The sequence below is a fragment of the Rhinatrema bivittatum genome, chromosome 1 (genome assembly GCF_901001135.1).
Source record: "Rhinatrema bivittatum chromosome 1, aRhiBiv1.1, whole genome shotgun sequence".
Lineage (NCBI taxonomy): Eukaryota > Metazoa > Chordata > Amphibia > Gymnophiona > Rhinatrematidae > Rhinatrema > Rhinatrema bivittatum.
The window spans coordinates 332,174,557-332,246,645 of record NC_042615.1 but is presented as its reverse complement, the minus strand read 5'-3'; the positions used below and the strand labels follow the sequence as shown (position 1 = coordinate 332,246,645).

Here is a 72,089-nt window from a genome sequence, read left to right as displayed (position 1 = left end):
CCTGCAAGTGAGGCTTCCCTCACCATGCTATGAGGAGTCAGGGCCTAGAAGTGTTAGAGAGGGCCTCGGAGAGCAGGCAGGAAGTCACTCTATGAGAAACCTGCTATGTGTGACATCTCTATGCTCCCCGAAGTTTAAGGTGAGCTGCATCATTTTTTGTTTTGCTTTGCACTTCGTTTTTTCATTGTAAATAACATAGTAACATAGTAATGACGGCAGAAAAAGACCAAATGTCCATCCATTCTGCCCATCAAGCTTCCCACGGAGCCGCTGACCCCACCCCTGTCTCGGACCGCCCATTCCCTGCCCACGCCCCACCCCTTTTTTCAAGCCCCAGGACTTATATGTATCCCTGGGCTTTATGCGCACTGCCAGGCCTTTTGAAAATAGGCCCGGTGCGCATAGGTCTTTGAAAATCTGCCCCACTATCTTCCTCAGGAATGAATCCAGATCCATTCCTCTTCAGAACTTCCAATAGCCCATCCATGCTGTCTGATTAAGAGAGAACGCTCCTCTAAGATGTTACTGTCCTGAGTCCCTAGACCCTAGGGGACTCAGGTAGGTTCAAAAATTAAAATTGTAAATAAAGGGAAACCAAAAATATAGAAAGGAAGGGTGGACAAACTTCCCAGTCCTAAGAACAAAAGGTTCCCAAGGTGATACCTTAAGGTTAGGCAAAGGCACTCTTTCTACTTTTCTGACCCCAGGTCTCATTCTTAGAGATCTAATGATCCATTCCTAAAAAAAAAATCGATAAAACAAGGGTACAACATAGTGGCATGCTACTACTACAAGGGATAACTCAAAGGTCTACACCCTAAGATGGTGGTGGGGGTTTATATATTCTGAGAGCTCACCATCTCAGGCTCCCACATGGGAAATTATATATCCACATTAAGGGCCAGATCTTAAAAGATATGTGCGGGCGTAGATTTGTTCGCACAACCTGGCGCGAACAAATCTACACCCGATTTTATAACATGCGTGCGCTGCCGCACGCATGTTATAAAATCCGGGGTCAGCGCACGCAAGGGGGTGCACACTTGTGCACCTTGTGCGCGCCGAGCCCTAAGGGAGCCTCGATGGCTTTCCCAGTTCCCTCCGAGGCCGCTCCGAAATCGGAGCGGCCTCGGAGAGAACTTTCCTTCCGCCTTCCCCTCCCTTCCCCAGCCCTACCTAAACCCCCATCCTGACCTTTGTTGCAGAAGTTATGCCTGCAGAAGAACTTTCCTTCCGCTATCCCCCACCTTCCCCTCCCTTCCCCTCCCTTCCCCTACCTAACCCACCCCCCCCCCTGCTGGCGCGCCATTCCCTAGCACGGCCGCAACGAAGGAGGCATTGGTCCCACCCCTGTCACGCCCCCAGAACCCCGTCACACCCCAGGACCCACCCCCTTCCCACCCCTTTTCCGAAGTCCAGGGGCTTGCGTGCGCCACCGAGCCTATGCAAGATAGGCTTGGCGCGCGCAGGGGCAGCTTGGGGCAGCTTTTCAGGGGTTATTCGCGTATGTTACGTGCATAACCCTTTGAAAATCTGCCCCTAAATATTCAGTTTCCTCCCATCCAGTAAATGAATCATTCCTTCTGGTAGAAATCAGGTTCTGGTAGAGATCTGAGAAGATCTTTACATGTAATCACTGGGCACTTTCAAAAGCCCGCAATAAAATATTAATATCCTGTATCCATTAATGCACAGTTCTAATAGCCATATTGGTTCTGGAGAATACCGAAGTCTTTGTAGTTTATGTTACCTTTTTTGAGAGCAACATAAAAAGCTGTTGTAGTATATGAGCTTTTGAGAGCACATACAGTATGTCCCTTCTAAATGATCTTGAAAGCTCATGCACCACAGCATATTTTTGGTGGGTACCATAAAAGTTATCACAATCTGTCAAGATTCTGCTAACTCCTCTGCTCTGCAAATTAGTGGCTCACCAAGTCCCATAAATGTTTCTTTTAAGTTATTATTTATTAAATTACCTAGACAGCTCTATTGCATCACCCTGCATCCCTGAGAACAAGTGTCATGAATTCCCTTACATGAGAATACTGCTTTCTTATTATCATTTGGGACGGTCTCTCAACGTTCTTCTCAATTCTCCAAGTCCTTCCCAATTTGCCAAAACAAACATAAATAACTCACCATATGTGAGAGATTTAGGCGTTCTACTTGATAACCAGCTAAACCTAAAAAAATTCGTTAACAATACCACAAAAGAATGCTTTTTCAAACTGCAGGTATTAAGAAAACTAAAACCTCTCCTTCACTTCAGAGATTTCCGTATGGTACTTCAATCTATCATCCTATCTAAAATTGATTATTGTAACTCCCTTCTTCTCGGTCTCCCTTCTAATATCACTAAACCCCTGCAGATGGTTCAGAACACCGCTGCCAGTATTCTCACCAACGCCAACAAAAGAGAACACATCACTCCCATCCTTCAGAACCTCCACTGGTTATCCATCAAATCCAGGATTCTATTTAAAGTACTCATGAGGATCAACAAGGCCATCCATAATATCTACTCCCTCAATCTAAGCATCCAAATACGTCCCCACACTTTGGATAGACCTATCAGAAGAGCATACAAAGGCACACTGTATGCCCCCCCCCCCCCCCAGCTAATTCCTCCTTAAGCAAGCGCGCCCTATCCACAGCTGGCCCCCTGCATTGGAATGCACTCCCCCTGGATTTACACCTTGAACCTTGCCCGTCAATATTAAAAAAAATAATTTAAAACTAGGCTGTTCAGTCAAGCCTTCTCAGACTGTCATCTGACTTTTCAGCCGAGCCTTCTCAGACAAGCCCTATTTGGAAAGATAACACCTCCAGATACCGTCCCTGGCATGGTCACTCCACTCCCATGACCGAGTCCCTTCAGATCTTACCTTGGGAGCGCTTCACCAGAGAGCACCCACCCAACGGCTCCAAGCCCGTTTGGTCCATCAGCCCACTATCATGGCCAGTCTTTTATCTTTTCGGACCAATTCAACCTTATTGGACTTTAATCCTTTAACTAACCTGTAACTCAGTTGATCTCAAATGCTCTCAAATGCATTCTAATGCAAATGTACTCAAATGTATTCTAATGCATTCCCCCAACTTGTTCTTAAGATTGTGAACGTTTTAACATGGCAGTCAATTGTTTCACATGTTCTCTGTAGTTAATGAAAGTATGCATAGTCAACCTGAAGTGAAGGTATTTATATTTATCTAATTTTCCCTTGTTTGTATTTTACTTGTATTCTCACATTACTTGTATCGCCCCCAGGCGTCTTTTCAGTTTCTATGTAAACCGGTGTGATTTGTATTTTATACAGGAACGTCGGTATAAAAAAGTTAAAAATAAATAAATGGCTACTTCTCATAATTCGGTGGATCTATAGGGAAGATGTTTAAACAAAATAATGATTTAATTGTGCAATTAAGAAAAGTACCATAAAAAGGTCTGAGCTTGCATATCATTATCTAAGAGAAGAATAATAGAGGGGGACTACAGGGAGCTTGTTAATGAGTCTGCTCTCTGAGAAAGAAGCCAAATATCAATAAAAGTGCTGTCACTTCCAAATACTTACCCTAAGAGGTAACCTTCCAAGGCCAGTGGTAAATCAGCAAAATAGAGGGTGAGGCTTTCGTAATGTTGCACAGAGTCAAAAGATCCAAACAGAACTCTCCATCATCACAGAAAACAGCTGCACACAAGGAAATTGAATCTGAAACTTTCCTTCTCATGATCATGATGGAGCTGCAATCCCTGGAGGCATTAATGACAGAAAATCATGGTGCGACCAAAGACATTAAAATAAAGATGGCTTCCCATACAGTGCAATTATTTTTATTTCAAGAGAATATTGCTCCGGAGGTGGGCCCTTTGGCCGAGTTGGGGTTGACGCTACCCATTAGGAGGCATCCTATGGGTCCCCACCATCGGCAGGCAGAGTGGGCTGAAGGATGGAGGCCAACTGGCGCTTCACCAATACCAGCCCTCGTTCCCCACGGGTTGAGCCTTTGGGTGCCAGGGCCGGCTGGACTTAGGTGGGCTTCTGTATGTTGTCGTTGATGGAAGGACGGAGAGGTCAGCCCAGAGGCAGCAACAGTGGAGTGTAGAAGTCTGTACTGGAAGAGTCAGAGTCCCAGAGACCCGGGCACCAATAGAACCAAAGTTAGACAGGGGGCGCCTGAGCAAGAACAGGCCAAAGCCTGAATAGGCCAAGTCCAGGGCATAGACTGAAGAGGCGTTGTAGAGCAAGCTGGAGACAGGGCTGGCAGCAATCAACAAGCAGTGGCGAGGCAAGGCTGAGGTCTGGACGAAGAGAGAGTCGGTAGAGTAGTCACGCAATGCAGAGGTCCAAGCTTGGAGAGAATCAATAGTGTAGTTGGGCAATACAGAGGTTTGGGCTTGGAAAGAGTCAATGGCGTAGTCAGGCAAAGCAGAGGTCGTGTCTGAGAAGGCAATCCGATGAAAGGTTAGGAATCAGGAATGCAGGAACAAAGGAGAACAGGAACAGGAACAGGAACTTGCGAGAATCAGGAACCAGGAATGTAGGAGAATCACCAGGAGGCAACGGGTACATGACCAGTGTGGAGACCTGTTGCAAAGGTGATCATTGAAAGCCAAGCCCTGCCTTAAGTACCAGAGCTCTAACGATGTCATCAACCAGGGCCGCGGGCCCTTCATAAGAATCAGTGATGTGCGGCACTGGACGGTGGCGTCTCTCCACGGGCCATGCGGGGAGGCCCGACGTGGAGCACAGGAATCTGTAGCTGAGGCTGAGGCACTGGGGGCGGCCCGAGGAGGGAGCTGGCGGCCCACTGCCGCCAGGGATGAGGAACCAGGCACTGGATTCGCCAGAGAGAGGTGAGGGGGCCGGGCCGCAGGTCTGCTGTGGCCAGCACACAACAGAGAATGGATGAATTGGAGAAAAGGACTTGTCAGAAGATCTTTGTCATCGCTACACAAAGTCAAAATCATTGCCGAACTGAAAAAGGACATTCAAGATGCAAATAATTGGAGTCAAGAAAGCAATATATTTTGAAGTTTACAGAGAGAATAGAAAGTGAGGATCCAGCAAAATTTATGGAGACAATTCTTCCAAAGCTATTGAAATTCAGTTCATGAAGGACTTTGAGACTGAAAGAGCACAAATAGTGCCTTCCCATAATACCAACAACAAAATATATTTAAGACCAGTGGTATGAGCACTCGTACTGTAGAAAGGAAAAACATTGTTGATTCTTGAGGATCTAAATAAAGTCACAGCACAGAAAATGAATGTTTCTGTCAATGCAAGAGAAACTAAAAACTATGAAATCAATATTTCTGTTGTTCTGTGCAATGGGAATGAATAGCCCGCATTATTTGCAATGTATGTGGGCACTTTCAGCCTGCATACATTACAGTCAGTTTTCAAAGGGAAAAATGCCTGCGTGCTTTACACCCGCTGTTTATGCAGGTGGCTGAGATGGGGTAAAAAAGTGCATGCACTTTCGAAAATTATTATTCATTTAAAATGTCAAGTACATGTGCTGTTTTTCTTCTCCCACCTAAACAAGGTCAAAGGAATGCCTCTTTTTAACCTGGCTAACAGTACGTGTGCTGTGAAAGCCTGTGCAAACTCTTAGCTGGGCAGAGAAGTACAATTTTTAGCCAATCCATTTTACCTGTGTGTAGAGAATCCTCTGGGTTCCTACTAAGAGGAATGTCCCATTGTCATAGGGGGAATATGAGTAATATTATCGAGAGTTTTGGCTCCCCCATATGAGAGACAGAAATGGTGAAGTCTTCAGAGTATAAAACCCAGTGTTACCATTTTAGGGTGTGGATATTGTGCTAGCGCTTTCAGGAGTCAGGATTCATTATGCCTGCTCCTGTTTTTAGAAACATGATGGCAGAAAAAGACTGTATAGCCCATCCAGTCTGCCCATCCTTCCAATTAATTTAGCATTATAATTTCCATCACTTCCTTATAGATCCCCTGTATTTATCCCATGCTTTCTTGAATTCAGATACTATTTTTGTCTCTACAGCCTCCACTAAGAAGCTGTTCTATGCATCCACCAACCTATCTGTAAAGAAATATTTCCTATTATTACTCCTTTCAAACTCTACACATGATTTCTTTCTCTAGAGTCTCCTTTCCATTCAAAGAGGCTAACCTCCAATGCATGGAAACCTTTGAGATATTTAAATGTCTCTATCATATCACTCCTATCTCGCCTTTCCTCTAGGATATACATGTTTAGATCTTTAAGTCTATCCCCATATGTTTTAGAGTGAAGACCACTGACCATTTTAGGAAACACCCTCTGGACTGACTCCATCCTGTTTATATCCTTTTGAAGGTGCGGTCTCCAGAATTGTACACAGTATTCCAAGTGAGGTCTTACCAGGGACCTATACAGAGGCAATATCACTTCCCTTTTTCTGCTGACTATTACACTCCCAATGCAACCAAGTTTCTTTTTGGCTTTTACTGTCACTTTATCCACCTGTTTGGCCACCTTAAGATCATCAGATCTTTTTGGTTATTGTCTTGAGGAAACGACCATTATGCTTCTAGGGTTGAAACATGGGTATGGATAAGAGGAAATTAATGGTTTATCCTCTTTTTTAAAAAAGTCGCTTTTTTGCCCTTTTGCTTTTGGGTGAAGGAAATTTTATACATCCTTTCTTCTTCCCCTTTTGGGGGTTGCAGTTTTTGAAACTATTTTTTTTTTTAATATATGCCTGAGTTCCCTAGAATCCAGGAACTCCGGATGGAATATCTTAAGAGTTTGGAGTCTCTTACAGAAAGAGATTCAGTGGACTATTTGAAGTCCTGCAGGAGAATGAATCTCCATTCATTCCTGGGGAAGAGGAGTAATGAGGAATACAGAGGAGATTAGTGGCACCCATCCGGTTTTAACCACAACCATGTCATCAGGATATGGAAGAAAGGCGTATAGAGGAACTCACCAGGTTCCAACAGGGAAGAAAGAAGGAGGAATAAGAACTATGTTCGGAACACCTGAACTAAAAATATGAGATAGAGAATTTTACTTTACAATATCTAAATTAGGAGTAATTATCTTTTCCACAAAATTCTGGGAGGAAGCTTCAAAACTACTCCATTAATTGGTCAGAAATGGATCAGAAGTAAGAGAAATCAATCAACTTCAGTAACAATATATATTAATTAGAAATATAAAATCACAGATTTATTAAAAGTTGAAATTGGATTGCTGAGAACAAGAACTTATAACTGAACATTTTTATCATCTTTCCATCTTTAATCAGTAAAACTAGAAACCATCAATTGCTTTCAATGTGATTATAACTGCTGTTTACCAGAGATTGAACTACTAAACAATGTTCAGGGCCTAGGAGCTAATCTTCCCCCCTCCCCCCAACAGGGAATCTTGAAACTTTCAGAAAGGCTCAACATCAAAAGAGGAAAGATATACACTTAAGCCCATTACTGTTGCACTGGAGGTGGACCCTTGGCCTGGTGCAGGATTGGTACGGCCCTCCAGTCGGGCCCGGAGAGCGCCTGCCACCAGGAGGCAGAGCACAGACAGAGATGGTCTTAGGTGGGCCTCGCAGGATCTCAGAAGAGAAAGTTCAGAGGAGTGCCCACCACAACAAGGGTGCGCGGTCGTTGTCCAAGGAGGAATTCCAGAGGTCACGGAAGGCCAGCAAAGAGAGTCCAAAAAGATAGCAAGGGTCAAAGGCCAGAGATCAGTCCAGAATAGTTAGCCAAGGCAGGAGTCAGTTACCAGAGGTCAGTCCGGGTGAAGTCAGATCAGGCAAAGGTCAAAATCCAGGCGGCGATCCAACATGGTCCATAGGCAGGCAGTGGTCAGTAGGGATGTGCAGAGGGACCGCATACATTGCATTTGGTATTCATATTCATCGGGGGGGGTAGATACATTGCATTCGGCAAGGGGGGTCCCCGATACATTCATGCATTCATTCTTATTTGTTTCCTGGCTAAAATTTAATTAACTACAACCCCCCCACCCTCCTGACCCCCCAAGACTTACCAAAACTCCCTGGTGGTCCAGCGGGGGGTCCAGGACCCATCTACTGCACTCACGCCGTCGGCTGCCGGTATTCAAAATGTCGCCGATAGCCTTTGACCTTACTATGTCACAGGGGCTACCGGTGCCATTGGTCGGCCCCTGTCACATGGTAGGAGCAATGGATGGCCGGTGCTAGCACTGGCCCTGGCTATTAGTCAACAAATATCTTGATTTAAATGTGATACACTGAGCTTTATTAATTACCACCATGGCCTCAATTGAGAATTTGGATGGGAAAGTTTAAAAATGCATGATGTAGTAGGGTTCATCTACGGAAGTATGTTTTGCATTTGCATGATGAAATATTAAGGCTGTGCATTCGTTGTAAATGAATGCAAAAATAGGACGACTGAGGCCATTTTCAGTTCAATCTGAATGGAACAAACCAAAATGGTCTTTCATAAAAATACACCAAAATTTTAGGATATTTTTATACTAAAAAAATGGCCTCCCATTCAGCTGGAGCTTGCCAGGACCTCCCCACAAATCTAGGATCAGGGCCAGCCCACCCATCTGGGCTAAGCCAAGCCCAGTTAGGGCCTCTCCCATCCCTCTGATGGCCCTTGAAGTATGTGCCAGGGCTGGGGAACTCCCTGGCCCCCACTTACCCCTACCGCTGGCGGGTCTCCAAGAAAAGGACAGGAGCGACGTTAATTTGTTCCTGCCCCCAAAAAGCCCTTTTAAAAATGGCACCAGCTAAAAAGGACTACTAGGAGGAGAGGAAAATCATTACATGATAAGTGAAATATAATATCTTAGCCAAGTACCTCTTAAAATTCTCAGAGCATTTTACCTTCCAGAACCTGCAGCTAAGAAATTATAATGACAAGAATTTGAATTTGGGTTTATTGTCACTGAGCAGGCCTACACCAAAAAATAGTTCAACCTTTAGATAAAATCTGTTGCTAACTTGTCTAAGGACATTTTGTAAATAGATGTGTTCATAACAACCTTGTTGATAATATAGGTGTAATCCCTTCTTGGTTTGGAGCTACCTATTTGAAAGGTCCCAGCAAAGTCCCAGGGTGACAGTTTCTCTCACTGATCTCTCACTTGTTCCAAACACATCAGTCATCAATCCTGGGTGCCAGGATTCACTGGCTGGAAGGTAGACATGTGCATTCGTTTATAACGAATTAGGCAATTTCAACAAAATTGCCTAATTCGTTGTGGTTTGGAGGGGTCCTAAACCACGAAACGGATTTTCTCCGAGCTTCAGGGAAAATTCGTTTTTTGGGTTAGTGCGGGGGGAGGGGCACATTTATAAAAAAAACCACCCCAACCCTTCAATTTTACTTTCTTACACACACACACACACACACACACACACACCATCCCGATCCCTCCCCAAGACTTACTAAAAGTCCCTGGTGGCCCAGCGGGGTCCCGCGAGCGATATCTACCTCCATACCATTGGTCTCTCGGGCCTCCTATGACTCAAAATGGCGCCAATAGCCCCTGTGACATCGTAAGGGCAAGGCTATCGGTGCCATTTTGAGTCATAGCAGGCCCGACGGCATAGAGGGAGAGATCACTCGTGGGACCCCGCTGGACCACCAGGGACTTTTAGTAAGTCTTGGGGAGGGTTCGGGATGGAGGGGGGGGGGTTATAAAAAAGTAAATGTGAAGGGTTGGTGTGGGGTTTTTTTCCGATTCGTGGTCTTTTTTCTGATTCGTGGTTTGGTTTTTTTTATTCGTTTTTCCGGGTTCGGGTTCCAGTTTCGTTTTTGGCAAAAAACAATCTGTGGGAAAACGAGTTTTCCCATGAAGCGCCCGAACCGAAACCTGACCCGAGCCAGAAAAACGAAGCACATCTCTACTGGAAGGAGATAAACACCTCTGGGGTCCTTGGTGCAGTAGTGGGGACCTGAATCACAGTCACTTGCTTTCACCTCAATCACAATCACTGGTCAGCTTGTACTCACAGCTAGAGGAGTCCTCTCAATGAAATCAGCCCCAAAACATGGAAGGAGTCAGCTGTGGTGTTCAGCAAAAAAGATGTACTTAAGTTTAAAAACCAAAATCCATTCAAGTGTTGCAAAAATCATAAATAGCATCAGGAAGATCATTATCATAAAAGCCACAGTCTCTTTATCCTTGGTTCATGGTCTGATAGCTCTCTACTCTCATCAGACCTAATGTGCAGGCAAAAGTCCTCCCCCAGAAGGGTGAGAATATTTTCTTCTTCCTCTAGCATATGCTAGAAAGGAATAAATTCTCCAAATCCGTCTCTCATTAGATGGCACAAAGTCTCTTTTCAAAATAGCAACTTCTAGCCGTTTGAACCCACTGGTCATGGGCAGGTAACCACAATCAACCTCCAGCCCTTCCAACAAGGGGGGAAAACAGGCCTTTGTGTCAGGAACTAGTCAAAATTGTAAATAAATTCCACTCTCTCAAAAAATGCTCAACTCTCAATAGCACGCCACTGGTGAGCAGAGACCCACCAAAAACCTCCTCTCACAACAAATTTGCAAGGGAGTCTCACTGGGATCCCTAAGCAGCTGCTCCAAATCTTTAGTCAATCAGCTGGAGGAGAAGAAAGACCCTCTGTACATGCTCCAACTATATGGAGGAGCTAACCCATCCCAAAAAGCTAGAGGGGTAGCAATGACCTGAGGAGGATCCTAGTCTGCAAAAATCCCAATAAGATGTCACATGGGAAAAATATTAGTGGCAGAGGAATGCCTTGCTGCATATATATTACAAACAGATGGAGATTGAGATGATTTTTGAAAGAAATTTGGTGGCCTAAGTAAAGTGAATTGCTAAGTGTCCAAATTACAATTGTCACTAATCTGGCACCTTTGTTGGCAATATCAGTAGACAGGCCAAAGATTGCACATGCATGCAGACTTTATTATACTCTCAACCTTAAATGTGCTCTTTCCAAAACAAAGCTGAGGTACAATAGCAGAACAGTGTGGGGAAAGTTATACTGTTGCTGCCCGTATTGTATGAGAACCTGGATTTTACTACAGCTCTTAGAAGAAGCAGCAGGCTAGATGGCCTCTGACTTTGAGAGATATGAACCTGGATATAGAGAGCTTACATATTCCTATCTTTTAAGGGTGTTTCCTCTACTGTACATAAGCATTTACATCAACTTAAGGGATGGGCAAACCAGTTTTAATTGCAGTATGTCTGAAATACATCGAAACTGAGGGAGGGGAGAAGGTCTCAGATAATCAGAGTAGAACCAGAAGGGGCCTGAATGGCATCGGATAAATCAGGGCCACTCATAAGTTCAGCTAGATTCTCCATGTTTGCAAAGTTCTAATGATTAGAATCTAATCTCTTTGACTAAATTCAGCTACAAATATTCACCAAATCTCACATTACCTTCAAAGGGTTCTATGATTCCCACTATAATCTAATGCTGGCATAGACCTGAACCGATCCAAATTAATGTACATTTCAAACCAACTCCAAGCAGGCTGCGATTAGCTGCATAAATTAGAGTCAGGTCTTACCAGATCCAAATCTGCATACAAACCGAGTTAGAGGAGTTTCACCCACCCCTAATCAAATCCCATTGAATGTTTACACTGAATAGACACAGGTGATGTGCAGGGTTTACTAAACTTTGTAGTATGGTGTCCCCTGACCATGACTTCATATTCAATAACAGGGTTAGTGTGATATCCATCGTGTTCAGTGCAATATAAAGAGTATACATTAACAGGAAGGAACACACATCCTGTGAGTGACACAGTCCTACTGTGGGGGTGATAATTGTTTATTCTCTCTTAAAACTGCTTATATGTTACCAGAATAAATTTAGAAATAAAAATAAAACCTAAGTAAGATCTTTAATTAAATGAAAGCTGGTCTAGTCATTTGGAAACCACAGAAACTTTTTTAGGGCAAATACACCTCGTAGGCTGACGGAAGCGTGGGTGTGCTAGACCCTGTGTGACACCTTGTGACATCATTCCCTCTCTCCGGAGTGCTGATTGGCTGCCTGTTGTCTGAAGCAGAGTTTAAATTCCAGGAGTGTTAAATGGGTTTTCAAATACTGAAGACAAGATTAGGTGCTACCGCTTATGAATCTGCGTTACTTTAAGGATAGATTTGCAGGAGCTGGCAGAGTTTCTGCTGAACTAGACACCCTGCAGAGGTAAGACCACTGAATTTATCTGGGTTATTTATTAGGCCTGAATGTGTTTTATGTGAAAAAAAAAGAAACAGAGCCAGTGTTTCTGATAGAGACTTGTCAGTGTTTTGTTTTTAACTAAATAGCACACAGGTTCATGCAGCCATGGTAAAGAAAAAGACAAGAATATGCATTAGCTAGGCAGTGATTACCACATATACATAACATTTTTCTGGATTTAATATTTTTTTTTAATAATAAAGGCTGCACAGACAAATGATTTTAATGTATTGCAGTAGCAATCCACACTTGGAATTAATACAATTAAGTGGATATTTTTCCATGTTTTTTTCATTTTTTGATAGAAATATAGGTGCATGTGTAACATTGTCTTTTTTTTTTTTGTTTTTTTGTTAGAGCTCTAATGTTTTCCTTTAACACTGTTTCCTAAATGGATTAATACTGGATATCACTCAATATTGTGACACTAAACATAGCCTTGAAATAGAAATCCAGGTCATTGAAGATAGATAAGCCTGGTAATTAAACTGAACTTCATTTTGCCAATATCATACTGAAGGAAATAATGACAAAAAGAAAAATGTAGCAGGATAGGAAAATACATTAAAAAAAAACACCCAGCATAAGTTCCAGATACTGGGCTTCAGGCTACTGTTTGTTTTCAAGTCCTAAAAATTGGGGGCATTCAAATTTTACAAAAACGGAGTTTACAAGTTCAAATACTATTATTTTAAATTGTTTTTGCTTGGGTTTGGTTCACATCGCCACAATTAGTGGAAAGCATATAGACATATATTGTTCCAGTATGTGTATTGAAGTTCAGGAAATAAAAAAGAAAAACTGGAAAATAAATAAAATCCATGAATTATCTGCCTGAACTAGCACAATCTCCATGTAAGCTGCTAAACTTATGGGGCTGAAGCACATCCATATCTATTCATTTATTTTACTGGAACAGGGCCAGTCAGATAGCCTTCTGGCAGGGATATATGTTGTCATGCAGGAGATCAGGGTTCGATCCTTGGGCCCTCACTTCTTATCCTCCGGCAGTCAGGGATGGGAACGATGCGGAGGCAGCATTCTCAGTGCCCAGAAAGTGAGGGTTCTGGGTTGTTGCTCTATAGTGACACCTACTGGCCAGCAGAAAAGTGCACTTGTTCCAGGATCCAAATTAAGTTGCATCTTTTCTCTTTGAAAATTGCTAAAGGTGTACAGATACAAAAGCACCTGTGTACTTTGCTGCAGTATAGCTTAGGGGAAATTGCCGCCAGAGCCCTTGAAAAAAGGGACAGTTTCAGTGGAATTAATTTTCCCCTAATTCATAAAATTCAGTTGAAACCCCAAATTGTTCTCTCATAAGTATCAACAATTACCTTCATATTTAAACAGAAACTGATATATGAATGTTGAAGTATAGTCTGAAATGACTCCTATTGCTGAAGAATTTTGCTGCTACACTAGAACCAACAAATAGGTTAAATACTTTTATTGTGACTCAACAAAATGTTTTCTCGTTACTGGAAAGTTCCATTGTTTCAGAATTTTCCCAAACTGGATTTGCTGTTGAGTTGTCATTAATCAGTTTCAGTGCGAATGTTTTGCAGGCTGACTTTGTGTAACACCCAGTGTTTATATAGCACTGTTTGTCTCAAACCTGTAATAATCCTGATCCTCAGAAGTTTTTTTTTAAATAACATTTGAAAGGGATTTAGGATAGTAGTGTATAATTTGTGACTTAAAAGAGTAAAGCAGACCAGTAAAGCATTTCCAGTTGCTGAGGCTGTGGGCCTGATTTAAGATCAGGTAAAAGTAGGACAAAAAAAAAGAAACAGAAAACATGTCAGCAATTTTGAAATAGTGCTACTTTGGCCTGAGAATGTAATTTCCTGTCACTTCTAGAAGGGAGAGGAAAATTCCACAGGAGATAAAAACTATGCAAGTAAAATCTTGTTCATGCTCACTGTGGAACATTTGCCCCCAAAGTGCCCATTTTGAGAACCAGACCAACGTGTCATGGTAGTATTTTTGCAAAAGTTGTACTTTCACAAATTTTTCTAGGGATTATTTTGCAAAAAATAAAACATTGGCAAAAGATGCATTATTGCAAACTAAGGGGGTCATTTATCAAAGTGCTATATGGTGTTTTCGCATGCAAAAAATGCCTTTAATGCATGTGAAAGCACCATAATGTTTGGTGTGATGCAAATGAGAGGATATTGGGGTGAGAATTTTGGCTAAGTGGGCTGGGCTCACAGTTTTGTGAAGCTGTATTGCATGGCTTTAGGGAGAGAGAGAGAGAGAGAGAGATGGAGAAACTAGCCATAAGGGTTATACACTAGATAGGTATTTATATCTTTATGGGAGGCCCACCTAATCACTCGAGGTGAGGTTTAGGTATTAGTGTAGGGGTTAGGGGCCACTTTGACATTCAAAGTGAGATGTACGAACAGAACAGTGCTCTCTTGTAAAGCTCTGATGACCTTCGGAGCGAGGAAACTCACCCAAAGATGAGATTTGTGCAATGTTCTCTCAACCTAGCTTGATGTTACCCAGGTAGAGAGTCCAAAGGCTATCAGGGAGGGCCCTGATAGCCTTTTACTATTGCATGCAATATTTAGTGCATTTTGATAAATCCAGGCCTATGTGATCAAATTGATTTGTAAACTTTGGGCACATTTTTTTTCCTACCTTTTCTCCAAAATGTATACTTGACTGATAACTATATCAGTAATGTCACATAAAAATGAAATAAAAAAGCAATATATCACCATGTATGAAGGCAGTGAACCAGACGTGTTAGTCTGGTGTAGCAAAAATGGCAAAAGGTAGATTGCACCTTATAGACTAACCAATAGAATTTCATTTTTATTTTTAGTCCACTTTTCATAATATAAATATTGAGACATGAGCTTTCAAGGGCAGGGTCCATTTCGTCAGATGCATCTGACAAAAGGAAATTTTGTTTGTGATCTGCAGTAGCTTTTTCTATCAACAAATTTACTCTGGATGAACACAATATACAGTATAGAGGTCTTGATTCCTTGTAAATCCCTCAAAATAAACCTGTAATGCACATGTCAGGTGGCTTATGACTTTTCCCTTTCACAGGCCTCACACTAGAGCAAAGATAGACAGTTCTGGTCTACCAGTGCAGTAAGTGGCTCAGGCTATCAGGATATATACAAAGAGGCAAATATTCAAAGGCATTTAGCCAGATAACTTGTGAGTTATCGAGCTAAGTGCCTACTTTTGAATATTAAAGGAACTTAACCAGTGAAATTTTAACTGAATAAATCATTATCCAGCTATAACTTAGCCAGATAAAAGAAAGGCATCTGGGGTGTTCCGTGGCAGAGCGAAGTTATCCGGCTACCTTAGCTGATTTTCAGCTCTATTTTGCTGACTTAGCGCCTGATTCATCAAGGTCTTTTCCCATAGACATAGAATGGAAGAAAAGCAATAATGAATCACGCCAGATAATGTTAGGACTGTCTCAGAGCCTGGAAAGATAACTTAAGGCTTAACCAACTCTAGTCACAAGAATATAGCTGTTAAGTGTGGGCAGACTAAAAAAACACATTCCAGCCCATTGACATTTTCCTCCCTACTACCACCACCCTCTGAACCTCCCCCCCCCCCAAAGAAAAAGTGTCAGACTGAAAAGGCCCGAGGAGGCGAGGCAGTAATCCCCCATCTCTTTGGTTCAAATGCTTAAATTTGGAAGCAGATCTCCACCCCTACCCCTCCAAGTCAGCCCTATCCTACCTCTTTGTCCATCATCCCAAAATAGCAAAGGCCCGTGCTCTAGCGGTGCTGCTGCTTTTGACGCAGTGTCTGGTGTTGCTGGCACCAGTGGCCTTTGCTATTTCAGGGTGATGGATAAAGGGGTGGGGGTGGGGTTGGCTTGAGTGGGTGGGAAGGGGACCCCCTACCAAGTTAAAAAATTTGAATCGCTTTGGGGGGAGGGGTTAGCCTGATACATTTCACATTCATGTCAGGTAGCTTGGCTGTGGGGCGTGGGCCCACCAGCTCAATTTATAAATCCACTTCGGGGAGTTAGGGGGGGGCCATGGACAATGGGCCAGAGCGGGGGAGGGTCTGTTGTTGGTGCTTATGTGGTTATATTCTTTGAATATAGCCGCATGAATTTACAGTTATCTAGCTACCTTTAGCCGGGTAACTTTAAATCTAACCAACAATATTCAAAGATAGCTAGTCAGTTTTAAAGTTATCCAGCTAAAGGTAGCCAGATAACTTTATTTGGGGATATTTTGCAGGATGTTTATCCTGCTGAATATTCTGGATAACTGATGCAGCTAACGTTAGCCGGATAAGTTGGCTATTTTAGGGTTCTTTGAATACTGGGCTCAATGAATATGCACGAGATGTATTTGCATGCAGTAAAGGTAATGAATGCAAATGAATCTCCACACTATTCAGTGTGGATATCTTGAAAATCTGATCAGCTTGTAGCCCAGCCCTTGAGGCCCAGAGTTGTCGATCCTTGCTCAAGAAGGTCCGTGTTAATGCTACTGCAGTAATTCATTTCATTTATGCTACTACAGGTCTTAACATGCATTAAAGCAATAGTAACACATGCTAAAAGCAGTAACATGCTTTAGAAAATTTGATTTGAGCATTAATGGAGTCTAAGCTTGGATTCACTAATGCCGCAAGGCATAGTGAATCCCGGCGGTAACGAGGGGGGCGGTCCTGCGTTAGCCGGCAGCCATCGCACCTCCATGGTGCGATGGCTGCCGGCGTCGCGCCAAATAACTACACCCTAAAAGGTTAGTTATTCGGCGCAAAATAGGCAGCGATACGGAAGCTTACCGTTTCGCTGTCCGCGCTGCGCTCGCAGTCGGCCCCCGTGCCGCCCTGACTCCTCCTCTTCTGGGGCCGACTCCGCCCCGATGTTGCTTTCGCATGCGTGCGATAGCTTTAGAAAATAACCCCCTAAATGCAGCTTCCTGTGGAAATGCAAATTAACTGATTATCATGCAAAATCATGCTAATGAGCTCATTGGCATGTTAACACTGCTTGCACATGCCATGTTAATGCTGCCAATTAGTGAAAGTAAACTACAGATGAAGAACTAAGGTTAACTTTCTTGGGCAGAGCATCTCACAGTAATATATGGGCCAATGCTCGTCTCACTCATTCCATCCCGCCGGAGACTCAGTTCACCCAGCACCATGTTAGTTACCTGGGGATTGCTTCTGTCCCTTTAAAGACCCAGGGACACCTGATAATATAGGAGGTGTCTTAATGGCGGCCCCCCCAGAGGAGGGGTTTGTGCATGATGGGTGGATGTGCAGTTTTAAAGTGGAGATAGAGTTTACACATTTATACTTTTGGGAGATGCTGGTGGATGAACACATAGAGTGGAGCTGTTTTGGAAGATGGATTATTGGTGGGGTGGGGTGCAAGTGCTGAGAGCAAGGGCAGGGGCAGATATGTTCTGTAAGTCAAAGCTTCAGGCCCCTTTAAAGGATGGGAGGTCAGGACTATGCATGCTGATGGGCAGAAATGTATCGATATTACTGCTGCTGATAAAGTCCATGTATTACTGACCACAGGAGCAATTTCCTTCCTACCACAGTATTTACTAAACTGCAGTTCAGTGAAAACCATGGAAACTAACCTGCATTAAAACCAGGTATTGACATGTGCTTTCAAATATGGTTTAGTAAACAGGCCCCTAGGTTTCCCATACTAATAGGTTTTAACATTGCACAGTGTTATGACTTATGAAAGTAGATTATGAAAGCATCATTTCATTCACTGTATTTTACACCGTCTTCAAATTTAGAATATATTACAGCTGCTAACTAGCCATAAAAAGGACATATGTCCTCCACATTGGATCATATGGTAATGCACTCTCTGTATTTTGCTTGTAGACATCACAATCAGCTACAGTATGAAGGCTGCACTCATGTTCATATGTCTCTGTGGTTTAGCTTTCACTCTACCGGTGAGTATTTTACTTCTATACCACTTTATCAACTGAACTATTCAAACTGAGACATTGTACCATGGAATGAAGGTCTGCGCTGGCCAGTTCAGTTCTGCTGACATTTGTCATGTGCTTTTATTTGATTAGGTATACAAACATCAAAATTCACGATCTGAAAACTCAGAAGAACATATGGTAAGCAAAACGTACTGCATACTTTACTGAATGCACCATGATGTGGAGTTTAACAGAGATAGCTTTATCCTCTCTGCATATAATCCAGTAGTGAGGACTGTTACGAAGCCATTCAAGCGGTGTTATCCTTACAGTGCATCATTTTAAAACTCACACAGTCATTAAGGTCCTGTAAAAACTGTAAAAAAAATACTTGCAAAAGACCTGGGAGAACTTTATTTAGTGTGTGCAATGAAGTTAGCTGTGCACTAAATTAATGGCTCATGCAAAGAATCCCACAATTTCAACCACTAGACAAAATACACTTTTTCTAATACATCTGCAGATATGTCACAGATTATTTAATCTGAACATATCTGAAACAGTGCAAATTTTGCCTAAGGCATAAACTAAACTATAAATTGTTTCTAGAAAAAAAGCAATTATGCTACAAAATATACCAATAGTACTGCAGGACTCTTGCCCAATGCTTAAAACAAGATGTGTGAACCTTTTATGATGTCTAGTTTCTTTCTTCGGTCCAGAAATCTTACTGTTCAGCTGTCAAAGTTTTCAAAATGCCTGCGGCCAACCCAAAGGCAAGAGAATTTTAAAAATGCTTAGTGTTCCAGCACAGTGTGTTCCAGCTTCCCTGATATTTCTACTGAGCTGAACTGGCCTGTTCCCCAGTAGGACAGAAGGAAGAAAAAACAGCAGAGTCACGTGAAAAGTGAACCTGGAGTGACTCGGCACTCCACAGTCTAAAGTAGAAACGTGAATGAAATTGGACGAATGGGGAGAATATATTTACAAGTAAAATTTTAAAAGGCGTGTGCGTGTGCACCCATAAATGTGCAGCATTGAGCACATGAGCAAAAATATGCTTGATTTTCTATTGTGCATGCAAGTACACGTGGACCATTTTAAACATCTCTACCATGCATATGCGTTGAAGCATTTACGCACAAGTGACTGGAAAGAGAGAGAGAGAGAATCTTTCACTCTATGTATCTCTCACTGTAAGGGGCACTTTCAAATCAGGGTGGGTTTTGTTGGGGAGGCAGTATTACATTAGTCTGCCTGGAGCGCAAGGGTCTGTAGGCCCTTGTAACACTGCTGCCCATCCTGAGCTGAAAGTGCCCCTCTTACAGTGGGAGATATATAGAGTGTCAGATTCTGTCTCTCTCTCTCTCTCTCCCCCTCTTCCCCGGCCCAAATTCTCCAGACTTGCGCCTCATCAGAACCAGTGGTAAAGTTACCTGCATAATTTGGCACGTGTTGCCATGGTCAGGCTTGCAAAATTCAGGGGTGATGCACGTACGTTTTGGCCCCACCCTGGAACGCCCATTCCCACTCCCTTTTCTGCCTCCATATTCCTGAAGCGCTCACTGGTATGTACCACGTGTACTTCCCGGCTTCTTAAAATTTGCGTTGCTTGCGCGCAGCCCACATATGCGTGTATGGGGTCATTTTTGCGCGAGCAACGGTTTTAAAATCTACCTGTGTGGAGGGAGATAGACATAATTCACAGACATGCTGAGCTCTATGTTACTTTTTTTTTTTTAGTTGATTATCAGTTTTACTTACAAGTCAACCATATTGTATTAATCTCATAGGGCCGGATTTTAAAAGGGTTACGCCCATAAGGTACACGCGTAACCCTTTTTTAAAAAAAAACCTGCGCGCAAGCTCCAGGACGTGCGTAAGTCCCAGGGCTTGCAAAAAGGGGCGGTCGGGGCGTGGCCAGGGGCGTGATGTTGAATTGGGGGCATGTTCGGGGGCATGTGGGCAGTCCGGGGGCGTGGCTGAGTGCCCTGACACAGCAGTCTGTGTCAGGCTGCCGCGCCGGCAGATAGCCGGCACGCGTAAATTACTACTGCCCGGAGGCAGTAGTAACTTTTCGGATAAAGATAGGGGGGGGGGTCTAGATAGGGCTGGGGGGTGGGTTAGGTAGGGGAAGGGAGGGGAAGGTGCAGGGGGCTGGAACAGGTAGCGCGCGCAGGACTTGGTGCGCGCAAGTTGCACAAATGTGCACCCCCTTGCGCGCGCCGACCCCGAATTTTATAAGATACGCGCGGCTATGCGCGTATCTTATAAAATCCAGCGTACTTTTGTTTGCGCCTGATGCGCGAACAAACGTTCGCGCGCATGCTCTCTTTTAAAATGTACCCCATAATGTTTTGCATTATCTATAGTAGCACAATGATCTTTAGTGATTTTTGATTTTTAAATATATTTTTCAAAAAATCCCTCCCTTCCATCCTCTCAGTGTTCTTAATATACATTTGTATTCATTGTTAGATAATGCTTCCCCACAAAATATCTTCTAAGTAGATGAAATAAACAAATCAATGATTATTCCACATATATCACAGTTCACAGCAGATTACATTAAAAACATTCACAATATAAAATACATAAAGCATTTTACATTGGTCCTACCAAACACAATTACCATATAAAATCAGAACAAATAAAGCCAAATAAAAACAGATAAAACAAACAAATCCACAATCTAATAATCTTTTTTTGCCCCAAATGTTGCAGCCTCCATGGAGTCTCTCTCATACATATACAAAGCTGATTTTGCCATCTATGTGAACGCTTCCTAAAAAAAAAAAAAATAAATAAAGAATGTCTATTGCAAAGGACAACATTCTTCTAAAGACTTCCGAATAGACTGGAAAACAAGCATTGCATCCCTGCGTAGGGCTCTCAACCTTTCCATCCTATATACATTCCATATATGCATAAGTATATTGTTATAATTGTAAACCGGAGTGAAGGCTACTCTGCTCTACCTCATTATATAAAAAATGCTAAATAAATAAATAAATAAAAAAGTAAAGAGGCAATGTCTGGTGTTTGATCTCTTTCCAGAAAGCCACAATTTCACATTGCGCCATCACTATCAAATGCAAAATGAGCTTGTTCTGTTTTTGTTGGAATCTTCTGCATAGGAATCCCTAGGGCAGGGCTTCCTAAACATGACCTGGGGACCCCACAGCCAGTTGGGTTTTCAAGTTATCTACAATGAATATACATGAGATAAATTTGCATAACATAGAGACTCTCTTTACGCAAATTTACCTCTTGCATTTTCATTGTGGCTTTCCTAAAAACCGGTGGTGCGGTCCTCAAGACAAGGCTTGGGAATCCCTACCTTAGGAGGGACAACTTTAGTGTTTCATTCCATTTTTATCTTGGTAATGCCATGATGATTTTATACAATGAGTTTCCATCTACAAAACCAGGCTACTAAAAATGACATCAAATCTGTTTCAGTATTGAGGAGGTACTTCTCAAACAATCATGAGAAAGCAAACAGGGCTTTTAATAACGGAGAAGTAGGCTAGTGGTTAGCACAGTAAGCTAAGTGCTGGGGAAGCCAGGGTTCAAATCCTGCTGATGTGTCTTATGATTTTTGAGCACGTTGCTTCATCCTCTATTGTCTCAGGTACAAATTTAAAGGTGAAGTTTAAAAGCCCGAAGTGCGGAGCAATTAGGAGATGTGCGAATAAGTCGTCGGGGCTTGTAAGCACCGAGAGGATTTTAAAAGCCGGCCAGTTAGCACGTATCTCCCGCAGCGCGCACATCTAGAAAGTTTTCTAAAAGGGACGGGGTCTGGCCGGGGAACGGGTATTTCAGGGCATGATCCTGAGATGTGCGTGTAAGTATGTTTGCCACCTTGTGCGCGCTGAGGCCCCTTGCCTTGTAACTTTACTTCTGCTATAAATGTCGTGTAAGTTAAAATTTAAAGACAACTAGGCAGATTTGCGAGCCGATGCTCTTCCAGGTTTTACCAGTTCATCCCCAGTTTGCCCAGTTAAGAGATAAATCCTCCAAACTACCCTAGTTTAAAAGCCTTCACTCCCCACAGTTAGCCCTGACCCTTAAAACCCCGCAGATCTGCCTAGTTGTCTTTACATTTTAAGTTACACGACATTCATAGCAGAAGTAAAGTTGCGCGGCAGGGACCTCAGCGTGCTTTAAAATCTCCCGACTTATGTGGTAGAAGCAGGATTTGCGTGCCCATGGGCTCATGGCCAGGCTATTTTATAACTTGCACGTATATACTCGTGCATGTTATAAATTGGCCACCTCCCCTGGGCGCAGGCTGACACACGCACACACATGTGTGCCCGTACGCCAATCTGAAAGTCACCGTCCCTGTTTGTAAACCCTCTCGGGACAGGAAATACTTACTCTACCTAAATGTAACTAGCCTTGAGCTACCAATGAAAAAGTGTGAGCTAAATCCAAACACAAAAATAGTAAGAAGCAAAGAAGCACTTTTTCTTGGCTTGCCTGCTGTAGTGCTGACTGTCATAGTCTAAACACATTATATATAACCTAACATGTTGCTTTGTTAGAATTATTCCTATGTAGTCATAGTCAATGGTGTGTATCTCCTTATTTTAAAAAAAATGAATTTTTTCCAGACCATGCCTATGGAAAAATTATTTACTAAATAAATCCTTAACTAAAGGATTTATGTTTCTTTTTTTCCTAATCTGTAGTAGAAACCTTAGCGGTCTCAAAAGTTCTCATCCAATACCATCTTTGGTTTATTGGTCCAGTAAAAGGTATCACAGCCTACAGAGATTAAAGATTTTCACTAGAGATGACTCAAAATAGTATGGAGTAAATTTCAAAGGGGTTTTGAGCATAAAAGTAGCATATACATGTGTAAGTAGTATATATTCCTATATATGCTATTTTATAAATGTCACGAGTATGCGCGTATTTTCCATTTTGAGTGTATATCTTACTGGCGGGAAAAAGGATGGGCTGGGGCAGACCTACCCATGGTAGTTGCTATTTTGTAAGAGATATACGATTATACATTTCCAAACTTATTCATACACTTTACATGTTAATTGACTAGCGCAAATGAAATCAAACTCCTCTGTTGTCTGTAGTTTTTGAGTAGGATGTTTAGGTAAACTAGTAGGGTTTCAGCGTGAAGTACTAAATGGCCTATGAGAGCTGGAGATTGATTGGGTGAAATGGTGGAGGTACCAGTGAACTGGTGATTTAAAATACACAAACAAGTGTTTTTAAAATGGTATATGTGCTTGCTTTAATACCTGCCTCCACATCTAAATCTGGGTTATTAAATGTACATGATATATTTTTTACGCACCTAAAATCTACACATGTAAGTTTATGAAATAGGTAAAGTATGTGTTTTCTTCTATTGAAAATATTTGCATGTACTGAAACATACTCATAGACTTATGGAGCAGAACTACACAGTTTAAAAAAATACTGGCAGAAATATCCATGCTTCCACTAATGTGAGTAAATGCGGTACCACTCGTATAGGTTTGAAAGTTAGGCTCCCTGATTCCAGATTGCAATCTAAGCCTCTGCCAAAAATATTGGGACTTGGGTTACTAGAAAGGAGGGCTTTCTTGATTATGATCTCAGATCAGAAAGAAATGACCTGTGAAAAATTTAAAATCCTAATACAATTATGGACTTCGTTAATTGCACAGAAATGTTCTGCTTTCTAGTGTCAATTAATTCTGAGTAACATAACTCCCTTTGAGATCTATGTACTAAAGCATGGATCATTATTGTACATAGGAGGATAATTTTCAAAGAACTGTGCATAGCCCCATATATGCGTGAATATGGCATGCAGAGATATAAAACAATATTTTGTAACCTGCGCATTTGAGGTACACAGATATTATAAAACACATGTATGTCTTTCCCCAAATATATTCATATATGTTTACTTACGCACTAATACCTGCAATGCATTGAAAACATGTAACTGATCCACCTATTTTCAAAACGTGCACGAAAGGGTAGATTTTAAAATGTGCGCGCGGCTCCTGGTGCATGCACACGGATGCGACAATTTTATAATATGCGCGTGTTGCCGTGCGCATGTTATAAAATATGATATCCGCGTGCACATGCGCCAGTTTTTTATATCGGCGCACTCATGTGCAGGCGGGTGGCTACTTGCGCATGCAAGGGGGGGATTTTAGTAAAAAAAAACGTGCAGCAATGCAATCGGACCTACCCCAGTTCCTTCCTAGTCTGCTCCAATTAAGGAGCGGACTGGGAGGAAACTTTCCTATCCCCCTACATATTCTTCCTCCCTTTTCCCCTCTCCTCCCCGACCCCTAAACCTACCCTAACTAACTTGTTTTTTATTATTGTTGAACTTACCTGCTCCTTTGAGCAGTAGTAAGTTCTGCGTGCTGGCCGGCTGCCGGCACGTGCTTCCCCAGGATAGGGCCTAATGACCGCTGTCCCGGCCAGCCTCGCCCCGCCACTTTTACCTAGCCCAGCACTTCCGCGCGTATCAGGAGATATGTGCGTGGCCGGGCCATTTTTAAAATGCGTTCAACACGCACACGGCCCTGCCAAGCATGTATCCCCGGTTTTTGTGCCCCGGGCTTTTAAATTTTGGCCTTTATATTATATACTTGACTTACTTAAACCCTGATTTACATGCACAAGTCAGTATATTTGAAAACATACACATGTAATTGAAATCACAAGTCTGCTGATATCTCCACCAGTTTAGTCAGTCCTTCCCAGGTCATCAAGACCCTCCGAGTTCTTCACCATGAACTATCCCCAGTTCACCCAGACTTCCCAAACAACCAGTATTAGACAATAGATGAGTCAGTATTAAGCAGGTAATTTTCAAAGGAATTACACATGTAAATGAACATACTGTCATAGCAATTTTCAAAAGCCATTTACTGGAGTAAGGTGCACTTTTGCGGGTAAATCCTATGGACAATTCAAAAGCCTATATTGCAACAATTTTCAAAAGCCCACTTACATGGGTAAAGTTCATTTACTCGAGCAAAATCCAGTTTTACGCATGTAAATGCTTTTTAAAACCAGGCCCTAATTGTGCAAGATAATTAGTATATGTAAAATTAAGTGAATGAGTTGCTAAATATAAGGTGAAGTTTAAAAGCTGCCCGGTTATGCACATAAATGCCACTGCGCGCACATCTCTGAACTTCTCAAATAGGGCAGGGTGTGGGCTGGGCATGGGTGTTTTGGGAATTTAGCAAGAAATTTGCATGTAAAAATTATGCGATCTGAAACACGCCAATGGCCCCTGTCACGTAACTTTACTTCTGCTATGGATGGTGTGTAAGTAAAAAAAACAAACCAAAACTAATGAGCCATTTCGGAGGGTTGCAAAGAGTCTGGGGTAACTATGAGGTGTACAAGCTATCAAACCAGGTGGGTCTGGAGGACCTAGCTGTTAACTGGGCGATCTGGGGAGGAACTGGTAAAACAGGCAATGGCGTCAGCAGTAGAAGCAGCTTTTGTGCGCACAGGCGCACGTCCACTTAAAATTTGGTGTAGTTGTGAGTGCAGCCAGGCTATTTTATAACATGCGTGCATATACTTGTGCATGTTATAAAATAGCCGCATCCCTGAGCATGGGCTGATGAACACGCATACGTGTGCCCACGCACCGGTTTTATAATTTAGCTTTCTATGCACATAAATCTCTTTTAATAGCAACTTATGCACTTTCCTCTTAGCTAAGCTCTGGAATGCCCCTAGACCACCTGTTTTTTGTGCGTGTAAATGTGTGCGCAAAACTCAAAATAAATGAGTATTTTTTATGTTTATCAACTAGTATGTATTTATGCGCATATATGCTAATTTTACACATGTAACACCTTTTAAACTTCACCCCAATTATCTTGCATTAATGAATGGCCTGTGTTCACAGCATGCAAATCATTTATGTGTTAATTTCTTGCATTAAATTTAAGGCCTTAATGCTGATATTAATGCAAAACTTTGTAACTACACCTCCCCGAGGTATAGTTAATTTATAGTAAATGGATCACCATCATTTTTCACATGTTTTAATGCATATTATTTAACTATGTGCTCATAGGTAATGAATTGATTTGCATACAGACCATTATCTATTTTGCATAGTTCTTGCATTGATGTTCTCAATAGCTAAATAGCCCATATTAAAAATGCCTGTAATGTGCATAATATATATAATTCAAATGAACGGTGCTTTTAACATGCATAAATACTATTGTGAACATCGGCGCAGTTTAGTACATCAGCCACTTTGTTTTTTACACCTCCAAAACCATCCAGGTCTTCCACAGCTATGCATTCTTTGACTTGTAGTCCACTTTCATTCAGGTTTTACATTTTTAAATTGCACTTTCATTGTCCTACACCACTATGCCCTGACGACATAGCCCTGAAAACACATTGGGGCAGATTTTAAAAGCCCTACGCGCGTAAATCCAGCTAACTCCTGCCCACCCTGAAACACATTCTGCCTGCCTCCGGACCATCCCCGAATTATGTGGCTAACTTCTAGCCACATAACTCAATATGCATATGGCTTCAAATATCACTGCCTTGCCATCGAGCTGGATAACATTACAATTACCCGTCTAAATGGCTTCTGGATATTGGCCTTTTTATGTCTGTGGGCGTCTGACTTACAGTGTAGCTACCAAACCTTATAGATTACTGTGAGAATCTACAGATAGCCCAGGACTGGTAGTCAGGAACCTTTGGGTGCCTGCCCAATGTGATTGTTAGCTTTTAAACAGCATTTGTTCTATATTACTGCATTTGCATTATCTAATGCAATTAAACTGTAGAATGCATTTATTTTCTCCTTTTCATATTTCTGCAGGTAAGCAGTGAATCACCAGAAGACAGTCCAGAAGAACAGGTAGTTACAGACTACTTTCCTTTTTCGCTTTCTTAATTTGTTTTCAGTAAAACCTGTGTACATTTAAATGATATAAAGTTCTAATTGTAATGTCTAACCATGGTTACAAAAGATATATTTCAAAGAAGTTCCTGCAATTCTGTGTCTGTAGTAAAGCACTTTTTAAAAATAGGGTCCACTGTGATTAAATCTTCTATCAAAAATATAAGAGCAGGCAAAATGGGCAACTATGGGCAACACTGATTCCTGCCTCACTTTCCCATACTACTTTATACAAAGCATATACTTGATATGTGCTTTTGTTCCTCAGTGATCTGCATTTTACACAATATTTAAAGTGCAGTCCTCGCATGACGTCACCTCAAATAAGATTGAAATTCAAACAGTCCTGAATAAAGTACGGTAGTTTTGTTGCCATGTTGATCCGCTTGGTCAACAGGACTGAATAAAATTTTCTGTGGATCTGAGGATGAATGTTGCTGTGAGCACAGGATGATAAGAACATTGATACATATTCGATGGACTCGTATTAAGACAGAATGTTTTTGGAAAATCATTCAAAACTTATTATGGATATTGCTAAAGTGAAACTTCTCTGGGAGACCAAAACATATCTGATAGGGCTACCGGAATAGGATATTATCTGTTGGAGGGATAAATTAATAATACAATTGCTGGTAGGGGCCAAATGTGACTTTGCAGCTAACTGGAAAATAAAAGAGCATGCTGGGGGTATAGACTTAGGGGTGGATTTTAAATGCCCTACGTGCGCAAATCCGGCCAGATTTACGTGCGCCGGCGTGCCTATTTTGCATAGGCCGCCGGCGCACACAGAGCCCCAGGACGCGCGAAAGTCCCGGGGCTTCGTAAAAGGGGCGGGAAGGGGGCGTGTCGGGGGCGTTCCCGAAATGATGCAGCGTTTCGGGGTGTGGCGCCGGCCCGGGGGCGTGGTCGAGGCTTCCGGACCAGCCCCCGGGTTGGGTGATGGCGCGCCAGCAGCCCGCTGGCGCGTGCAGATTTACATCTGCTTTTAGCAGGTGTAAATCTGCCAACAAAGGTAAGGGGGGGTTTAGATAGGGCCGGGGGGGTGGGTTAGGTAGGGGAAGGGAGGGAAAGGTGGGGGGAGGGTGAAGGAAAGTTCCCTCCAAGGCCGCTCCAAAATTGGAGCGGCCTTGGAGGGAAGCACGGCTAAGCGCGTATCTTATAAAATCCAGCGTACTTTTGTTCGCGCCTGGTGCGCGAACAAAAGTACATGCTCGCGCAAAATTTTAAAATCTACCCCTTAGTTAATGAAAGTATGGGTCATACACCTAATGGGAAGGTTAAGAGTGATACAGTACAACAGCCTTGATTGAGTCTATCTAGATCATTTTTTAACCTATTTCAATAAGGAAAATCTTAAAATTCTAGCTTTAAGGTTGATATACTAAAATGAGAAAAATTTAGCAAAATCTGTCAAATAGCAAATAGCGTGCATTATTTGCAATTGTAGGCATTATTTTCCTTTTTAGCATATGGAGCAAACGTTTTGCAAAAATGTTGGATTTGCAAATAGTAAAATCTTTTGTGCATACCTTTAGATGATAACTTTCAAACGGGTGTGCTGGTATGTATATATATATATATATATATATATATACATACCTGTGTATGTCGGCGCAAACCCAAATCCATGGCAATTTTATAACATGAGCATACATACACGTGAATGTTATAAAATAGTATGTGCGCATACATGTGCGCCTAATTTTAAGCTTGTGCGCACCCAGCAGTGTAAGTCGGCTTAAGGACGCATATCCGTCAATGATTAGTTTCACCAGTTCGTACACCAATTAGCCCAATGTTCGGCTAGGTCCTCCAAACCCATTTGATTCATTAGCCTGCAGCCCATCCCCCTCAAATACTTCCAAAAACGTACACCTCATCCATAGCATATAAAAAAGTTTGTGGCACTGGACCTGGGCACATGTCCAGGAGCATTGGTACAGGCATGCACATCTCTTGGCCCCATCCCAAAATGCCCATTCCCCACCCAAAATCTCCTTTCAGGCTTCAAAAATGTCACTTAGTTAATATGCAAAGTAGCTAATTATCTGAACACATATTAAAAGTATGCCCAAAATTGGCTTCCCAAGGCTGATTTTGCAAAAGGTTTTATGAAGCTTTCTATTGAAAAAGTATGCATGATATTTTTCTCCTCACCTGCACAAAAAATGTGAACAAAAACATGCTCTTTAGTTTATAAGCTGCTCAGTGATGTAAGACCTTGGAACTTATATATTTATTTTATTTGTGTATGCTATTCCACAACTTTCCAATAAATTGTCCAATGTTGATCACAAAATAACATTCATTGAATATGCTTTTTAAAAGAAATAACATATATTGCTTGTGCCCTAAAGTGCATGTTTTTGCATGCACTATCTAGTTTTCCATGTCATATTTTTCTGCCCGTGAAAATGAGACTAATAGATATATACTGTGCATCCTTTTTCTACAGGAAATTGAGCAAAAACTTTAACCATACCTCAAGGAGCTGTAATTATTATGTTGTTTTGCCATTTTTTTGAGAGAAGTCGACATTGTGAAATTTTTCTCACTTTAGTACATTGGCCAGCATATTTGAAATTTTGCCTCCCTGGAGAAGTTCAGGAAAGGATAAACTGCATGGCTAGATTAGCTGGGGAGTGATGATCTCATACCATAGTTACATATGAGAGAGAGGGTGTTCTATCGGAAAAGGGGATTGTGGGGGAGGGGAAGGAAGCAGAAGGAAAATGTTGAGGTTTCCATCAGCGTAAGACTGTTTTTCACTGTTTGAAAGTATATTATGGTAATTTGTAGCTGCTTTGATCTGTATTGCTGGATGCCAATACAAACATTCCTACAAGAGTTTGTTTTGACTCGGGATAATCAAATGAAATTAAATTAAATCTAAAATACAACTGAACCAAATGATTTCGAACAAATCGAGATAAACTGAGAGAAGCTCTGAATCAAGTTAGATAAATGAATTTGTCATGGCTGAACTTTAATCTCTGTCTTAATTTGTTTCAAATTTTTTGATCCAAATCAAATGTAGATATTTAGGACTTTCATTTGTATCAAATTATTCTAATACTTTTTATTATCCTTGGATAATTTTAATCCATAAATATTTTCATGGTTCAGAACCAATGTTGATAAATTATGATTTCCAAAAAAAAAAAGGCAAGTTAGAAAAAGCAGATCAAAGTTTATATTAGTCCATGTGAGGCAAAAATCTGAAGATGTGAGCCTGAATTCAAATGAACTTGGAGGATGTTTGTACATCTATAGTTTACACTCAATAATCTAAAATAGTTTGTTTCCTAGTATTGTTTGTTTCCTAGTATTGCAGCAACATTGAAACCTAGACAAAAATGGAAGATAAAGACCACAAGGTCTTATTAAGTCTGCCCATTTTTCCTTCCTGTTGCAATACAACAGACCACAATTGATCTCCTACTTTTAAGTTCATTTCCTCACAACTAAGGATCCTCTGTGCTATTCATAGGCTTTCTTGAATTCTGACACTATTTTTACTATCACCACCTCCACTGGGATGTTGTTCTAAGAAAAAAAATATTTCATTTTATTGCTCATATCCCTTTTAAGCTTCATACCCTACCCATTGTGGGCCTCATATAATTGGAAAGCAAACTACTTATGCAATATTAGATATTGTAAATAATATGTAATATATGATATCAGTAGGCTAACGCAAGTATTTGTCACATAGAAATAGTTTGCTCTCACTCACAGTTAATTCAGAGTAAATTAAGTGAAGAATCTGTCACCAATCAAAGCATAGTTGAAGATACCGCTGATTTTGGTAATGAGAACAATAGAAATCAAAGTATTGAGAGAGATTTTCTTGGCATTATCACAAAAGATAATAGATACATCTATGCTGCTGGGGATACTAGCAGTAGCATTGAAAGTCAAGGATGTGAAATCACTCAGTAGCATGAAGAACACTGTTAAGATGATTGCTGGATTTAGAACAACGTGTGGATGGTGCCAATTTGAGACAAGTTCATCATGGAAATAAACTTAGGGGTGAATTTTCAAAACATTTATGCGTGTAAAATTAGCATATCACAGGGTAATTTTCAAAGGAAAATGTAAATGTAACATACTCTCATAGCACTTTTCAGAAGCCCATTTTCCACTATTTGCACTTAAAGGTGAATTTTAAAAGATATAAGTACACCAAAGCCAGGGGATGCATTCAGAAATCAGGCACGTGTGCGCTGCATGGACTTTAAAAATCACATGAGTATGCATGTATCTCCCTGTACATGCAGAAAAAATTCTGCACAAAAATATTTTTGCAAAAAAGGGGCAGGGCGTGGGCATCATCTGGGTTGGGAATGGGCATTCCTAGATTACTCGACGCAATCTACATGTATTTATGCTTACAAGTGCGTGCTTGAATCCTCTACTGCATAACATTACTTCTGCTATGGATTACATGTAAGTCCTGAAACAACAAGAAGTAAAGAGGTTAGCAAGGTTTTAAGAGTTGGGGTAAAAAGTGTATACGAGCAGATTTCCGACATAAATGAACATAGATATGTCGGATACGGCGAATCGCCATGCGCGCGCTTTCTCGCCGCCATTACCTGCGACTCGAGCTCGGAGCCCCGGATTACCTGAAAATGGCGGCGCCCCTGCGGTAACCATGCCAACCTGTCTGACCCTGTCCTGTGAGTCTCAGTGACTCACAGGAAAGGGTGGGACAGGTCGGCATGGATACCGGAACGCAGCGAATCTGCGTTCACCTTTTCAGAGAAGCACTGAATGCAGCGAATCGCGCTGTCATTCCGTGCTTCTCTGAGGATTTCCTGACGAGCCAGCAGCACTATAAAAGCAGCAGCAGCACGAGGACTGACGGACATTTTCAGCGATTCAGTGGGGAGGTGGGATTGGGATCGTGCTGGGTGGGCTTAGGCAGGCTGAGGCAGAGAAGATAGCAGAACCCGATTTGATAGACAACACAGAACAGAACCAGATTTGATAGACAACACAGAACAGATTCTTTGTTAGGGAAAAAAAAAAAAGAACATTCTTATTGAGTGAGTCTGTACATTTTATCCTGGGCAGTGCCAGGCAGGGCTGGCAGTACTCTGCCTCATATTGCTATTTTTAAACAGACTTAAAAGCATTCTCCTTGAGTGGTTCAGTGCTGGCTGGGCAGCAGTTCCAGGGCTGGGAGTACTCTGCCTCATATCTACTTTAGTTCTATGTGCACTGCAGTGCACACAGACAGACACATTCCGTGCATTGCCAGGCAGACAGTGAGGCAGTGGGCATTGTAAACAGAGTGAACATTGCCCTTCAGCGAGTCTGTTACATTTGCTATTTTTAAACAGACTTAAAAGCATTCTCCTTGAGTGGTTCAGTGCTGGGTGGGCACTGGGCAGCATTTCCAGGGCTGGGAGTACTCTGCCTCATATCTACTTTAGTTCTATGTGCACTGCAGTGCACACAGACAGACACATTCCGTGCATTGCCAGGCAGACAGTGAGGCAGTGGGCATTGTAAACAGAGTGAACATTGCCCTTCAGCGAGTCTGTTACATTTGCTATTTTTAAACAGACTTAAAAGCATTCTCCTTGAGTGGTTCAGTGCTGGGTGGGCACTGGGCAGCAGTTCCAGGGCTGGGAATACCCTGCCTCATATATACTTTAGTTCTATGTGCACTGCAGTGCACACAGACAGACACATTCCGTGCATTGCCAGGCAGACAGTGAGGCAGTGGGCATTGTAAACAGAGTGAACATTGCCCTTCAGCGAGTCTGTTACATTTGCTATTTTTAAACAGACTTAAAAGCATTCTCCTTGAGTGGTTCAGTGCTGGGTGGGCACTGGGCAGCAGTTCCAGGGCTGGGAGTACCCTGCCTCATATCTACTTTAGTTCTATGTGCACTGCAGTGCACACAGACAGACACATTCCGTGCATTGCCAGGCAGACAGTGAGGCAGTGGGCATTGTAAACAGAGTGAACATTGCCCTTCAGCGAGTCTGTTACATTTGCTATTTTTAAACAGACTTAAAAGCATTCTCCTTGAGTGGTTCAGTGCTGGGTGGGCAGCAGTTCCAGGGCTGGGAGTACCCTGCCTCATATCTACTGAAAGGAAGCTTGTTCTCTGTGCACTCACTGCACACACACAGACACATTCCGTGCATTGCCAGGCAGGCAGTGAGGCAGTGGGCATTGTAAACAGAGTGAACACATTCTCCTTCAGTGGTTCAGTGCTGGGTGGGCAGCAGTTCCAGTGCTGGGAGTACCCTGCCTCATATCTACTTTAGTTCTATGTGCACTGCAGTGCACACAGACAGACACATTCCGTGCATTGCCAGGCAGGCAGTGAGGCAGTGGGCATTGTAAACAGAGTGAACATTGCCCTTCAGCGAGTCTGTTACATTTGCTATTTTTAAACAGACTTAAAAGCATTCTCCTTGAGTGGTTCAGTGCTGGGTGGGCACTGGGCAGCAGTTCCAGGGCTGGGAGTACCCTGCCTCATATCTACTGAAAAGGAAGCTTGTTCTCTGTGCACTCACTGCACACACACAGACACATTCCGTGCATTGCCAGGCAGGCAGTGAGGCAGTGGGCATTGTAAACAGAGTGAACACATTCTCCTTCAGTGGTTCAGTGCTGGGTGGGCAGCAGTTCCAGTGCTGGGAGTACCCTGCCTCATATCTACTTTAGTTCTATGTGCACTGCAGTGCACACAGACAGACACATTCCGTGCATTGCCAGGCAGGCAGTGAGGCAGTGGGCATTGTAAACAGAGTGAACATTGCCCTTCAGCGAGTCTGTTACATTTGCTATTTTTAAACAGACTTAAAAGCATTCTCCTTGAGTGGTTCAGTGCTGGGTGGGCACTGGGAAGCAGTTCCAGGGCTGGGAGTACCCTGCCTCATATCTACTGAAAAGGAAGCTTGTTCTCTGTGCACTCACTGCACACACACAGACACATTCCGTGCATTGCCAGGCAGGCAGTGAGGCAGTGGGCATTGTAAACAGAGTGAACACATTCTCCTTCAGTGGTTCAGTGCTGGGTGGGCAGCAGTTCCAGTGCTGGGAGTACCCTGCCTCATATCTACTTTAGTTCTATGTGCACTGCAGTGCACACAGACAGACACATTCCGTGCATTGCCAGGCAGGCAGTGAGGCAGTGGGCATTGTAAACAGAGTGAACATTGCCCTTCAGCGAGTCTGTTACATTTGCTATTTTTAAACAGACTTAAAAGCATTCTCCTTGAGTGGTTCAGTGCTGGGTGGGCACTGGGCAGCAGTTCCAGGGCTGGGAGTACCCTGCCTCATATCTACTGAAAAGGAAGCTTGTTCTCTGTGCACTCACTGCACACACACAGACACATTCCGTGCATTGCCAGGCAGGCAGTGAGGCAGTGGGCATTGTAAACAGAGTGAACACATTCTCCTTCAGTGGTTCAGTGCTGGGTGGGCAGCAGTTCCAGTGCTGGGAGTACCCTGCCTCATATCTACTTTAGTTCTATGTGCACTGCAGTGCACACAGACAGACACATTCCGTGCATTGCCAGGCAGGCAGTGAGGCAGTGGGCATTGTAAACAGAGTGAACATTGCCCTTCAGCGAGTCTGTTACATTTGCTATTTTTAAACAGACTTAAAAGCATTCTCCTTGAGTGGTTCAGTGCTGGGTGGGCACTGGGCAGCAGTTCCAGGGCTGGGAGTACCCTGCCTCATATCTACTGAAAAGGAAGCTTGTTCTCTGTGCACTCACTGCACACACACAGACACATTCCGTGCATTGCCAGGCAGGCAGTGAGGCAGTGGGCATTGTAAACAGAGTGAACACATTCTCCTTCAGTGGTTCAGTGCTGGGTGGGCAGCAGTTCCAGTGCTGGGAGTACCCTGCCTCATATCTACTTTAGTTCTATGTGCACTGCAGTGCACACAGACAGACACATTCCGTGCATTGCCAGGCAGGCAGTGAGGCAGTGGGCATTGTAAACAGAGTGAACATTGCCCTTCAGCGAGTCTGTTACATTTGCTATTTTTAAACAGACTTAAAAGCATTGTCCTTGAGTGGTTCAGTGCTGGGTGGGCAGCAGTTCCAGGGCTGGGAGTACCCTGCCTCATATCTACTGAAAAGGAAGCTTGTTCTCTGTGCACTCACTGCACACACACAGACACATTCCGTGCATTGCCAGGCAGGCAGTGAGGCAGTGGGCATTGTAAACAGAGTGAACACATTCTCCTTCAGTGGTTCAGTGCTGGGTGGGCAGCAGTTCCAGTGCTGGGAGTACCCTGCCTCATATCTACTTTAGTTCTATGTGCACTGCAGTGCACACAGACAGACACATTCCGTGCATTGCCAGGCAGGCAGTGAGGCAGTGGGCATTGTAAACAGAGTGAACATTGCCCTTCAGCGAGTCTGTTACATTTGCTATTTTTAAACAGACTTAAAAGCATTCTCCTTGAGTGGTTCAGTGCTGGGTGGGCACTGGGCAGCAGTTCCAGGGCTGGGAGTACCCTGCCTCATATCTACTTTAGTTCTATGTGCACTGCAGTGCACACAGACAGACACATTCCGTGCATTGCCAGGCAGACAGTGAGGCAGTGGGCATTGTAAACAGAGTGAACATTGCCCTTCAGCGAGTCTGTTACATTTGCTATTTTTAAACAGACTTAACCGCATTGTCCTTGAGTGGTTCAGTGCTGGGTGGGCAGCAGTTCCAGGGCTGGGAGTACCCTGCCTCATATCTACTGAAAAGGAAGCTTGTTCTCTGTGCACTCACTGCACACACACAGACAGACACATTCCGTGCATTGCCAGGCAGGCAGTGGGCATAAACAGAGTGAAGATTGGCCTTCAGCGAGTCTGTTCAATCTGCTATTTTTAAACAGACTTAACCGCATTGTCCTTGACTTGGTCCGTTCATTTTGTTATTTTAAACAGACTGAGCATTCTTCTTGAGTGGGTCTGTTAATTTAGTTATTTTAAACTGACCGAACATTATTATTGTGGGACAGTGGGCAGTGTTACCACTAGTACTCATTGACATTAAATCCATAATGTCAGGGAAAGGGAGATGCAAGCGACTTAGTGGGAATGGCAGCGGAGGCACCGCAAAAGACACCAGCGCAACACCACCAGTACAGGTAAAAAGGCAACTGTCGCAATCAAACGTCTTTGTAGGGGATGGCAGTTCCATGGCAAAAAAAAAGAAATCAGACCATGAAACTTTGCAATCGCCAGCACCTGTTTCTGGCACTGTAGTTTTGGAGGAGAGTGAAGAGGAGGCAGAGTCTAGCCAGACAAAAGTTACACACCCAAGAGCATCCAGGGGACAGAAGTGTCCTGCAAAACTTTGCGGTGACAAGGTAGCGCTGGCACTGTTAGCTTCTGATTCAGAAGAAGAATCTTCTTGGATGGGATTCTCATCAGAAACGGAAGATGTTATACCTGAGCAATCTTCGGTAGAATTGTCAGTTAGTCCTGTTTTAGCCTCCACCTCCAGAAATCTGCGGCAGGGGAGACATTCCACTGATATCGAGGAGGAGGAAGAGCTGTCAGAAGGGAGACAGAGGGTGACTGTTGCCCCCGCTGGCATTGCTTCGCCGGGTGCAGTGGGTGCACCACCCACACCCAGTAGTACCTCAACTCCAGTGCCACCATCCACCCCCAGGGCGGGAAAGAGAGGAGGATCACAAAAGAAATCTGCGATCTGGGCACATTTTAAAGTGACAGAAGACCCGCGTTATGCTCGGTGTAATTACTGTGCCAGGGATATTAGCAGAGGCAAGCAACTGGGACATCTGTCAAATTTTGGCATGGAGTATCATGTTAAGAGGCAACACCCAACAAGATTACTGCCATCTGGGGATGGTAGCATTTTCCGTCAGGGGACCCCTTCCCCTTCCAACCAGGGTGCAGTGGTAGGAAAGCAGCAGAGTCAGCCCACGCCCTCATACCCTTCTAGCAGTCAGGCGGCAGGCCAGAAACCCACTGACATGTGGGAGAAGCGACAATGCACCATGGAGGAAATGGGGTGGAGTGCGGTAACGCTATCCCGGGGTAGGAGGCAGGCAGCCGCAAAAGTAGTAACCAGGAGCATTGGGGAAATGATTGCCCTTGATGACCAGCCCCTGCAGTTAGTTGAGAATGTGGGTTTCAAACGTTTCTTGAAGGTCGTACTTCCAAATTACAAAGTCCCCTCCAGAACCACATTTAGTAGAAAGGTCATCCCCAGCCTGTACAAGCACTGTGTCAGTCGCGTGCAAGCACTGCTAGGTAAGGCAGACGGAAGAGTGCATTTCACCTGCGATATCTGGACCGCCATGAATGCTGCACACTCTTACCTCTCTCTGACAGCACACTGGTGGGACATGGCAGAGGCAGGGGCAGCCAGCAGCTCTATTACTGAACAAGCATCAGGGTGGAGGTGGGCTTTACTGAACACCCACCTGACGGACCATGCCCATACCGCTGGCAATATTCTAGCATGCATCAGAAAGATGCTGGCGAGCTGGAAAGTACACCAGCGAGACAGTAAAACGCGGGCAGGCTTTTTTGTCACAGACAACGGTGCAAACATGGTTAAGGCAATAAGCGATGGGCGGTTTAAGAACATCCGATGTTTTGCACACACTCTGCATCTGGTAGTGAAGTCAGGTTTGGGCTTGGAGTCCAAGGACAAGGAGACTGAATACCTGCGTAGGTTAATACAGAAGTGCAGGAACATAGCAGCACACTTCCACAGAAGTGTCAGGGCGGGGCAGGTTCTCCGAGAAAATCAGACTGCTTTGGATATGCCCCAGAAGCGTCTCATTCAAGACGTTCCCACCCGGTGGAATTCCACCTTTATGATGCTGGAGAGGTTATTGGAGCTGCAGACACCCCTTCATGAACTTTCTGGTACAATAGACATAGGTGTACAGAATCCCCTAGGGCATCACGATTGGTTAGTCATGAGTCAGCTGGTAAAAATCCTGCAGCCCTTCAAGGACGTCACGGAGGAGCTGAGTTCCAGAAGTTCCACCTTGGCTGACATCATCCCTATAGTGAAATTCCTGGATGACCATTTGGAAGGCATTAAACGGCAAGAGGGAATGACTGCTGAGGTGCTGCAGTGTGTGGACGTTTTGCAGCAGCAGGTGAAAGACAGATTAAGGCCTTTAACAGAGGACAGCACATACATGCTCGCCTCTGTCTGTGATCCCCGTGTGAAAGGTAAAATCGCCCTACAGACCAATTGTCTGTCATTTGTGAAGGAGCTGTTGTTAGCACAGGTCCGTGAACAGGAGCACCATAGGCGGAGACAGATTAGGCTTGAAGCACAGGTGCAAACAGCAGGCACGTCACAGAGTTGTGCTGCTGCTAGCCCTGGCAGGAGAAGGACTGTGTCAGTGACAGATACTATTACTAGTGCCTCCACCTCAACGTCAGAACGCCCAAGGCATGTTGGCCATAAAGATACATCAGTAGTGCAACAGGCGAGAGAGAAAGTAACTGGATTGAGTGACTCTCAGCCCTCCCAAGCACAGGAGGAGACAGCAGCAGAGCTGTCAGTGAAACGGTATCTCTCAGAGCCGATAGAGAATACGCAGACAGATCCGCTGGCATATTGGGCACACAAGTCCACTGTCTGGCCACACCTAGCCAAAGTGGCTGAAGGATATCTGTCATGTCCACCAACAAGTGTGCCCAGTGAACGTGTTTTTTCAATGACAGGGGATATCATGAGCCCTCACCGCTCAAGGCTTTCACCGGTCTTGATGGAAATGCTAGTGTTTTTGAAAGTAAACCTGCCAGTGCTTGGCTTTCCCGATTTTCCTTGTGAATGGCAAAATGAATAAAAGCTATTGAAAGGAGCCTTGCAGCAGTTCCAATTGCCTCCTATGCTCAAGATAATGTAAGCAGTAAGCACTGCAGCACATGTTCTTGACATGAATCGCTGTGTCTGACCGGCATCTACTGTGCAGCCCTAGTGTTCCCACAAGTGTTTTAACTCCGTTGCTGTTCCTGCCTGTACCTCCAGGCCTTGTGTCCCTAGCCGGGATTGACCTCTGTCCACCAATGATGTGCCTGTTCCTCCAGGCCTTGTGTTCCCACAAGTGTTTTAACTCCGTTGCTGTTCCTGCCTGTACTTGAGTGGGTCCGTTAATTTTGTTCTTTTAAACAGACTGAGCATTGACCTTCAGAGTGGGTCCGTTAATTTTCTTATTTTAAACAGACTGAGCATATTCCTTGAGTGGGTCCGTTAATTTTGTTCTTTTAAACAGACTGAGCATTCTTCTTCAAGGCCGAAGTGGAGAAGGGTTCCATGTGAACAGCAGTTCAACATGGGTCAGCCGGTCCTAACAGATAGGCGAGCGCCGTTCGGAAGGGACGGGCGATGGCCTCCGTCGTCCTCGGCCGATCGAAAGGGAGTCGGGTCAGATCCCCGAACCCGGAGTGGCGGAGATTCGGCGCTGGGCTCTTCCCTCTTCACTCGCCGTTACTGAGGGAATCCTGGTTAGTTTCTTTTCCTACGCTGCTTGTGTCCCTAGCTGGGATTGACATCTGTCCTCAAATGATGTGCCTGTTCATCCAGACCTTGTGTTCCCACGCGTATTCTTATTTCTGAGAGATTTTCCGATTCCTTTGTCATCAGCTAAAGTGCATAAGATGCGTTGATGAATAGTTTTGAAGATGACACATATGGCTTTATAGATGATACGGAAGTGGACGGGTAGCCAATGTAACTCTTTCAGAATGGGAGATATGTGGTCTCTCTTTCTTGCGCCTGTTAGTAATCGGGCTGCTGAATTTTGAACCATCTGTAGTGGTTTGGAATAGGATGAGGGCAGACCTAGCAATAGGGAACTGCAGTAGTCTAATTTCGCAAAAAATGACTGCTTGGATGATCGTTCTGAAGTCTTGAGCATGGAAAAGAGGGTCTTATCCTCTTCCAAACCTGGAGTTTATAGAAGCAGTCTTTGGTTGTTTTGTTGATATGTGCCTTGAAGTTTAGCCGGTTGTCTATTATCACTCCTAAGTCTGTAACTTGTGTGGTAGGTAGGTTGTTGGGAAGAGTAGTGTTGGAGATATTGTTTTCAGGAGAGATGAGTAGGATTTCTGTCTTGGATGAGTTTAAGATGAGGTGTAGGTTGTTTACTACTTGTTTGATTTTCTGGTGGCATGTTTCCCAGTAGTCAAGAGTTTTAGAGTATGTGTCTTTGATATGGATGATGATTTCAATATCATCTGCGTAAAGGAAGTACTTTAGATTGAGGTCGGTAAGAAGTTGGCAGAGAGGAAGAAGATAGATATTAAATAGGGTCGGAGATAATCAAGAACCTTGAGGGACTCCTATGACAGAGTCAAATCTTGAGGATTCCTTGTTTTGGAGTTTAACTTTGTAACCTCTGTTATCGAGAAACGTTTTGAACCAGGATCGGACGGTGCCGCTGATTCCTATGGACGAAAGCTGGTTTAGGAGGATGGCGTGGTTGACCGTGTCGAACGCTGCGGAAAGGTCTAACAAGATCAATAGGAAAGAGTTTCCTTTGTCGAGGCCCATTAAGATATAATATTATATCTTACAGTTGTGGTTTGGATCATATTCTTTAGGTCAAGACGGTTGTCTATAATTACTCCCAGGTCTCTCACATGGTTGTGGGTGAGAAGGTGTTTGTGATGGATCTGAGATGGGAGGTTTTCTTGCTTGTAGGAAATGAAGAGGAGTTTAGTTTTAGAGGCATTGAGGACCAGGTTTAGACTGTTGAGGAGATTAGTGGTGGCTTCGGCTTGTAAGCTGTTGTTCCAAAGTGCGATGGCTTTCTTAATAGATTCTGTTATGGGAATAAGAATCTGAACATCGTCTGCATAGATGTAGTGAATGAGGTTAAGACTACTTAACAGTTGGCAAAGGGGAAGGAGGAAACGGCGGGGGTAACGGCAAAGCTGCTGCCAGGGGGGGCTATAACACGCGCCGCCGGAGCGGCGGGCCACCTGCCCCCCCTGGGCCTTCCCAGCCGACACGGAGCCGGTTGCGGCGCTCCGCCGCGGAGGAAATGCGCCCTGCGGCCGTCCGGGAGGCGTTCCCCGCCCCCCCGCGAAAGGGGTGGGGGATGCGCCGAAAGCCCCCCCGGTCCCACCGAACCCGCCGCCGGGTTGAATCCTCCAGGCGGACTGCACGCACCCCACCCGTTTACCTCTTAACGGTTTCCCGCCCTTTTGAACTCGCTCTTGAAAGTTGTTTTCAACTTCCCTTACGTACTTATTGATTTTACTGCTTTACTTAATTTTTTTTATTCCTGGACGGGGCCGGGGCCGTCCGGGAGGCGTTCCCCGCCCCCCCCCGCGAAAGGGGTGGGGGATGCGCCGAAACCACCCCCGGTCCCACCGAACCCGCCGGGTTCAATCCTCCAGGTGGACTGCACGCACCTCACCCGTTTAACTCTTAACGGTTTCCCGCCCTTTTGAACTCGCTCTTGAAAGTTGTTTTCAACTTTCCCTTACGTACTTATTGATTTTACTGCTTTACTTAATTTTTTTTATTCCTGGACGGGGCCGGGGCCGTCCGGGAGGCGTTCTCCGCCCCCCCCGCGAAAGGGGTGGGGGATGCGCCGAAACCACCCCCGGTCCCACCGAACCCGCCGGGTTCAATCCTCCAGGTGGACTGCACGCACCTCACCCGTTTAACTCTTAACGGTTTCCCGCCCTTTTGAACTCGCTCTTGAAAGTTGTTTTCAACTTTCCCTTACGTACTTATTGATTTTACTGCTTTACTTAATTTTTTTTATTCCTGGACGGGGCCGGGGCCGTCCGGGAGGCGTTCCCCGCCCCCCCCGCGAAAGGGGTGGGGGATGCGCCGAAACCACCCCCGGTCCCACCGAACCCGCCGGGTTCAATCCTCCAGGTGGACTGCACGCACCTCACCCGTTTAACTCTTAACGGTTTCCCGCCCTTTTGAACTCGCTCTTGAAAGTTGTTTTCAACTTTCCCTTACGTACTTATTGATTTTACTGCTTTACTTAATTTTTTTTATTCCTGGACGGGGCCGGGGCCGTCCGGGAGGCGTTCTCCGCCCCCCCGCGAAAGGGGTGGGGGATGCGCCGAAACCACCCCCGGTCCCACCGAACCCGCCGGGTTCAATCCTCCAGGTGGACTGCACGCACCCCACCCGTTTAACTCTTAACGGTTTCCCGCCCTTTTGAACTCGCTCTTGAAAGTTGTTTTCAGCTTTCCCTTACGTACTTATTGATTTTATATATTTACTTAATTTTTTTATTCCTGGACGGGGCCGGGGCCGCGGACTGCACGCACCTCACCCGTTTAACTCTTAACGGTTTCCCGCCCTTTTGAACTCGCTCTTGAAAGTTGTTTTCAACTTTCCCTTACGTACTTATTGATTTTACTGCTTTACTTAATTTTTTTTATTCCTGGACGGGGCCGGGGCCGTCCGGGAGGCGTTCCCCGCCCCCCCCGCGAAAGGGGTGGGGGATGCGCCGAAACCACCCCCGGTCCCACCGAACCCGCCGGGTTGAATCCTCCAGGCGGACTGCACGCACCCCACCCGTTTACCTCTTAACGGTTTCCCGCCCTTTTGAACTCGCTCTTGAAAGTTGTTTTCAACTTTCCTTTACGTACTTATTGATTTTATATATTTACTTTATTTTTTTATTCCTGGACGGGGCCGGGGCCGTCCAGGAGGCGTTCCCCGCCCCCCCGCGAAAGGGGTGGGGGATGCGCCGAAACCACCCCCGGTCCCACCGAACCCGCCGCCGGGTTGAATCCTCCAGGCGGACTGCACGCACCCCACCCGTTTACCTCTTAACGGTTTCCCGCCCTTTTGAACTTGCTCTTGAAAGTTGTTTTCAACTTTCCTTTACGTACTTATTGATTTTATATATTTACTTTATTTTTTTATTCCTGGACAGGGCCGGGGCCGTCCAGGAGGCGTTCCCCGCCCCCCCGCGAAAGGGGTGGGGGATGCGCCGAAACCACCCCCGGTCCCACCGAACCCGCCGGGTTGAATCCTCCAGGCGGACTGCACGCACCCCACCCGTTTACCTCTTAACGGTTTCCCGCCCTTTTGAACTCGCTCTTGAAAGTTGTTTTCAACTTTCCCTTACGTACTTATTGATTTTATTTATTTATTTTATTTATTTATACCGGCATTGCATCCGCTGTAGGCTTCCCTGGTCGGTCTTGTGCATTTGAATAAACGGAGAGGAATTTGTAGGTCGATAATGGTGTGTTGGTGAATGATTTTTTATATCAAGATGATGGATTTGTAAATGACTCTGAACTGAATTGGTAACCAGTGGAGGTCTTTTAGGACTGGGGAAATGTGGCCTCCTTTCCTAGTGTTTGTTAGTAGACGGGCTGCTGCGTTTTCAACCATTTGGAGTGGTTTCGTGTATGAGGAAGGGAGTCCAAGTAATGTAGAGTTGCAGTAGTAGAAAATGAGGGCTTGGAGGATGGTTCTGAAGTGTTTGGCGTGGAAGAGTGGTCTTATCCTTTTTTAAACTTGCAGTTTATAGAAGCAGTCTTTGGTGGTTTTATTGGGGGGCCACTACCGGCCTAACACCGTCCGCCGGCTGATCCTCCATCAGAAGGACTTGGGCCCCCGAGCGGCGCTGGGGAGCCGGTCTTCTGTATGCCACATTTCCCGCGCCCGCCGGACAGGCGGGGATTCGGCGCTGGGCTCTTCCCTCTTCACTCACCGTTACTGAGGGAATCCTGGTTAGTTTATTTTCCTCCACAGCTTGTGTCCCTAGGTGGTCCCTGCGGGTCGGTACGGCAAGAGCGGTATTCAAACAGCAAGCACTGGGGTATGAAAATACAGACCCCTGTGTACTTACTTGGTAGAGGTTTTGCTAGGAGTAAGAATTTGTTGAGGATAATGTCAGTTTCTTAATAAGATCTCATGCTTTGACTGTTGAGGAGATTAGTGATGGCTTGTAAGCTGTTGTTCCAAAGTGCGATGGCTTTGTTAATAGATTCTGTTATGGGAATAAGAATCTGAACATCGTCAGCATAGATGTAGTGAATGAGGTTAAGACTAGTTAACAGTTGGCAAAGGGGAAGGAGGAAACGGCCGGGGAAACGGCGAAGCTGCTGCCGGGGGGGGGGGGGGGGCAATAACACGCGCCGGAGCCGGTATTTACCCTTAGATGGAGTTTACCACCCACTTTGGCCTGCATTCCCAAACAAACAGACTACGAGAAAACCCGGTCCCGGCGCGCCGGGGGCCGCTACCGGCCTAACACCGTCCGCGGGCTGAGGCTTGATGAGAAGGACTTGGGCCCCCGAGCGGCGCCAGAGAGGCGATCTTCCGTACGCCACATTTCCCGCGCCCGCCGGACGAGCGGGGATTCGGCGCTGGGCTCTTCCCTCTTCACTCGCCGTTACGGAGGGAATCCTGGTTAGTTTCTTTTCCTCCGCGGCTTGTGTCCATAGGTGGGATTGACCTCTGTCCTAGAATGATGTGCCTCTTCATCCAGGCCTAGTGTTCCTACTGGTGTTTTAAGTCCATTGCTGTGCCTGCCTGTTCATCCAGACCTTGTGTTCCCACACGTATTATTATTTCTGAGAGATCTTCCAATTCCTTTGTCATTTTCTGAAGTGCATAAGTAGGGTAGCTAAATGAGGAGAATATTGGAGGGGCGAAGTTCCATATTCAAAGCTGAGTAGCTGTACTTATCTAGTGAAAGTTTGAAGGATCAGGGAAGGCTTGTAAGAATAGCCAAGTTTGTTAATAGATTCTGTTATGGGAATAAGAATCTGAACATCGTCTGCATAGATGTAGTGAATGAGGTTAAGACAAGCTAACAGTTGCCAAAGGGGAAGGAGGAAACGCCGGGAGGGGGGGCTATAACACGCGCCGCCAGAGCAGCGGGCCACCTGCCCCCCCTGGGCCTTCCCAGCCGACCCGTTGCCGGTCGCGGCGCACTGCCGCGGAGGAAATGCGCCCTGCGGGGCCCGGGGCCGTCCGGGAGGCGTTCCCCGCCCCTCCCCCACCCCCCGCGAAAGGGGTGGGGGTGGGGGATCCGCCGAAACCCCGGTCCGACCGAACCCGCCGGGTTGAATCCTGCGGGCGGACTGCACGGACCCCACCCATTTACCTCTTTACAATTTCACGCCCTCTTGAACTCCCTCTTCAAAGTTGTTTTCAACTTTCCCTTGCGGTACTTACTTATTTATTTTATTTAAGGTTTTTTTATACCGGCATTCATGAAATCGTTCACATGATGTCGCTTTACAGAAAACAGGGGTGCAAAGAAAACAACCTATAACATAAATACACGTGGTGAAGAGATGCAGTTACAATTAACTGGGGCTATGAACTGGGAGTGTAAGAAATAAAGAGGGATAGAGGAGGTTAATTATATACATGTGTAGAATATAAAAATATACAAGAGTACATTACAAATATGGCGTCCAATATATACAGCTTCTGAGCTGAGAATTTATTGATGGTGTGTGTTAGGTGCAGTTCGGGAAGGCTTGCCTGAAAAGCCATGTCTTGAGTCTTTTCCGAAAGGTTAGGAGGCAAGGTTCATTTCTGAGATCTGGGGGGATGGAGTTCCATAACGGTGGACCTGCTGTGGAAAGGGCTCAATCTCTAAAGGTGCTGTGATAAGTGGTTTTGGAGGGTGGAACAAGGAGGCATCCTCTGTAGGCTTCCCTGGTCGGTCTTGTGCATTTGTATAAACGGAGAGGAATTTGTAGGTCGATTATGGTGTGTTGGTGAAAGATTTTGTATATCAAGGTGATGGATTTGTAAATGACTCTGAACTGAATTGGTAACCAGTGGAGGTCTTTTAGGACTGGGGAAATGTGGTCTCTTTTCCTAGTGTTTGTTAGTAGACGGGCTGCTGCGTTTTCAACCATTTGGAGTGGTTTTGTGTATGAGGAAGGGAGTCCAAGAAATGTAGAGTTGCAGTAGTCTAATTTGGAGAAAATGAGGGCTTGGAGGATCCTGGTTAGTGTCTTTTCCTCCGCGGCTTGTGTCCCTAGCTGTGATTGAACTCTGTCCTCGAATGATGTGCCTCTTCATCCAGGCCTTGTGTCCCTAGCTGGGATCGACCTCTGTGCTCGACTGCTGCGCCTCTTCATCCCGGCCTTGTGTTCCCACAAGTGTTTTAACTCCGTTGCTGTGCCCGTTCCTGCAGGCCTTGTGTTCCTCTGGGGATAGGGAAATACATACAGTAACTGAGTGTAAGCAAGTATGATTTGCATTGAATACAAGAATGTCAGTATATAAAAATGACAAATAAATATAAAAATAAATGAAGTGCTATAAACTTTTTAAAAAAAGAATATAAATCCATAAAAAAAAAATTGTACTATCCGAGTATCAGTGTTCATCCATGTTCCTACTGGTGTTTTAACTCCATTGCTGTGCCTGCCTGTTCATCCAGGCCTTGTGTTCCCACAGGTGTTTTAACTCAGTGGCGGTGCCTGTTCATCCAGGCCTTGTGTTCCTCTGGGGATAGGGAAATACCTACAGTACCTGAGTGTAATCAAGTCTGACGTGCTAGAAACGTTTTCGAATAAGAATATAAATACATTAAAAAAACACATAATTACTATCCGAGTATCCGTGTTCATCCAGGCCTTGTGTTCCCACAGGTGTTTTAACTCAGTGGCGGTGCCTGTTCATCCAGGCCTTGTGTTCCTCTGGGGATAGGGAAATACCTACAGTACCTGAGTGTAATCAAGTATGACGTGCTAGAAACGTTTTCGAATAAGAATATAAATACATTAAAAAAACACATAATTACTATCCGAGTATCCGTGTTCATCCAGGCCTTGTGTTCCCACAGGTGTTTTAACTCAGTTGCTGTGCCCATTCTTCCGGGCCTTGTGTTCCCACAGGTGTTTTAACTCAGTGGCTGTGCCTGTTCATCCAGGCCTTGTGTTCCCACAAGTGTTTTAACCTGGTTGCTGTGCCTGTTCATGCAGGCCTTGTGTCCCTAGCTGGAATTGACCTCTGTCCTCGAATGATGTACCTGTTCATCCAGGCCTTGTGTTCCCACACGTATTCTTATTTGTGAGAGATCCTAGGCTCCAATTCCTTTGTCATCAGCTGAAGTGCGTAAGTACAGTCTGAATTCACTAGACGCCAACGGAATTCACTAGACGCCAACGATATTCACTGGACGCCAATGTAAACACCGGGTACACACAACTCTAGGGGTGGACCCGTTCCAGGGAGTCCTTCCCTGAACAAGCATGAGGGTGGAGGTGGGCTTTACTGCACACCCACCTGACGGACCATGCCCATACCGCTGCCAATATTCTAGCATGCATCAGAAAGATGCTGGCGAGCTACCAGTGTTTTAACCTAGTTCCTGTGCCTGTTCATGCAGGCCTTGTGTCCCTAGCTGGGATTGACCTCTGTCCTCGAATGAAGTGCCTGTTCATCCAGGCCTTGTGTTCCTACTGCTGTTTTAACTCCATTGCTGTGCCTGCCTGTTCATCCAGACCTTGTATTCCCACACGTATTCTTATTTCTGAGAGATCCTCCAATTCCTTTGTCATCTGCTGAAGTGCGTAAGTACCGTCTGAATTCACTAGACGCCAACGGAATTCACTAGACGCCAACGATATTCACTGGATGCCAATGTAAACACCGGGTACACACAACTCTAGGGGTGGACCCTTTCCAGGGAGTACTTCCCTGCACAAAGGAAAGGGAACTCTCTCCTGGGCCAATTGATAAGAAAACCACAATTCTGCAGCCAAAAATAGGCTGGAAATCCTTCCCCCATTGACTTTAATGGGCGACATATGTACATATACCCAACTCATTAGATTTTTTTTATGTCCATATTGGCCGCAAGTGGGACCCACTTTCGGACATAAGAAATATGAACATAAAATTTTGCTCTGCACATCCCTAGTAAAAAGTGGGCTAGTTGACTAGGGGGGTCAGGAAGTCCTATCTTTTACCTGGGTGAACTGGGAATGAACTGAAGAAACTGATAATGGAGTTGGCGTGTGGTCTACTAAAATCCCCCCACTTATGCTGTAGAGTTGGTATTTGCACATACATGCATGCATCTATAGAAAATTGTGCACACATGTACGTACATATAGCCTATTTTATACCATGTGTACATATACGCACGTATGTTATAAAATGGCTGTGTCCATTGGCGCAAGTTGGCATACACGTATACATGTGCGCCCGCGTGGCTCTTTAAAGGTTACTGTCCCAACTTGGATAAAACATATTGACAATTCAATAGCATATATTGTAGCAATGTTCAAAAGCCTTTGAAAATTGCTACAATATATGCTATTGAACTGTCAATAGGTTTTACTTGCATTAAATGCACTTAACTTGAGTAAATGGGCTTTTGAAAATTGCTATGATAGTATGTTACATTTACATTTTCTTTTGAAAATTACCTCCTATGCATATAAGTAGCTTGTACTTGTGTAGATGCTATTTTATAAATATCAAAAGTATGCGCGTATTTATGGTCTTATATGCACATTTTATCACTAAAAAGGGGCAGTCTAGAAGCATTCCAGGGTGGAACCATGAGGTACACGTGCAAGTTGCTATTTTAGAAGAGATATATATGTGCACTTTTGGCAACTTATTCACGTAATTTTACACATGCTAATTTTCTTGCACAATTGATATCAGACTCATCTATTGTTTACTATTGGTTGGCTGGGAGGCCTGGGTGAACTGGGAGTTCAGAGTGAAGAGCTAAAAGGGTCTCAATGACCTTTAGAAAGATTGGATGGACTAATGGAGATTTCAGCAAACTGATGATTTCAATTACGTGCATAGGTTTTAAAATATACCAACTTCCATATATAACTAAGGTTTTATATGAGCAAGTCATAATTTTCTTCGAGTGTAAATATAGACACGTATATTTTCTAAAATATCTAAAAAAAAATTATGCTCTTTCAATGCATTGCAAATATTCGGACATAAAGAAACATATACACATATGTTAGGGGTTAGATTATATGAGGAAGTAGAGTGTAGAGAAAATTAGAGTAGTCCTTACAGCGTTATAATTTTGATGTCTTTATTCAAAAGAGATTCCTCAATCTTAGGCCTGGATTTATCAAAATGCACTAAAGATCACATGCGATAGGCAAAGGGGTGTGTTTTATGGTAATAGGTAGTAGCATTTTGTGTAGGTTTTAGCTCAAACTGCGATAACTTTTTTGCACTTTGTGATAAGTGCCAGAATTGTTGTATTTCCTACATACCACTGGGAGGACTATTTTAAGCTGCTGGAGATCCAGCCTAGCTATCAGGGCCCTTCTACAACCATTGGGGGGGGGGGGGGGGGGAGAGAGAGAGAGAGTGCCTAGCTGTAATGCCCTCATACTAGGTAGGTATTTATACCTCTATATGAGGCCTACCTAGTCACTCGAGGTGAGGTTTAGGTATTAGTGTAGGGGGTTAGGGGCCACTTTGACATTCAAAGTGAAATGTACGAACAGAACAGTGCTCTCTTGTGAAGATTTGATGAACTTCGGAGTGAGGAAACTCACACAAAGATGAGATTTTTGCAATGTTCTCTCAATCACTCCGAAGATCATCAAATCTTCACAAAAGAGCTCCTCAGGGGCCTTGCCTTGCTCCTATTCCCTATGGGGTTGCCTATCTATTATCAGGATGCCTACGGTACTCTCTTCTCGGGTCCTTGCTCGTCCAAGACCTCTGCTCCTCGGGGCTCTCTCCTACTACAACTACCAGCATCAGAGTGAGTACTTTCGAGGAGCGGGTGCCTTAAGCATCCTTGTTGGTAGCAGATAACCCTAGAGGGTAAAGAGGAGCAAGGCAAAGCCCCCGTGGAGTGGGTACCTAAGTCGTTCTTGAGCAAGAGTACGGAGAGCGGAGGTGTCTGGTAATGAGGAGAGAATAGCATGGAGGATCCTTGCTAACTTGTAGCTGGATTTGCGAATTGGATTTAAATATCCTGAGCTTGTGACATCATGCGATGGGGACGCCCCCGAGGTTCCCGCCATGACGCACGTAAAGGATAGGGCTGCGCAGTTGTGTGCCCTAGGTGATCCCGGGAGAAAGATGGCGAACACAATCGCCCATGCCAGTCTGGGGATGCCGAAGGGGTCAGCGTAGAGAAGCAGAGGCAGCCATCTTTCCAAGGTGAGCGGAGTTAAGCCAAAAAAAAGTAAGCAACAGAGGGCGCAGCTGTCTGCAACCGACGGGCGCAACATAACCATTCCCTATTTACCCATTCTACCCCACTTACGATTTTATACATTTCAATCATATCCCCTCTCAGTCATCTTTTTTCCAAGTTAAAGAGCCCTAATCTGTTTAGCCTTTCTCCATAAGGGAGATTTTCCATCCCCTTTATCATTTTTGTTTTTCTTCTCTTTTCTAGTTCTTCTATGCCTTCATTGAAACAGGGTGACCAGAACTGCACGTAATACTTAAGGTGTGGTTCCACAATGGCTCGATACAGAGGCAAAAGGATATTTTCCATTTTATTCTCCATTCCTTTGCAGATCATTCCTAATATTCTGCTTTTTCGGCCACCACCACACAGTGAGCTGAGAATTTCAATGCATTACCCACAAGGACTCCAAGGTTCTTTTACTGGTGGGAGACTCCTAATATGGAACCCAGCATTGTGTACCTGTAGTAGGGATTATTTTTCTCTATGTGCACCACTTTGTACTTTTTCATATTAAATTTTGTCTGCCATTCAGTTGCACAGTCTTCTATCTTCTGCAGTTCCTTACAATCCACTGCTGTTTTAACAGCTTTGAATAATTTTTTGTCATCTATAAATTAGAACATCTAACTCATTCTTACCTTTTCCACATTATTTATCAATTTGTTAAACAGCACAGTTCTCACTACAGATTTCTACAGTACTTCACCAATGATCTTTCTCCATTTGAAAAGCTGACCGTTTAGGCTTTCTGTTTCCTGTCTTTTAACCAGTTACTAATCCATAGTAGGACACTGCCTCATATCCTATAACTTTTAAATTTCCTAATGAGTGTCTCATGGGGGACATTGTCAAATGCCTTCTGAAAATCTAAATACACTATATTCTATTCTATTGATTTGCATCTTATTAGTAATAAGATACAGCAGTACAGCATATTGTAACATATACAGCGATGAATAAGACATCCCTAATAAAGACCACTCTCACTATGGGGTAGATTTTCAAACAAGGTGCGTTGGCGTACTTTTGTTGGCGCTCCAGGCGCTAACAAAAGTATGCGGGATTTTAGTAGATATGCGCGGAGCCGCGCGTATCCGCTAAAATCCTGGATCGGCGCGCACAAGGCTATCAATTACGTATAGCCGGCGCGCGCCGAGCCGCGCAGCCTACCCTCGTTCCCTCCAAGGCCGCTCCGAAATCGGAGCGGCCTTGGAGGGAACTTTCCTTCCGCGTCCCCCCACCTTCCCCTCCCTTCCCCTACCTAACCCACCCGCCCAGCCCTGTCTAAACCCCCCCTTACCTTTGTCGGGGGATTTACGCCTCCCGGAGGGAGACGTAAATCCCCGCGCGCCAGCGGGCCGGTTGTGCGCCGGGACGCGACCTGGGGGTGGGTACGGAGGGCGCGGCCACGCCCCCGGACCGCCCCGGGCCGTAACCACGCCCCCGGACCCGCCCCCAAAACGCTGCTGACACGCCCCCTAAATGCCGCGACGACCGGGCCCGCCCCCGACACGCCCCCCCTCAGAGAACCCCGTGACTTACGCGAGTCCCGGGGTCTGCGCGCGCCAGTGAGCCTATGTAAAATAGGCTCACCGGCGCGCAGGGCCCTGCTCGCCTAAATCCGCCCGGATTTGGGCGGATTTAGGCGAGCAGGGCTCTTAAAATCTGCCCCTAAGGAAGCAGAAGGCCATATCACACACCTAAAAGATCACTCCTACTCAAGTTACAATACATTGCAAATAAAATACAAAGAATAACATCAAAACAAAATACACAGTAATAGAGCATATTAAAACATTTGAAAACAAGACATTTTCATGTTTGCACAAGACTCATATACCCCAGGAACACCCCTTCTTAATATGGGTAAAAGCAATACATCCTCTTGAATGTGTGTGATTAGTTGCAGCATAAACACATTTTTCTGCTTTAAAGGCTTCTTATTTACAATCTGCTCAGCCATCACCTGAGCTGGCTCTTCTCTCTCTGGTTCAAGATGCATCCCCTTTTCAAGTAGCTGTTGGCATGGCTCTGTGCTGTTGCTGGTAGCAGTTGTCTGTAGTGTGTGATGCCTGAGAACCAGCAGTAAAATAGTTTTCATCACATGCTGGAAAAGAGCTGTGAGAATAATGGGGCACCTCCTGAATAGTTTCTTATCATTTCTGGGTTCTTTCTGACCCAACAGACCACCCCAGAACCAGGTTACATGAGAAAAGCGCTCATAATATAGGAGGAAAGGACACATCCTATTATGTGCTTGGAAATTTTATATATATTCTTTTTAGAAGAATGCAAATATATACACATTGGGCCTGATTTTCAAAAGCATTTACACGTGTAAAACTGAGTTTTACACATGTAAATGTACTTTACCCATGTAAGTGGGCTTTTGAAAATTGGTATAATATATGCCATTGAATTGTCCATTGGATTTACCCACGTGAGTAAACTTTACATGCGTAAATGGCTTTTGAAAATTGTTATGATAGTATGTTACATTTGCATGTATAACTCCTTTGGAAATTCACCAGATAAATTCTAAAGCCCTCTCCAATGCTGCCCTGTGAACACTTCTACTTAGTCCAGATAAACTTACATGTGAACAAGACATAGGCTCATAAGTTGACCTGCATATCAGGCAGGCAATTTTGAATAAGGTTATTTTTTCGGTAATGCACTGTTTTATCTGAAGAAATTCCTTTGAAAATTATACATCCAATGTATAACAAGGTCCATTGCTTTGAAATTTAGGTAGATAAGGTGACAGTAAAACCCAGAAAGATCATTGAATGCATAGGGAGAAGAATGGTCAGCATAAAAAGAGAGGTGATATTGTCCCTCTGTAAGTCTCTGGTGAGACCTCGTTTAGATAACTGTGTACAATGCTGGAGACTGCACCTTCAAAAGGATATAAACTGGATGATGTCGGTCCAGAGGGTGGCTGTTAAAATGGCCAGTGGCCTGCCTTATTGTTAGTGATCTGATGCCTGATGGGAGGAGCAATCAGATAGGAGTTAGCAATCAGTTATAGTTCTGTTACTAGTTAGACTGTGGAGTAGCAATCTGTTAATATTGGCTCCTAAAGAAGGAAGAGTCAGCAAACTTGTAGTGTCTCAGATATCTTCTTGCTACGTAGTTAGCAATCTATTCAGGATCTGATATATTTATGGGTGGATCCCTGGGCCGGTGGCAGATGACCACACCCTTGGGAGGATATCCCGAGAGGGACCACCGGCTAGGCTTGAGTATGGAGACAGACACACATAGTTCTTTTATTAAACAGGTTTTTGAAACCATCAGAGGTGGCAGTAGTGAGCTGATATGCCCGGCAGGCTGTAGTCCCTCAGGTACTGGAACAACGATCCAGGATGGCTGAGCTGTTGAGAAACTGTAGAAAGTGAGTAGGCAGAGTAGACAGAGTTCATGAACAGAACTAGATGACAAAACTCACATAAGGTCTCAAGGAAGCTCAGGAGCTGAAAAGGTTTAGGCCCTCGAGGAGCGAGTACCTGGTTCCAGGGAAAGCTCTGAGAGAGCGATGGTAACTCACAATTGTTTGTAGCAGTGATAGCTTCCAGGCAATAGAGAATCTTCAGAATGTCCAGGAACATGGGCCCTCGAAGAGCGAGTACCAGTTCCTATCTGTAATCTGAAAGTAAAGAAAAGAGCGAGGCCCCTGAGGAGCGGGTACCTCTGGTAAGTCCGAGGAGGCAGAGTAGCTTGGAGGAATCTTATCCGTTATCCTATCCTTGCTAACTCAATTAGATAGCGAAATAGAGACCTTTAAATATTGAAAGCGGATGACATCATCTCAGGGGGACACCCCTGAGGTTCGCACCCTTGCTGGTACTTCAATCAGAGTGCACGCGTGTGCCTTAGATCTTCAGGCAACATGGTGGATCCGCAACGTTGAGCCGGTCAGGGGACGCTGGAGGGAGATGGCATGGAGATGCCGCAGCAGCCAGCTGTCCATCAGACCCAGAGGGAGTCGCCACAGAGATAAAGAGGGCGGAGTGAAGACGTCAAGCAGCGACGGTCTCAACACTTATAAAGTATAAGAGGACAGAATTATAGATCTAAACATGTCTATCCAAGAGGAAAGTTAGGATAGGGGAGATATGATAGAGATATTTAAATATCTCGAAGATATCATTTTATTAGAAGCAGGCCTCTTTCAATGGAAAGGAGGCTCTGAGAAAAGGGGTCATGGGATGAGGGTGAAAGGGAATAAACTCAGGAGTAATTTGAGGAAATATTTCTTTATAGAGTGTGATGGATACATAGAATAGCCTTCCAGAGGAGGTGGTTTAGATAAGGACAATATCTGAATTCAAGAAAGCATGGGATCAGCACAGGGGATCTTTGAGGGAGTAGTAGGGAGTATAGAGATGAGAGTATAGAGATGGCTCTATGTTTACACCAAATTTAATGAAAGATATGAGTATAATATCAGAATTTACAATGGTTAGCATGGCCTATGTCAGGGGTTGATAATTCCAGTTCTCAAGAGCTGCACACCATCCTGGTTTTCAAGGTAACATGCAAATTAAATGATTGACCAAGTAACTGCAGATATATCTGATTAATATTTATTGTGGATATGCTGAAAACAAATCTGTTTGCCTACCCTTGGTTTATGTTACATTATTTCAGTTTAATTGAAATTGCTTATGAATACCAACATGCTAACTTTAGCTTTTTGAGTTAAAAGAATACTTGATTTGTTGAAAGAAATACCTAATTTGGTTGAAATCTAAGGAGTAGCCATCTAGCCTCCTAAATATGGATTTACTCTGCTAGATCTATGGCTTTGAAAATTTACCACCAATGAGCAACTAAATATAACCACCCAGTTTCTCAAATTTTGTGCTTTCTTGGGAGCGTGATCAAGTCATGGATAGGATACTAACTTAGCAGTTAGCACTAATTTTCAGTGTTGTTCAGCTAAGTTTTAGTTGGCTAGATCTAGGGAATTTTCAGCCAAAATCTAACCAGCTACATTATGTCTGAAACTGCATATATATCTAGCCAGTTAAAACTTGGCAGGCTAGATTTAAGCTAAGTACCTATTGAAAGTCAACTCCTACATTTACTTTATTGGATCCTTTGTAGTAATAATAATGTTATGTCAGCCAATTCTGTTATTTTTGTTGTCTTTCTTTATAAAAACATGTTGTTATAAAAGACTATTAGCATAAACATCAACAAGAACATTAGACCTGTTTAACAGTACTAAGATGATTCTCCTATTGTGGAGTCTATGAAAAACTTCTTAGTATACCTGAGCCAATATAAGACATTCAAAACAGTATACTTCTAAATTATCTTGTTACTAGAAAATAAGCTTAAATCACAGTGTAGGACGTGTACAGTACCTCAATAATTTTCTTTTTATTCATAATTATAGGAGCATTCAGATACCAATGACAGTGGAGACATCAGTTATGCTCAAAGTATTGAGGAAACTAGTGACAACACTGAATCAGAAGAACAGGAAGATACCAACCCAAATGAAAACATTCCCAACAATGAGCAGGTTAATGGTAATCATCAAACAGAGAGAGAAGATTACAGTGGAGATGATATTGTTAATGTTGAAAACAGCATCCAAGGGAACACCGAAAAAGATGAACAACATATTTATATTGAAATAGAAAATGAGAATATTGATAATGTTGATGATAATGCTGGCATTGTAAATGAAAATGCAGTTGACGGTGATGGCAGTGGAAATCAGAAAGACAGCAAGGTCAGTAGAGTTAATGAAGGCAACAATGACAGCAGCAGCGACAGCAGCAGCAGCAGCAGCAGCAGCAGCAGTGAAAGTACAGGTCATGATGGACACACCGAGGACGTCAACCAAGTTGCAGACAGTAAAGAAAATGATAATGGGGGAGAGCATGATAATAGCAGCCAAGAGAACAGCTATGAATTTGATGATGATGGAATGCAAGGTGATGACCCAAGTTCATTTGTGAGTGACAGCAAAATTTCCAACATGAACAGTGGTGGTTCTACCACTAACTCAAAAGAAAGCAGTCAAGAAATTAGTCAGAAACTAGTCAATAGGAAGCTTCAAGGTGGTAGTAAGCAAATGGTACAGAATATGACTCAGCTTATAAAAAATGTTGAGGACATTTTGAAACAGGATGATAGTTCTGTTTCTGCTGAACATGATAGCAAGTCCAAGGAAGATAAACCATCTAAAGAGGATAATAGTAATGAAGATAGCAACAATTCCACAGATGATAATATCAGTAAATCAAATGAGGATGATGATAATAAGTCTATACCAGATTCAAAAAGCATATCCAAGGAGAGTGAGAAAAGCAAATCTCATGAAGATGATGTTAGCAAATCTAAAGAAAGTGATGTCAGCAACTCTAAACAAGATGACATCAGCAACTCTAAACAAGAAGACATCAGCAACTCCAAACAAGATGACAGTAGCAACTCCAAGGAGGATGACATCAGCAACTCCAAGGAGGATGACGTCAGCAACTCCAAGAAGGATGATGTCAGCAACTCCAAGGAGGATGATGTCAGCAACTCAAAAGAAGAAAACATCAGCAACTCTAAACAAGATGATGTCAGCAACTCCAAGGAAGATGACATCAGCCACTCCAAGGAAAATGACATCAGCAACTCCAAGGAAGATGACATCAGCAATTCCAAAGTAGATAGCCATGAATCCAATGAAAGCAATATATCCAAATCCATAGAGGATGACAGCAAAGTAAGGGATAGCAGTGAAAGTATATCTAAAGAGGATAATGTAGACAGTAAGTCAGCCGAAGATGACATCAAATTAGCAAAACACAACAGTAAATCAGCACAGGGGGATGACAGCAAATCAAAGGAGGACAGTAAGTCCTCTGAAGAACAAAGAGAAGTGAAAGAGGATAAGAGCAGTTCTGAATATGACAGTACATCACAGAGTAATTCAACAGAGAGCAGCAGTACATCTGAAGAGGAGTCTTCAAGCAAATCAGATGAAGATAACAGCAAATCTGTAGAGATGATAGACAAAGATAGTGAATCTTTAGAAGACAGTGACAGTAAATCTACAGAAGACTCAAATAGCAATTCTAAACAAGAGAAAGGGATGAAATCAAGTGAATCAAAGAGTGATGAAGATTCTAGTAGCATGTCAAAAAGTATTGAAATTGGAAGTAGAAAACTAACGTTTGAAATTTATCATAATAGACCAATGGGGGATGCAGATGACAATGATTGTCAAGATGGCTATTAAAATATCTATTAGAAATTATAGATGTGACATTTGCAATAAAAATAAAGTATTTCTTAATTTATTCATCCTATTGATGCTATGACAACCACAAACTGTTCCCCTGTAGAAGATAATCTACTCTGGACATTGCAGCTCTAGTCTAATGAGATTTCTTCAGGAGTATTCAATGTGGAGCGCAACCTGGGACCACAAATATATAAATCATAAAAGTAAAACATGCCTAGGCCCTAATTTTACAAAGACTGCTTTCATCCATGTATGTATAGGGAAAGAAAAGTTTCAAAAATAAGCCCACTTTTTTCACACACTGACATTTGTTCAACACACTGAGAAGGACATGGGCTACATGAATTCAAAATAGTTTTACAAGTTAAAGCATAAGAAATATTTTTACATGAAAGAAAGCGGTTGGCAAAGGGTACCATTAAGTCAGGGTATTCTCTTTTACTATACATCAGTCGGAATCAAGGTTCACTGCACTTTGAACAGCACGTAAAAGACAAAACTGTTTATAGTTTTAACATGGTCTTCATTTTGGTTTGCTATACATTCTTTGCAGTATTATTACCTCATTACAGAATGTATTTAATGTGGATTTTGTAAAATAAAAAATGTACATGCAGAGGTTTCCTTTTGTACTGATGGTATTTATGTAAAAAAATAAAGAAAATAATTTAGATTTTTGCCATCATTAATTATTAGTTATAAAGCTTTATTGTTGCCATACGGACATTTCGGACCTGATTCATCAAAGTCTTTCTTTTATCATAGACATGGAACAGAAGAAAAGTCTTAGTGAATCAGGCCCGAAATGTCAATGTTACCACATATTTCCCTAGTCCTTGATGGTCATTCATACCAAATGCTCAAATTCAACAAATTAAACAATGAGTGACAAAATATACTTGTAAATAGCTTTCAGGAAAACTAAGCAGTTTCCTAGAGAGATGAAACAGGTTAGATTTAGATTAGTCATTATTAAGTATATGAAGGGCCTCTTTGGCCCACTGGCACTCTGGCCTGATGTAATCGGTGATGGCCTGATGTCACGTATGTTAGCACCCTAAAACTAGCCAAAAAGAAGAACTATATTTATAAACGTGACCATCATACATACATTGATCAATTGCTGATCTTATAAGTAAAAACTGTATTTTACATTGCTTTGACTAGGACCTTGATCAATTGCTGATCTTAAACAGGGATATTAAGTGGGACGTTTATCCTAATGAACATGCATGACAAGTTATCTGGCTAAACTTAACTGGATAACTTGTCCAGTAAAATGTCCTACTGAATATTGTCCTCTATATTTATAAAAGTGACCTTCTTGCATTGCTTTGAATCAATTGATCAATTGCTGATCTTATAAGTAAAAACTGTATAGGTAAAATACAGATTTTACTTATAAGATCAGCAATTGATCAATGACCTATTCAAAGCAATGTATGAAGGTCACTTTTATAAATATAGAGGACCATATTCAGTAGGACATTTTAGTGGACAAGTTATCGAGTTAAGTTTAGCCAGATAACTTGTCATGCATATTCATTAGGATAAACATCCCACTTAATAACCCTGTTTAAACTTATCCAGCTAATGATAGCCATATAACTTTAAACATAACTGGTATTCTTCCAGTTCTCTGCATTTTTTACATAAATTGTTGTGTCTCCAGGGCTCCTTCCCCACCCCACCCTGTACCTTAAAACGGCAAAACTGCTATTCCTTATGGCCCGGATCATGCCAGTTTCTGCCATTGATTCGCCTAGCAACGGCAGAAGCTAAAGTGCAGAGTCTGGATCGTGGTAGGCTGCTGCCGTGATCTGAGCCGTAAGGAATAGCAGTTTAGCAGTTTTAAGGTATAGGGTGGGGTGGGAGGGATAGGGCTGGGGTGAGGGGTAAGGGGTGGAGAGGAGGCCCTAGAGACACAACAATTTCTTTAAAAAATGCCAAGAACAGAAAGCAGGGGGAGGGGAGGGGATGCACGCATTCCCGACTCTGGCCCTTTTTTTTTTTTTTTTTTTTAGTTTTATGTAGATGGCACCGCTCTGAGGAGGGGGTGGAAGTATATTTATAAATTCATGGAAGGGAGGAGGGGGTCTGGATTGGGCCTGTAGGCTCCACGATCATTTTTTACCCCCCTGTGAATCGCTACTAAACTGTCTGTATTCCTTTAGACCTGCTCAGGTCTAAAATTATCCGGTTAACCTAGGTGGAGATACCCGATATTCAGCTAGGTTAGCCAGATATTATAAACCTCCCTGAAACGCACCTGAAACTCCCCTTTTTTATCCAGCTAAATTATAGCAAGATAAGAGGTTATCCAACTATAATTTAGCCGGATAAGTGACTAAATATGCCTTATTTGCCATTTAGATGGATAACGTGTGAGTTATACGTTTAAATGGCTTTTGAATATCTACCTCATAGTTCTTTTTGCCTAGTTTTGGGAGGATTCATTTTTGTCTCCTATGCAGTCTTTTTGCTCTACAGGTTCTTTTGTTGAATTGCTGTTGGCGCATGTTAGCGCACCATTTCTGGCCGTGGCTGATGGCATCGGTCAGAGCATCAAGCAGGCTACGAGATGGCATGGGTGGAAGCAAATGGAGATTTGGTGGTGGGACAGGCAGGGGAAGGCAGGTGTCACAGCTCTGTGCTGTCAGCCATAGGACAGGGTCCTGAGTCTGCAAGGAGAGGGAGGCTTTATGGATGAGGGTGTGTGAGAGAGAAGGAGGCTGTAAGCATAAGTGCATAAGGGAAAAAGGGATGAGTCCTCAGGCTCACTTAGTGACTCGGTCATTTTTGCCACTGTTGGTGCTACTTAGGATATTCTTGCCACTGTGGTTGCTGCTTCGATCCTCTCGCTGTGCATTGGGGGTATTCGTACCACTATTGATGCTGCTTGTGGTATTTCTGGCACTGTCATTGCTGCTCTTACAGTTCCTTGGGGTGTTCTTCTCACCGTTGGTGCTGATTTGCTCTTCTCACTGTTCTTTGGGGTATTATACTATTTATGCCATTGTTGGTGCTGCTTGCAGGCCTGGGGCGCGAGTATTAGGTGGGGCTAGGTTATTGCCTAGGGTGCCAGAAATGGGTGGCGCAGTGTAGGGGGATGCCAGGGTGCCATTTTTCAAATGTGCGCAGGAGGGATGAAAGCGGCAGTGGCACACAAATGGAGGTTCGGCAAGCAAGAGATATTATCATCAAGCACTGGGGATGGAGGTGCACAATTGGTGATTCGGGGTGGGGTAAAGGGTATTTGTGCCACTAGCAAGAATACCCCAAAGGCCCTCTCAGTTGGCCTTTGGGGTATTCTTGCTACTCTTGGTGCTGATTTGCCCCTCTTATTGTGCCTTGGTATATTCATGCCACTGTTGGTGCTGCTTGGAGTATTTTTGCCACAGTTGTTGCTGTCCTCTCATTATCAAGGCTGTCCTCTCATTATCAGGGCTGAGGCAAGGCACCCTAAGACAACCTTACAGCCTTGAGCCACCCCAATCACCCAGCCCAAGCCCATACACAATTAAAAATGATACATTTATAAAAACAGATTTTGCACAAAAAAGGAAATTCAGTTTTCTTAGGTTAAAAATATCACTTATAACAACAACATGTATATTTACAGGCATACTTTGTACCATCCAGCAAGCCCTGTACAAAGACACTTGGAACCCGTATGAAATTAGATCTATTATAATGCTTATTGGGTGTGGGTTTGGTGCTCAGAAAGCCATAAGTAAAAAAGAATTACAATTACAATATAGTAAATCTTCTATATCAAAATAGCACTAACTCCCAGCACTCAAATAGTAACAACCCACCTATGAAAAGGTAGCACTGCAAATATTACACCTGGCTCCAAAACACCAATATATTTCCTATTAGGAAAACAGAACAAGCTAAACTAGTATAGATGCCTAGACAGAAATTACATTCTAGCAAAAAAAACCTCACATCGGTCATACTTGTAGAACACAGACAGATCCACACCAAATGTAGAATAAAGAAACTACAAAGTACCAATAGAAACATACAAATAAAAACTGAACTGAAAACTGGAACAAGCCAGACTCTTTATGCAGATCAACAATGGAAGAACAGAAACATTAACATTCCTCATTTACACTTTCGAATAATAGAAGGACTAGGGGGCATTCCATGAAGTTAGCAAGTAACACATTTAAGACTAATCAGAGAAAATTATTTTTCACTCAACGCACAATAAAGCTCTGGAATTTGTTGCCCGAGATTGTGGTTAGTGCAGTTAGTGTAGCTGGGTTCAAAAAAGGTTTGGATAAGTTCTTGGAGGAGAAGTCCATTAACGGCTATTAATCAAGTTTACTTAGGGAATAGCCATTGCTATTAATTGCATCAGTAACATGGGATCTTCTTAGTGTTTGGATAATTGCCAGGTTCTTGTGGCCTGGGGTTTGGCCTCTGTTGGATACAGGATGCTGGGCTTGATGGACCCTTGGTCTGACCCAGCATGGCAATTTCTTATGTTCTTATGTTCTTAAAATATCAAACAATAAAATCAGGAAATAAAAACACATCAATAATAGTAAAACTATACTAACAAAGTTAATACATATTTAAAAACAGTTGAAAACAGAATAATATCAAATAATTAATTATAAACATTTTAAACAATGTTCCAAATACTGAAAAAATATTTAAAAACATCAGACACATCAAATAACATCCAATGATTAAAACTAAAAAGGATAAAAAATCCCCTCGCTCTATACCTGGGAACTTTTGATTTCCAGATGCCTCAAGATTGTCATGGATTATTGAGTGGGGTGGGGAGGGGTATTGTTACAAACAAACTTTCTCCTTTCTCCCACACAAACATATGCTCACTCTGACTCATGCACACAAATGCTCTCTCTCAAACACATATAACTCACAGGCTTCCTCTCTTTTTCACTCTTACATACAACTTCACAGGCTCCCTTTCTCTCTCACTCTCACACACACACACACACACACACACACACAAACACTTTTTTTCTCATTCACATTCAAACACACAGGTTCCCTTGCTCTTTCACTTTCACTCCACATACACACACCGGCTCCCTCGCTCTCTCACTCCCACAAGTACACACACCAGATCCCTCTCTTTCTAATTCACACACACACACAATCTCACAGGTTCCTTCTCTCACTCATATTCTCACTGGCTATCTCTTTCGCTCACTTATATATAAACTAGGGGTTACAGGGATAAAAAAAATGGTTTTTGTTTTTTGGTTCATTTTCGGGAGGCTTTTTCACACAAATTTCAGTTTGTGGAGTGCTTGCTTTGTTTCGTTCATTGAAAATAATGAATCAAACATTTAAAAAAAATGAAAGAAAGAGACGGCTGAGGGGGGATATGATAGAGGTGTTTAAAATCATGAGAGGTCTAGAACGGGTAGATGTGAATCGATTATTTACTCTTTCGGATAGTAGAAAGACTAGGGGGCACTCCATGAAGTTAGCATGGGGCGCATTTAAAACTAATCAGAGAAAGTTCTTTTTCACTCAATGCACAATTAAACTCTGGAATTTGTTGCCAGAAGATGTGGTTAGTGCAGTTAGTATAGCTGTATTTAAAAAAGGATTGGATAAGTTCTTGGAAGAAACGTCCATTACCTGCTATTAATTAAGCTGACTTAGAAATTAGCCACGTCCATTAGGAATGGTAACATGGAATAGACTTAGTGTTTGGGTACTTGCCAGGTTCTTATGGCCTGGATTGGCCACTGTTGGAAACAGGATGCTGGGCTTGATGGACCCTTGGTCTGACCCAGTATGGCATGTTCTTATGTTCTCCTGGCCCCACCTCCCATCCCTCCCGCCCATCTGGAAAAATGCCAGGGCCAGGATCCCCCTCGACCCCCAGGTCCTAACACCTGGGCCTCGGCTTAGAGTCAGGCTCAGGCCCAGAGCCCAGGCCTTGGAGCTCCTCTTCTACATCTTCATTTTTTGGATCTTCTATCGCCAACTGACGCTGTCCACCGGGGTCACGCTGTAGTTAATGGTCCTCCAGCAGACAGCACCATTTTGATGTACAGCAGAATGCTCATCCAATATAAAATCATGAATTTCCAATGGCTTATTCTGTTCAAAGCAAGCATTAAAAAAAATGGAACAAACCCGACACAGGGCTCAACTCAGTCAACATAGATAAAGGTCCAAAAACTTGTGTATTAGCTTTCCTGTTTTTACCTAAAAATGTAGTCCCCATAAAATCAAGAGCATACATACCCTGCCCCATAACAGAATTTGCCTCATTCCTACCTATCTCTTCCCCATACTGTTTGTCATACTCACAGAGATCCAGCACAATACACACACAGTTAAACCCTCCTCGGCTCTCTAAGATGCCAGCTAAGAGGCGTGAGCTAAAGGCGAGCCACCTAGCACCATTTGAGGCTAGTTTCAAAGTCCACGAGTGGTGTCTGAGCAGCTGTTACAGGGCAGAACTTCAGTGTCACAAGAGGGCAGAGTCTGCACCGATGTTCAGAGGCAGCACTTCAGAGCAATCGCTGGTATAAGATCTGGAACGGCTACCGAAGACAAGCATCATCCTACACACAGTTCTGCAACATCCTTTGCACAATAGTAAATATCAAAATCCATAATGGCATCTGAAGTTTGCAGGTGATGTTAGTGCAGTCATCAGAGGGCAGAGCTTTGGCATCATGAGGGGGCAGAGTCTGCACCAATATTCAGAGGCAGACCAATTGCTGGTATAAGGTCTGGAATGGTTACTGAAGACAAGCAGCAGCAGCCTACACACAGTTCCACAATCTCCCCTATAGAATGTAAATATCAAATCCTACAGCGGCATCTGAGGCTGGTTTTAAAGTCCATGGGAGATGTCAGGGCAGGCATCAGAGGGCAGACCTTTGACACCAAAAGGGGAGCAGAATCTAGAATGGCTACCCTTATTTTTGGAAAGCTATATTATTTTATTAGCATGGGATTACCTATGCATTAGCTGCTTTGCATGCGTTTCTAAATTTTATGCATGCACATACATACATAACAGCTAATTTCATTAGGTGGTGGACTTTTGGCCAAAATATAGCACAAAATCATTAATATCATGTGATATCACCATGATATGGGTATTTCATGTAATAAACAGCTTTTTATGCATGATAAATGCTGTTTTTTCTCACATTATACCCTTATTGCAGCTTAATAAATCAACCTCCAAATCAACAGTACTTCTAAAAAGAACAAAAATTGTTTGCATGTTTTAAAAGTTTGTGCATGCAGCTCATAGATGTGTACAAAAAGCATGTGCATCAAAAATTGTGTGCAATTTATGCACACAGCTTCTGATTTGTGTACACAAGGTGTTTTTTGGAATGAATCTTCAAAAGTTTTGCATCTAGATATAGCATATTGTTATGGTTCCGGAAGTGGACCCCTGTTCCGAGGTAAGGTTAGCGCTGCCAAAGAGGAAGTTAACCCTCTCTGTTCCCTACCATCGGAGGGTAAGGCTTGAACGTACACCCGTCGGGTAATGACTTCGCCCTGGAAGCTCGCAGTTCCCCCAGGAGAAGCCTGTAGGAACCCGGCCGCTGGGACTTAGGAGACTCCCTCAAGACTGAAGATTGGTCTGGATGCAGGCGCCTCCTGCAGGTCGTAGGTTCTAGATGGCTGGCGCCTCCAGCAGGTCGAGTCAGTCCAGGAGTAAAAGCTGAAGAGTAGTCGAAAGCCGTTCCGAGGGTCGAAGCCAGAAGAAGGGACCGCAGCCAGTCCAAACGCTATCCAGGAGAAGGGTCCGCAGCCAATCCAAGATCAAGCCGAGAGAAGAACAAAAGCCGGTCCAAGGGTCAGGAGCCAAGAATCAGTCCAACAAGGAAGGAAAACAGAAGCGGGATGAAGATCAGGAACCGAGACCAGGAACGCCAGCACAGGATCCAGGATCAGAACCTCAATACCAAGGCAAGGTCTGAGAAGCAGACCTTGCCTTAAATTCCAGGAAAGAAGGAGGAGCCTCAGGAGGGAGCCACGACATTTCCTTTTGTGGCCCCTTTAAATCTATTCTTCAGCCGTGCGCGCGGCTCTTGCAGCCAGGAAGAGGGAGGAGTAAGCTCAGCCCCGCTGGGCTCCGTGGCCGGCCTGGACAATGGCCAAGGCCGCGTGAAGAACGCCGGAGGAGGCTCCCTGCTCCTGCAGGAGCCTCCGGGCCCACCCAACGTTGCAGATGAGTACCTGGTCTCAGCCGCGGACCGCCGCGGCCGGTGGCCATGACAGCCGGCAGCCATAACAGTACCCCCTCCTTTAGGCCTCCCTCTAGAAGGCTTGGGCCTATCTGGATGTTTGTTGTGAAAGTTCTGGATAAGTGTTTTATCCAGGATGTTTTTTGCCGCCTCCCAGGAATTCTCTTCTGGTCTGAATCCTTCCCAAGACAGCAAGTACTCCCATATGCGACCTCGTTTACGGACATCAAGTACCTCATGCACCTGATAAATCGTCTCTTCTTCTGCCCTAGGTGGTAAGGCTTCAGGATCCTTGCGAGTAGGCCAAGTGAGGACCAACGGCTTCGAGATGTGTGAAAGGAATTGTGGATCCGTAATGTTGTTGGCAGACGAAGTTGATAGGTCACGGGTCCTAGTTGTCGAAGCACTGGAAAGGGCCCGATATAACGAGGCGCTAATCGCATAGACGGAACTCTCTGGCGGATGTGCCGGGTGCTCAGCCATACTTTTTCACCTGGCGGAACCGAGGGCCTGGTTGACGGTGTCGATCAGCAAAGTTTTTGGCGGAGAGTGCTGCTTTACGCAGCATCTGCTGAGTATGAACCCAAAGTCTTTTTAATTGTGCAGCAGTGAGCTGGGCTGCTGGGGATGGAACCGGTAATGGTAAAGGCAAGGGTGGTCTGGGTTGATGGCCAAATATGATCTGAAAAGGCGAAGCCCCCATAGCAGTACAGGCGTGAGAATTATGAGAAAATTCAGCCCAAGAAAGAAGAGTTGCCCAGTCATCTTGGCGAGAATTAACATATATTCATAGAAGTTGTTTTAATGTATGATTCTTACGTTCAGCCTGTCCATTGGCTTGTGGGTGAAACGCAGTAGTAAAGTCAAAAGAAATGTGAAATTTTTTACAGAGATTGCACCAGTAACGTGCTGTGAATTGAGGACTGTGGTCAGAAACAATGTGCTGCGGCAGGCCATGAAATCTGAAGATATGGCGCATAAATAGTTGAGACAACTGAGGAGCAGACAGGGAGGGTGGGTAGTGGGATAAAGTGGGACTTTTTGAAAACCGGTTCACTACCACCCATATAACAGTATTGCCCTCCAAGGGCGGAAGTTCCACAATGAAATCTGTGGAGATGTGTGTCCACGGTTTGGAGGGTGCTGGTAATGGCGAGCTTTTAACTTATGCCAATAATCCCCTCTTACCTCACTTCACTTCCTACAAGCAATTCCATCAGACTCCATCAGAGTTTAGTTTCAGCTCAGTGTTCCAACACCGCAATCTACCAATCCAATCATGTAATCAGTGTACCGAGACTTTAATTTATCCCATATGCACCTAGATCTTTAACCAGATTAACTCCAACTCTTCAACAGACTCTTATAACTCTTCTATTTATTCATTGCACGTTTTCCCCAGTTACTTGATCCTAGTTTATCTTCCTTGTTCTATGTAATCGTATTCTTATATGCTTGTTTTAATGTTTTAATGTAAACCAAAATGATATGTAACTCTGCTACATGAATTGCGGTATATAAAAATGTTAAATAAATAAATAAATAAATACATAAATAAATAATGGTTGTAACAGTCCTTGTATTCTCCTTGTAGGAATCTTATGTTGAGCACAGGTTGGACAGGAAGCCACATAAGCTTTGATGTCCTTACACATTCCAGGCCACCAATAGTATTGTTGTAGAAGTGTCTGAGTCCGGGCTTGTCTCGGGTGTCCTGCTAGTTGTGAATCTTGTCCCCAGGCCAATACTTTATTCTGCAATCTCTTGGGAACCACCGTTTTATCAGGTGGAACCATGAAGGTAGCAGCTAGGGTGATGCAGGCCGGATCTATAATATGATGAATGGGTTCCTCTGTGTCTTCAGTGGAAAATGATCAGGACAAGGTGTCAACTTTAACATTTTTGTTAGCTGGGCGATACCGCAGTTTGAAGTGGAAACATGTAAAAAAGAGGGCCCAACAAGCTTGTCGCGGGTTCAACTGTTGAGCCTGTTGAAGGTATACCAAATTCTTATGATCCGTATATACCGTTATTCGGTGTTGCACTCTTCAAAAGCCAGTTTTATGGCAAGCAATTCTTTGTCCCCGATGGAGTAATTACGCTCCGCTAAAGAAAATTTCTTAGAAAAGTAGGAGCAAGGATGGGAGGTCCCTGAGATGTCATTCTGGCTTAAAACAGCTCCTACTCCTTCAGCAGAAGCATCCATCTCCACAATAAATGGCCATTTAGGGTCGGGATGTCGAAGACAGGGTTGTTGTAGAAAAGAGTTTTTAAGCGCTTGAAAGGCCTGTTCAGCCTCGATAGGCCATTCCTTGATATTTAACCCTTTACGGGTAAGCGTGGTAAGGGGTGCGGCCAGTTTGGAAAAGTTCTTGATAAAACTACAATAGTAGTTTGCGAATCCAAGGAAACGCTGAAGTGCCCGTAATCCTTTAGGCTGGGTCCACTCTTGGATACATCTTAATTTGGAAGGATCCATCTGAAAGCCATGTTTGGAAATGATATACCCCAGGAAGGGTAAGGATTCCTGTTCAAAGATACATTTTTCAATCTTGGCGTATAAACAATTTTCTCTTAAGCGTTGTAACACTTGAACAACATGTTGCCGATGTGTCTGTAGATTGGAGGAGAAAATCAGAATGTCATCGAGGTAGACTATTTATTTATTTATTTATTTAACATTTTTATATACCGGCATTCGTAGGACACATCATGTCGGTTCACAATTAACTGAGAAAGGAAAAAGACTACTATGTATACATAAAGTAGATCTCGGAAAATATCATTAATGAGATGCTGAAACACTGCAGGGGCATTAGTCAATCCGAAGGGCATAACAAGATATTCATAATGACCATCTCTGGTGTTAAAAGCGGTCTTCCATTCATCACCCTCCCGAATTCTGATTAGGTTATACGCTCCTCGCAGATCCAGTTTAGAGAACACTCTGACTCCCTGTAGACGGTCAAAAAGCTCCGCTATCAGCGGTAAAGGGTATCGATCCTTAATGGTAATTGCATTGAGTCCACGGTAATCAATACAGGGGCATAACGTACCGTCTTTTTTCCCAACAAAGAAAAACCCGGCCCCTGCTGGAGATTTGGACCATCGAATGAATCCCTTCTGTAGATTTTCTTGAACATATTCAGTCATAGCACGAGTCTCCAATGCGGATGGCGGATAAACCCTATTTATTTATTTATTTATTTGTTTGTTTATTTTAATTCTTTTAATATACCGATGCTCAAGACCAAGTCTTATCGTACTGGTTTACAGCAAAACCAGGGGAAACCATAATTAGAAGAAAGAAAGTTACAATGAACAGGGAGTACAATTCAGGACAATGGAAAGAAAAGGAAAAGAAAAGAATTAGTTTAACATAACGCTTCTAACAGAGATGTGAACAGGCAACTAAAACAATTGATTAGCATGGAAGCTAATTTAGCGGCTAAATTAACTAAGTGATTCAATCTTAAAGGATCCTTTAGATAGGAGGTGGAGGGGGCATCATACCGAGGAGACTAAAAGGGCTAGAGGTAAGGCAGTGGCAGGCGGGGGGTTATAGGCTTGAGGCAAGGAGGGAAGGTGATAGGCAGGGAGGGAAGGTGATGGGGGGGGGGGGGGGTGTAAGAGTCATTGCTAGTTGGGGAGTGTCTTATCAGGGGAAGGCTTGAGAAAACAGCCAAGTTTTCAGTTTCTTTCTAAAGGAGAGAAGACATTGTTCCTGGCATAGATCTGGGGGTAGTGTGTTCCATAGATGTGGTCCGGCAGATGACAGTGTTCGTTTTTGAAAGGAATTGTGGATGAAGGATTTGTGTGGGGAGGGGAAGATCCAGGAACCAAGTTAATGGTACAATCAAACTCCCGGTGCGGAGGCAATGTATCTGCAGCCTTCTTAGAGAAAACATCGATGAATTGTTCATACTGGGAAGGAAGGCCCTCCAGACGAGTGGTGCAGATACTGGTTCTAGAGGCATTGGATTCTTTAATGCAAGTTCCACGACAGGCTGGCCCCCACTGAACCAGTCTTAGTGATGTCCAGTCAAACTGTGGATTGTGCCATTGTAACCAAGGAATCCCAAGAACGACTGGGTGAATGGCTTTCTGAATGATATAAAAGGTGATGCTTTCGGTATGATCTGGTTCAATATGGCAATCCAAGGGAATCGTGTGATGAGTTATTTTTCCTGGCAGAGGATCTCCGTGGATGGAAGAGATGATTAACAGCTTGGGGCATAGACTGGTAGGAATATGTACAAGATGACTTCTAATCTTTTTCTTTTTAGAAAAATAAAATTTATTAAATTTTTTACCTTAGGAATTGGTTATTTCAGAGGTTCTCGATATAACACCCTAACTCAGGATGGTTATCCTAACCTTATCCCTGTTTCCCCTCCCTATCTTCGGAAGATTTTGCTGGGTGGGTTCTGGACCCTTTTTCTGTACCAGAGACCCAGATGGGAAGAGGGCATCAAATAGTACACCCTGTCCAGAAACGAACACAAAAGTTGATATGTAGTGCTGCAATCAAACGGAAGCCAGCATGTTCCAACCTTGCTGCAGTACTAACCACGTCCTGCTCCACTCTCCATCCCACATTGTAATGCAAAATACGCCTGGGGCTGTTTCCAACTCCTCATGCACAGGAAAGTACATAGTAGATGTAACAAGAAAGTGCCACTAAAGACCATATTTTCCCCCATAGTGCCTACCACATACATAAAAAATATGAGCATATCCAGAACCCACCCAGCAAAACCCACCACCTACACCCCGCCCCATCAACCCAACCTCCATTCAAAAACCCCATAATGAAAAAAGAAAATAATTTAAAAAATAGCATAAACTAAATGAGTCCAACAAGGAAGTCACTTGAGCACTGCAGAGCCATTTCCATACCCGCCACCACAGACTAACACAGCTACCCCTCTGGAAATATTTTCATATGTGATTTTGCAGAATGGTTGGCAAATAAGGTTTGTATTGTGGTTTGTGGTATCAAAATAAGTAACAGAGTAGGCACTTGTGAAGGAAAAGACAGATTGAGGAAAGGTCTAAGGAAGAATGGGGAGTGGTCAAGAGCTTGGCAACCAAGATTCAATGCCAAAATGAAGAGAGTCATCCATTGCTGGTACAGAAATCCAAGGGAGCAAGACACATTTGGGGAGGAGAGGGGAATATTGAGATGCTTATGAACATCTAACAAAAAAGAGATCTTAAACATTTCCAAGAATCTCAAGATCAGGAAACAATGCAATAGGGCAATGGTCACAGCCAGAATAATGCTGGAATGGAATAGGAAAAATGGAGGGAATAATGCCTCTAAACAAATCCTTAATGAGACCTCATTTGGAGTATTACTTCTGATTCTGGATGTCGTACCACTGAAAAGATACAGAAAGAGTAGAAACGGCTCACAAGAGGCTACCAAAATGGTGAAAGGTCCACAGCGAAAGTTCTGTGAGATGACACCTATGGACTTAAATACCATACGTATACCCTAGAGGAGAGGAGAGGAGAGAGAGGGAAGATGTCCTTGAGACATTCAAATACCACACAAGTATAAATAATGCTCAGGAAGCAAACGTTTTCATGGGAAAAGAAGCTCTACAACAAAAGGTTAGGATGAAATACTCAAAAGGTTTAGATATCGGAAGAACACTGGAAAATATGAAACTGCTTCCCAGTTGAGGTAGTGAAGGCAAAGAACAGTAATAACATTCAAAAGAGCATGGGTTTAGCACAGGAGGTCCTTAGCTGTGAAAAAGTGAAGAGAACATCTGATATTAATTAGGCTCTGTGACATTTGATCAAGAAGTAAACTGAGCCGACTAGAAGGGCCTTATGGTCCTTCTCTGCCATCATATTCCATATTTCTATATCCGTACTGTTAAAAAAAAATGTTATGCTGTCATTCTGCAGCAACAATAGGAGCTGACCACTAGAGGGAACTCAAGAACAATGTCAGCTGTTCTATTAGATGAAAAAAATCTTAGAAAAACTGAAGCACAGTGGACTACAAATGGGTGCAGGTTTCTGCAAGTGAAACCTCACATAATTCTATTTTTCATCTCAGGAGGATCAAAGGCACAAGTCTAAGACAAGGGCCTAAACATTATTAGCCTTATAGTCAATCAAGGGCAATGGAAGAGAAAATATGTTTCAAGTGAGCTTCTAAAAGTAGGACAATTTTGGGGGGAGGGGGGTGGCAGGATGGAAAAAAAGACAGACCTGTTGCATGGAGAAAGGGAGAGAGATGAAGAAAGACTGAGAAGAAAAGGGAGAAAAGAGGATACTGCTGAAGGGAGGAAAGACTTCAGGAGAGAGGGAAAGAGGAGGAGAAGGAGAAGTTGCAGTGGAGAGGAGAGGCAGGACTGCAG

The 72,089-nt window shown here is 43.6% G+C and overlaps 1 protein-coding gene across 1 annotated transcript; it reads left to right on the top strand.

The window, feature by feature from the left end:
• Nucleotides 1-12,079: 12,079 nt before the first annotated feature.
• DMP1 (dentin matrix acidic phosphoprotein 1) lies at nt 12,080-58,139 on the top strand. The gene is made up of 5 exons (XM_029598097.1): nt 12,080-12,181; nt 18,083-18,156; nt 18,286-18,333; nt 26,990-27,028; nt 55,634-58,139. Exons 2-5 carry the CDS (start codon nt 18,103-18,105, stop codon nt 57,476-57,478), a joined length of 1,986 nt encoding a protein of 661 aa, XP_029453957.1. The 5' UTR covers nt 12,080-12,181; nt 18,083-18,102; the 3' UTR covers nt 57,479-58,139.
• The last annotated feature ends 13,950 nt before the right edge of the window (nt 58,140-72,089 follow it).

Excerpts from the sequence above, each read along its gene's own strand:
- DMP1 (XM_029598097.1), top strand. The coding sequence starts at position 18,103 with ATGAAGGCTGCACTCATGTTCATATGTCTCTGTGGTTTAGCTTTCACT. Across the intron at positions 18,157-18,285 it reads GTTTAGCTTTCACTCTACCG|GTATACAAACATCAAAATTC; the intron begins GTGAGTATTTTA and ends TTATTTGATTAG. Across the intron at positions 27,029-55,633 it reads AAGACAGTCCAGAAGAACAG|GAGCATTCAGATACCAATGA; the intron begins GTAGTTACAGAC and ends TCATAATTATAG.